The sequence below is a fragment of the Cavia porcellus genome, unplaced genomic scaffold (genome assembly GCF_034190915.1).
Source record: "Cavia porcellus strain 051 isolate PalLab524CR breed Dunkin Hartley unplaced genomic scaffold, mCavPor4.1 scaffold_17, whole genome shotgun sequence".
NCBI classification, from domain to species: domain Eukaryota; kingdom Metazoa; phylum Chordata; class Mammalia; order Rodentia; family Caviidae; genus Cavia; species Cavia porcellus.
In genome coordinates this window covers 27,409,078-27,480,379 of record NW_026947500.1, presented here as the reverse complement: position 1 = coordinate 27,480,379, position 71,302 = coordinate 27,409,078, and the positions used below count along the sequence as shown (strand labels likewise).

Genomic DNA, 71,302 nt, shown 5'->3' with positions numbered 1-71,302 from the left:
GTAGACACCCGGGGCAGCTCTAAAAATATTATGGGGGCCACGCTCTGCCACTCTGCTGGAATATCTGGCTCTTATGGGTTCCTAGTCATTCTGCGATGCCACCACATCTTGGGAGTTCTTGACTTCAGGAATACTTGGTAGAGGTTCTTAAACTAGGACCCAGTGGTGGGTGGAAAATGCCACATGGGGGACCCCTCTCAGCAGAGGGGCCTCAGTGTCCTATGGACATGCAATACTGGTTACACTGAGAACTCGCGCAAAGTGTACACTGTGATCTGGGCTAGTGGACATCATGCACGTGGGGTGGCCAAGAAGCCATGCAAAGTAGGCTCAGCCCCTCTAGGCCCTTGGGCGTGGGCACAGTCAGGCTTGGTACAAAAGAGAGGGAAGTGCAGTTGGTCACTTTTCCCGCTTTCCCAAACCCTGAGAGTTTCAACAATGAAACAGGACAGGATGGGGGGTGAGGGAGGCAGGAGCTGGGGACAGGAGATTTTCAGAATTCATTTGGAGTTGCTGGAACACGATTCAAAGCAAAAATGGCTTAAATGGATCTATAAAAAGAACACCCAAATCCCCTTAGACGGCAAAAGCATTTTGATGATTTCAGTATAAATGAATCTGGAACATAAGGATTAAATTTCTCCCAAAATACTCTAGAGTCTAAGATGGTGCAGGGAAGGAAAGGATTGTGAAGTACATGACTGCTTTTGGAGAATTTTCTGGGGTGGGAGACATATCCAAGAAAGTGTCCAGAGAACAGCTTCTTGCTTGGGTTCCAAGATGGTGGCCTGAAGGAGCCTCTACTTCTCTGTGTGACACAGGTCACATCTTCCTCCCATCAGCCCCAGGCCTCCATCCAGGAAGCCCCTGAGTTCTGCCTCGTCCCCCAGGTACTCTGCTCACCGCCGATGCCTGGCTCCCACGTGTAGTATTGGTGGTGGGTGAGAAGGGCCTGGTTACTCAGTGTAGACAGGAGGGTACTGGGGGAGGGCTGGCAGCCAAGCTCAGAACATCATGTAGGACTGAGAGTGGCCAGTGAAGTCAGACGCAAGGAGCTAAACAATGACCAGGTGGTAGGGGTCTGCCCAGTGGGGAGTGACAGGGCTGGACTGAGAATCTTGGACTCATGAAGCAAGGGGAAGGGAGATTTGTGGGGTCGAGGCCAGGGAAGGGCCAATAGGAGGCTCTATGGGCAGTACCTGCTTTTGGTGGGTTGTAGGGAGACTCCTGGGGGAGCCTGCTGTGGGAAATAGCGAGATACTCTCCATGAGCAGGTGTTCTCCACCAGAAACATTCAGTACTCTTCATGAGGCAGATACTCTCCATCAGCAAGATACTTTATACCTGCAAGATACTCCCTAGACAGGTCTGCTCCGGCTGCCACAGCAAATGCCACAGCAAATACCACAGCCGGAGGGCTGGAACGACAGACAAGCGCTGGCTCATATTCTGGAGGTTTATGATCCAAGTAACCCAGGGCTGCCTCCTTCTGAGGCCTCTCTCCATGGCTTCCAGATTCCCTGTCCTCCCTGGGTTCTCACCTAGACTCAGTGATGTAACACTTGCTTCGCATGCCCAGGGTCCTGGGTTCAATTCCTAGTACCAAAAAAACACAAAACCCTCTCACATTTTCCAAATTAAGCAAGAGAAGAGATGAAATGGGTATTTGGTTATCTTAAAGGCATTTCCATCCCTTTTCATTTTATTCAATGCCTGTTAGGCATCTTATCAAATGCTTTCTTAAAAATGGAAACAATCATCTGATTTCTCTCCCTAGGTCAAATAATATAATCAGCTATATTAACATATTTCCTCGTATTGAGGCCCTCTTGGCATTGATTAGTGTAGTCTTTTAATGTGCTTCTGGATTCTGTTTGCTTATATTTGACTTTGAATTTTTCCCCTTGATATTTGTAAAAGCTGTTTGTCTAAAGCTTTCACCAGATTTTGGTATCAATGCCCTTGCTTTGTAAAGATCATTTGAAAGTTTTCTGCCTTATCTGTGCTCAAAAGAGTTTAACACTTTGGAATGAAAGGTCTAGAAGTGGTTCTCTGTGGAAACTTCTGGGCTCGGTTCTTTTTTATTTTTTTGGTGGTGGTGGCAATGTTTCTAAAATTTGCTGTTAAAAATGAATGTCACAATGAATATCCATTATATCTATCCTTGCACACTTCTGTGTTTGATACAGAAGTGTGCCAAATTCCCACATGTGTAATTGCTATCAAAGACCATCCATAATTCGGAGTTTAATCAGCAATCCTTCTGGTCCCCACTTTCCCACTGAACCCTTGTGTGCTGGATCAACCATCAGGGACACCATTTTTATCTTTTTCAATATGAAGTGAAAGTAAAAACAAAAAATCTTATTTCAATTTATATTTCTTTAACTGTTAGCAAGATTGAGCATCTTTTTCGTATTTTTACTAGTAACTGTGTTTGTTTTTCTGTGAAAGCCCTGCTCATATTTTTCCTACATCTTTCCAATTGACTTTCTAGAAATTGCCTTTAAAGAGCTCTTTACATATTAGGGATCCCATTGGTTATTTTATCCAAAGTCAGCCATGAGTCTTCCTGGTAATGGGTTTGTTATAAAAATTAAGTGGTAACTCTGTAATATCCAAGTTCACTCTAGAATAGTGTGGGTAGTTCAGCCTTGGATCATGCAGAGAATTTGAACTTGTCAACTGAACATTCAAAATTACCTGGAAGAACTTGACTCAACTTTCCCGTGTCTAGTTCCAACAAGTTCTTTACAGGACTGGGGGAAAAAAATGAGCCAGCATGAAGAGAACTCCCGATGATGGGAAACATACCACGGACTCATGTAATTCTGGTCATCAGAATTCATTTCCTGAATAGGAAGATTCATTTCATCAGAGGAAGCCTGGGTCAGTCTCCAGCTAGTTATTCCAAGAAGGGAACAGAGTGATTTGCAAGTGTTAGCTATCAAAATTCAGCCAGGGTTTCTGTGCTTCTTACTGCTTTGTTGATTTCTGCAGGGAAATATAAACATGTGATCAGGGTGCAAAAGAAGTTTCACAAGGTTCCCTGTTGGCTCCCACCCCTGGGTGAGGCCAGGAATTGCAGGGACCGGTTGCCAGCCCAAGCTGATAACCGTTGCAGGCAGAGGGCAGAGGCAGTCATTTGACGTGGGAATCCCCATACATAGTTTGGCAGTTTTGCAAACTTTTTAAAAAATAAAACAACAAGCCAGGTGTTGCGGCACATGCCTGTAACTCAGCACTTACGGACGCTGGTGCCGGAGGACTGAAAGTTCAAACCTAGCCTGGTCAACTCAGCCATTTAGCAAGACCCTGTCTCTGGAAGACTCACCTCTTGCTCCAGCCTCAAGCCACATGTCCCAGGACGGAGTGCGATGGAAATGATGCTGGAAGGCAGTGAGAAGTGTCAGAAGATGCAGGGAGGATGCTTTTTTCTTCTTCAGATGCTACCTTGCATCAGGCACTAGTGTTGGTTCTGGCAGACAAAAAAGGGTGGGGATACCGACCAGACAATCCAGCAACAATGAAATCAGATACTTGTGCTCTGTCGCAGGTAAGGGGATGGACGCAGAATTCCAGACAGCTCTGGACAGGTTGGGATACTCCCCTAAGGCCACACATCCTGGAAGGAAGTCTGAGCACTCTCCTTGCTCTGAGTGACCCCACTTCCGAAAGGTGACCGGTATGGGGCACACCTTCCCTAGCTCATTGTGATGAGAGACAATGGCTTACAGCATGTGGGCAACTTCCTGTGGAGGATGGAGACAGGGCAGATCCAGGAGTCAGCCTGCCTAGGAGTCAGGAAGGCTGTGCCAGACCTGTGCGGGGTGACGGTGGCCTGGATTTGGGCAGGGTGGGAAGGGAGGCAGTGGGGCCAGCTTGTCTGGAGGAGCAGAGCTCACAAAAGGACCTGCTATGTTCAGGGACAGTGCAGGACGGGGCTGAAGTTCTAATGAAGCTGGCCTCAGGGGAGAGGGTAGGGGACCTTACCGGAGGGACTCGTTGAGCTTTGCTGTGGGTTTTGCCTGGTGTCCCACCAGCGAGAAAACTCTGTAGGGTCCCATAAAGTGGCATTTTAGAAGGTCCATCATGACAGTAGCTGAGAGGGCAGGTTGGGGGCACTCTGTCACCTGTATACAGGAGCCTCTTCTAGGTAGAGTCATCGAGCCCTGTCCTGATGAGCCCAATGGTGTAGTGTCCTCTCACTGTGTGATGCTTAGAGGTGCTACCGTTGCAAGTGGGTGAGGTGGTGAACATGGTGACAAAGCCCCATTTTCAGTGACAAGGACATCAACTATCAGCTGCTGGCATCTGGCTTCTCCCAACAAACAATCTGACCCTATTTCCTCCATAGAAGGCTTCACATCTGTTTAGTGTTACTGAACTGGTAATCACTGGACATTATTTGTAAGACTAAAAATGGGTGTCACTGTAACAAGAGTCTTCACCAGGAATAGCAAGGCAAGATTTTTCACTGTGAGGTTGAGACGTTAAACACAGTCGTCTTCAGTATCCATAGGGATTAGGCTCAGGATCCTTTTGGGTTCCAAAGTCTTTAAATGTTCAAGTTCTTTACACAAAATTGCTTGGCGTTTGCATATGACCCACTCACATCTCCCTGTGTACTTTAAATCACCTCTAGATGGTTGATAATACCTAATGTGTTGCCAGTGCTGTGGGAATAGTTGTGTTGTTTAGGGAAGAAATGACTAGAAACCAGTCTGTATATGTTCAGGACAGATGTAAATGTTCTTCACTTCCGATCAGTGGTTTTTGTTAATGGCTCTCCGCTGCCTCATCTTTACTGTTTTGTGTTTGTTTGTGCTAAAATTTCAGGATGCTCAGAAGACCAAAAATTTGGGAGATGATGAGAGGAGTTAGTAGGAGAGGAGTTGAGTAACAGCACAGAGAAGCCACCCAAGGCGACTCTCTTCTGAATTCTCACAGGGTCCAAACACCCTGGAACGTGAAAGTACAGGAAGCCACAGACAACATCAGGACACTTTCATGTCTCAGGTTGGGAAGAACAGGCAAAATCTCAGCCAGCACTAAGTGGTGTGCAAGGGAGTTTGTGAGCTGCATTGTTTGCCAAAAGTAATGTGTGTGAATCAAGGCATTTCCTGTATATACAACTAAAGACAGGAAACAACATAAATAAGAATGCATATGTATACAACCATAGAGAAAAAGCCAAGGTGGGATATTTTGGCTATAATAATAAATGTAAATGGAATAGATTCTCTTAAGGAGAATTTCTACTTGGATAAAACAATCTAATTATGTGCCTTTTCTAGGTTATGCCTCTGAGACATATTTACTCAAAAGTTAAAAAAAATGCACAGGCAAATACATACTAAATAAATGCAAATAAGAAGAGGGGAAAGGTCATTATGTTAATATTGCTTTTAAGTAAAATTCAACAGTAAAAAAGCAAGTAGAGCAAAGACGATCACGTTATTTTGGCAAATGGTACATTTCACAATAAAGATATATTGACTTCAGACTTTTTATGATAGGTAGCTATGCTCCGCAATATAATACAAAATGGTTACGAATAAATGGAGCAAGAGACAAAAACCCACCAAGGCCTGAAATTTCTTTTTCATTCTTTGATTCCCAAAGAAACTCCAAAAGGCACAAACCTTTTCATAAGCCTGAAGTCAATTAGGCAGCAAAACCAGCCCTAAATTTCTGTGAAGCTCTTTAGTCTCATCTTGTATGGGTATTTGTGTATTTTACTGAAGATATGTCATTGGTTTTGATTATATGGCCCCCTCTCTAATCTGTCTGGGGGTTTCATGTAAAATACCCTATATTACCTTTCTAAAAACTAAAAAGTTCTGAGTTTTGAATTATAGCCTGCTCTAGTAGATTTGGATAAGTGTTTGTGGACCTGTAATAAAGAAATGTTTAACATACTTCTCTAAGTCTTTAACCTATGAAACAGGCAAAAAACAGAACATGCAATATAAACATAATTATAATTAATGTACGTCTTCAAGACATAGAGACAGAGATGGGGGGAAGGAGAGACAGGGTGTGTGTGTGTGTGTATGTGAATATTGTAACCTACAAATTGAGAGCGCACATTTTCTGGCTTTTATATAACACTTTTATGTTTACATAAATCATGCTCTATGATAAAACTAAAAATTTATAACCCAACAATGTGGTTTCTAAAAACACTTCTAAATTAGGTCAAAGCAGAAGTAAAAACTGAAATCACAGACATCAAAATTTATGGGATGTGGTCAAGCTTGTATTTAGAGACAGATTAAATACTTTCATTATTAAAGAATGAAAAAGAGAACAAATAAGAACAAGAACAGAGATGTGGTTGCTGAGATGAGGATAATTTACACAATTATAGAGAAGCCTACGGAAGGCTCACAGCTCAGCAGTAATGTATGCTTACTAGGTGCTTATTACACTAAGCCTAAAATAAATAGAAATGGCTAATTATTAAATTAAGAAGGGATTGAAGACTTGCAAAGACAGTTATCCATAAGAGAAATTGAAAAGTTATTAAAGGTGCAATGTGGAATTTCATCAAAGCCTTGTATGTATTCTAGTCATCTTTGAACAGTTTAGATCACTTTTACTCTTGTGGCTTATATCTCAATGTACCCCCAAAATCTCATGTACTCGTAGGTGGGACTTTTTGGAGGTGGCTGGATCTAGGGTGTGTGAACTGGGATTAAGGGATTAAGGGATTAAGGGTATAACTAAATTGTTTAGCATAGATCTGGGTGTGGCTAACTGAGGGTCCAACCAATAGGCGTGTAGCTCGACTGGAATGTAAAGGGAAAGATAGCAAGCCGGCTGCTGCTACTTAGCTGCCTCCTGCCTGCCATGGACTGTGTCTCCTCTGTGATGCCCCTCTACCATACTACCCTGCCTTGGAGCCAGCTAACTATGGACTGGAATCTCCATAAACTACAATCCAAAATAAGCGTTTCCTGGTTTAACTTGTGAATGTCAGGCATTTTGTACCAGCAAAGAGGAAAGTTAACCAAGACACTTACCAAAACCAAGATGAGATGTCTCCATACTCACACAAAAGGAAACTATAAACATATCTAATTTATAAGCACAAATCCACAAATTTATATAGTTCTAGAGAGAATAATGACAATCAAGTAATCAGAACATCTTTTGAAAAACATTTTTTATTATTTTGAAGGTAGTAAAATACAACGGAATAAGACGGAACAAAGCCAATTTAGATAGTGTAGTGAAATTGGTACAGAACTTCACAGCAGGTTACTGGGATAACAGTAATAGGCACCACAGTATATCTTGTAATCTTCATAATAGTTGCTCTTTCAATCAAATATAGCAAAATAAAACAAAATACAGAACATTGTAATAGAACTTATCAAAACAGAATATTGAATAGAGCAATATCATTAATCAGAATAAAACAAAAGTGGCAAAAATATTTGCCTTCAAAGAGATGGTAGAAGGAAATCCCCCTTGTTTGCTATATTGCATCTGATCAACCTCCCAAGAGATGCTCAGATCTCTGGCTCCCATTTAATCAGAACATCTTAAAGCACACAATGTAACCAGACAGATTTTATTCAGAGAAAAGAAATAGATATCAGTTTAAGGTAACCAACTAATAATTCCTCACACTACTGGGTCAAAAGCAAGAAAAACGTTCACTCATCTCTTGATAATTTCCAAAGAGGCACTTAACAAAATTTAGTATTTGTTTCTGACTTGAAAAGGAAATTGATAGTAAGCCAGTAGTATGCCTCCTTATCTCTCCTAGTATGTCCTTTTGAAACCAGCAGCCACCAATCATTCAGCAGTGATTGAATAAAATACACATCTTCACTAGAGTCAGGGACAGTTGGGACACTCTACTGTCACTGCTGCTCTCCAACATTGTCCCAAAAGCTCCTACAGAGATATAGTTTTGGCAAGGAGCAAACAGAATAATTACACAGGCCCTATTCCTGTAAACTTACTTTCTTGAGTAATGAGGGGTTCAAAAGTTTTATAAATCCACCTAGAATTTTCATCCTGAGCAGTGAGGGCAGAGTGACCAGACAGAGCTCTTGACACCAACGTGTTCAGAGACCAGAAGGCAACAGTGACCTGCGGCAGGGAGATGGTGCTTGGTAGAGTCAACCTATGGCGTCCAGCACAGTCTGGCATCAGTCGGTGGTGGCGGCCAGTGGTGGCAGTAAGTAGCATCTGGCTGTGCCCACTGCTGGCATGCAGCATACCTGGTGTCACCTGGTGACATCAGGGCTGCTAACAGAGCTGCACTTTGACAATTCATGAATTCCATCTGGTTTCAGCAAGAGAACCTCAGGCAGATTGGCACCAGTTGGTTTACTGGAGAACCCCAACTAATACCAATTTTGTATCCAGAATGCTTCTGGAAGAACAGACTTTTGTGTTTACTATAGTGGTTTTGGTGTTTCTAGACCTGGATCTCGAGTCTGTTTAGGTTTTAAAATCTTGAGAACTCTATTTCCAACAGTGGAGAAAACACCGATCTTTCCTGGTGTGGAGTGTTTACAGAGGTGTGTAGCATGCCTGTGCTGGATATTGGGTCCACTACTTTGAAGAGCCCAGGAGCTTGGTGACTCCGCATGTGATGTTTCTGATCATTTGTGGGAAACCAAAGAGACACAGTGATGGTGATGAATTTTTCTCGTCATTGAGCACAGTGACAAATGGATGAACTCAAGTGTCCAAACTTCTGGCTTAAGCAGCGTGTACAGGACCGGTGAGATTCTGGGTGTGTCCAGGGGGAGAACTGAATGTCCCACAGCCCTGAGCTGAAATCACAGAAAACCCAAAGCAAGTCCTCGCCATGTGGTTGGCTTCGAGGGTTGCACGCCTAGTCTTGCAGGTGTCTGCTTGTAAATTGAGAATATCAACTGGGGGGGGGGGAAGAATGGGATGTGCATTTGTATACGAGAAAGGCATGAGTTCTAGGAGACTGGGGCAGCATGCTATGGCTTGAATGTTTGTGCCCATCCCGAATTTATGTTGAAATGCAATCCCATGTACAATAGTAGATAAGGGTGAGGCCTCTAGGAAGTAATTAAACCATCCCAGACTTGAGGAGACCTGTTGCTGTCTTCTGACCCTTCTACCATATAAGAATCCAGCAAGACACTCTACTACAAAGTAGAGACGGAGCCCTCACCAGACACAGACTCTGCTGGCGCCTGGATCTGGGTCCTCCCAGACTCGGAATTAAGAGAAATAAATTCCTATTATTCACAAATTACATAGTCTAAGGTATTTTGTTATTAGCTGCTCAGCAAAGTCAAACAAGGCATGTACAGGAAGAAAACTGTAAAAGAAGAAAGTTACAAAACAAACTATCCCAAGGACATAAAAGACGATTCAAATAGCAGAAAGAACACTTTCTATTAATAGGTAGAATTCTTACAACTTTAAAGCTGTCAGTTCTCTCTCCAGATAATCTACATATTTATCACCATCCAAATAAAATTCTACTAGGATATTTGGGAGGAAGCTGACAAGTTTTTTTTTTTAGAAAATGGTATTTTCTTCCTCATCAATCTCATCTTTGTTTTGCTTCACTGTCTATAGACCATTTTAAAGTTGCCACCCATTCTGTGGCTTGAACACAGGGCTGTAGACCAGTCTTCTGTGGCCAGGTGGGCACAAGGTCTTCAGCTGGGCACTACTGAATGGGCTTGGAGGGTGTCTGCCCATCCTCAGACCAGGCTGTGACATCAGGCTGTGAGCTCAGGAGCTGACAGTGTCACTGAACGTCTTCCTTGGTCCCAGTCTTTTTAGTAGCAGCCGCCAGGCTCTTCCTGTCCACTGTCTTCAGGATCCCTGGGCAATGTGGGTCAGGCATGCCCTGCACATTTGTCACAGGAGATGGTGCCATGCATACGCAGAATGTCCCAGGCCAGTGGCCACCACCACAGACCTCCTGAGTGGGCTCTCTTGTCCCAGGGAAGGCGATGTTCACAGAGTGCAGAGCAGAATCAGTGTTACACAGAGCCGTGGTGGACAGGTTGGTTTAAGAAGCTTCTGAATGAGGCTGCGGTCAGTCCTGGGATCAGATGATGCAGCTCCCAAGAGGCTGTTTGTGTGTAGTCAGTGAGGTTCCCTGGAGTGATGTGGTTAGTGACAGGAGAGGCTCCAGGGCGACCCGAACTCCAGTATAACTCTCAGCCTGGATTTCTGCAAGGCAGTAAGAGCTCCAAACAATGCAGGAATATCTCTTTAAGTTAGGATGGAAATCAAGAATAGTGCCAGATGAACCCCTCCCTCGGTATCTCAGAAAGGCTGACAAAGAATTTAAAGGTCAGGTGGGCAGGTGTGGTGATGCACAGCTGTAATCCTAGCATTCTGGAAGGCTGACGCAGGAGGATCATGAGATCCAGCCCAGACTGGACAACTTAGTGGGAACTTGTCTCATAATAAAAAGAGCTGACTTTGAAGAAAAAGAGACATTATGGTATCCATTGCTGATTTCCTATCGTCATGCTGTGAAGTCCAGTAATGCTTTTATTCTTTGTTCAGCGTGGTTTAGTTTGTTTTGTATTGTTTAATTTCAACATACATGAAGGTATGGACAGTTATTTTGAAGGGAACAAGAGACATTATAGAAGACATTGTTGATTTTCTTATTGTCTGGTTTTGAAGGCCTGTAATGCCTTCATTACTCTGTTCTGATCAGTTTTATACTATTTTGTTTTGTACGAATTCATTGTGTGTGAAGATACAACTATTTAGAAGAAAACAAGAGAAATTATGGTAGCCACTGTAGATCTCCTGTTGTCTTGCTTTGAAATCTGTGTCACTTACATTGTTTTTTTCTGACCTGCTTTTTCTGTTTTGTTCTGTTTTGTTTTACCTTCTTTAAAATTAAAAAAAAAAAAAAGAACTGGGTGTATAGAACAGTGGGGAAAGCCTTTAATTCCCAGTAACATGCACACACACACACACACACACACACACACACACATCCACAAGAACAAATGCTCAAGAAAAGTGAAGAAATTATTGTTAAAAAACCCATCAGCTTATAAATTAATGGCATGAAATAGAAGATTCAAACACACAAAGCATGCAGAATGTAATTTACGCTTCCTACCCGTAGACAGTATGTGGAGAAGAATAGACTTAGATCTGTACCCATACCTACACATATCTGTACTGACATAAATTCCAGGTGATTAAATAATTCAATGAAAAAGCAAGGTAGAGGGGAACCCAGACCACCGAGGTTGTATAGGAAAACGTAGGTAAGGTAGGTAACATTGGAACCGAGACAACCTTTTCTGCTTCAGAGAAATTAGAAGGTAAATGTCCTGAGCTCTGACTAGTTAGAGTGAAATCGTCAGTACCTCAAAAAGTAGCGCATGAAAAGGCAAACAAATTAGGAAGAATATGTGAAACACAGCTGTCAAAGATTTATGTATTTCAGGGGCTGGGAATTTGGCTCAGCGGCATAAGCACCTGCCTTGCAAGCAGGCAGTCGTGAATTTGATCTCCAGTACCAATAAAAAATAAAAATAAAAATAAAAATAAAAAATAAAAGATTTATGTATTTCATGGCAGAGTTCAAGGAGTATGTGTATGAAAGGACTGGTATATGTGAAGTTTTATATTTAGTATATATATATTTTTAAAGATCAGTACCTAGTAGAAAAATCAGCAATACCCAAAGTGAGAAATTGTCCATATGCCCATGAAAAAATTTGGATGCTTTAGAATCCAAGGGTCACACATCAAAGAACTCAGTGACACTCTCCACGAAGCACAGTGGCTGGCACTGATAAAATCACACTCAGCGCTGTCTAGCGCCATCCAGAGCTTGGACGGGATGAGGATGTGCAGATACTTGGGGAAGTTACACTGTGACCATGCAGCAAAGCAGAGTCTTGCCTCGCCTCTGTGGACAGGGTGGGTGTGTGGGAGGAGTCACTGCTTTGTTGGCAACAGGTGGTCCTCTGAGAAGCCCTGTCGTGACTCACTGTTGCCTGCCTCAAGATCCAGGTTGGCCATGAACTTGGCTAGAAGGACACAGAGCCCGGTCCTCCTGGTGCAGGAAAGCAGGCTGCTTCTTGGGTTGTGCCCTGAGCCCTGCAGGCTGTCGGAGAAGGTAGACTTGGTCTGGTTCCCTGTCTGGCCTGAGAGTCTGTGCTGCACTGAGCAGGGCTCTGGTGCTTGAGGACTGATGAGATGAGAAGGGGGTGGGCTTAAGGTCCTTGTGCCCCTGGGGGGGGGGGAAATAAGGGTGCCTGGGCCACAACCCCCACAGACTGAAGCCTCCGGGTGGATCAGATGAGCTGGGTTGGGTGTATGAGTCTCCCCGCTGCTGGATGTGGCACAGGACAGCCAGGTGCAGAGGGAGCAGTGTCCACAGCAGGGAGGGCAAAGGAAGGTGACCTCTCTGTGGCTGTGAGTTGGTCTGAACCACACCGCCTCTGTGCCTGGACTTTGCGGCCCCGAGTCCACATCCATGGGGGCCTCACATGGAGCCTGACTTGTGGTCTTTGCAGGGGTAACCACTTTCGGATCGCAAGATGAGGTCGTGTTGGTCTTTGGGTGAGCCTCGACTCCAAGGGCTATGTCCTTGTGAGAGGAAGATGGGGCAGGGGGGTACATGGGAAGGACAGAGGACACATGGGGTCAGAAGAGGAGGCTGGGCTGACACAGCCAGAAGGTGACCAGGAGCCACTGGGATGGGCAAAAAGACCCTCCCTGGGGTGCAGAGAGCACCTAGGCCTGTGGACACCTGATATTGGATTTCTGGACATCTATCTCTAGCACTGTGGGAGAATAGACATCTCTCATTTAACTCCCCCTCCATCCCTCCATCCCTCCATCCCTCCATCCCTCCATCCCTCCATCCCTCCATCCCTCCATCCCTTCATCCTTCCCTCTTTCATTTTTTTGTGCTATTGGGGGCTGAACCCAGAGCCTTTGCACTGAGCTGCACCCCCTCCTTTTTATTTTTTTAAAAACTCTTTTGGACAGCTTCTCCCCAAGTAGCTAAATTGCTTAGGCGGGACTCAAACTTGAGGTCCCCCCACCTCAGCGTCCCAGAGGGTACTGGGATTACAGATGTGTGTCACCAGGCCCTGCTGAGCGACTTAGCTTCTGATCCTTTGTTCCAGCAGCCTTGGGTACTGAATTCATTTGGTTTGTAATATTGTAGTCTGTCTTGGCTTGTGGTCTTATAACAGCTATAAGGTGTTTACACATAGTTGTGGGTTTAAAATGTTTAACTGACATGATTACAGGGATTTAAGCATTTTTTTCTTCCTTGAATGGGATAGTCATCACGGTCACATGTACAGCCTGATTGTGGAAAACAATGCCAGCAGTGGAACCCGGAGGCCTGGGTTCAAGGCCTGGCTCTGCCTCTTGTGGGCTGCGTGACCTTGGGCAAGCTACTCACCTCTCTGGGTCTATCGTTGAAAGTTGCTGCACCTAAGAGACACAAATAGGAAAGAGACGCCAGGGCGGAGACAAGGGGTCAGTGTCTAATGGGGACAGTTCAGGGAGATGAGGAAATTCTGGAGACAAACGCCCCTGCACTGTGCACCTATGGATGATTAATATGGTGCCCTGCATGTCATTTGCATTCTGTCAAAATAAAAAATTAGAAAAAGTGGTAGCTGTTCCATAAAGCTGCTGTGGGAGGTGTGCAAACTAATTTGTGTAAATATGCTTAAAATGAAGCTTCTCCTTTTATAGCGATGTGTGCAGTTACGTGCTTTTACGACCTTGGCTCAGATACTTTCTACCAGCCCTCAGCCGAGATCCTTTCTCCTAACCCAGCCTGCAATTGCTGTGGGCAGCACGAGAGAATATGCAGGTGTCATATATGTATTGCTGGCTCCCCTGCCAGCTGGGAGCCTCCACCTCTGCACAAGCTGGGAGGTAGTAGGTGCTTGGCAAGCATGAAGTAATCATGTTGGAAAAACCTTTGCTGATACGATGGCACAAGCCTGTACCCCCAGCCCTCAGGAGCAGGAGGCTGAGGCAGGAAGATCGGGCTTCACCGTAAGCTCTAGGTCAGCCTGAACTATATGGTGAGACTCTGTCACTCACAAACAAACAAACCAAAGCAAAAGGAAAAACAAAAGGAATTCTGAGGTGTACTGTATAGCTATGGCTTGATCTCCCATGTAATTTATCCCAGTGAATTGTAAATAATCACAATGAACAATACAGGCATTAAATTAAGAAGGCAGAGTATATAATATGATCTCTTTTTGAATAATTAAAAACTTTCTATGCATTTGTAGAAACATCTGCCGTGGTGCACAGAATTGGTGACAAGGGTACATTCTCCAGATTTTCTTCTTCGTATTCCTCTGGTCTATATTTCTAATTGTTCTACATGATCTTATACTCTTTTGGTTTTTAAAAATTAGGTACAAGTACAAACTAGTTAGCAGCAAACACAGGAATTTTTGACAAATGAGTGTTGAGATACACGGTAGCCATCTTTCTGGTTGCCCTGTATGTCACCAAGATAGCCTTGTGAGCCCAGCCAGGTCTTGTGCTCAGACTTTGTTGGCTGATGTCTTTCTAGCTTGCCATGGATCTTTATGTCATGGTCCCATGCATCACAGACACAGTAATTCAAAAGCCTCGGGCAACAGAGCATCAAAAGTTTTCCTCTCCTGGTAATAGAGTCCTTTGGCCACTTGGTCCACTCTCTTGGCAGGACCTAGCTTCTGGAAAGTGGACTTGGCTTTTCTTCCCGGTGACACAGGCTTCACAGTCTTTTCAGTAATCAGACAGTAGAGGGTCACAGTGTTGACAAAGGTTGCCATGGTCCAGGCCACCCTCTTCCACTGGGAATGGATTTTCTGCCCATCGTCTTCTGCAAAGGAGCCTCATGTCTGTTTCTGGAGTTTAAAGAGAATGAAAGGCTGGGAAGTCCTCTCTACAGTGGCCGGCAACTCTCACAGCTTGTCATTTTCACAAGAATCTATTGGCCCTGGATGCTCTACCAATACCAGAAAAAAAGAAGGCTTTGAAATATTCGGGACAGAAAGCATTTTATTACCAGACTGTGTTAGTTCATCATAGCTGCCTATCCAAACACAGCGGCCAAAAGCGCTTCAACAACTTGATTGAAGCATGTGTAAACTGAGGCTTAATTCTCCCTTCCTTCCTGCTCCGCCTCTTTCCCTTTATCTTCTTTTTCTTCCTCCTCTTGTTCTTCTTCCTCCTCCTTCTCCTCTCTCTGTCTCTCTTTGAGACAGGGTCTTGGTTAATTATCCGTCCTAGCTCCGAATTTGTGATCCTCCTGCCTCAACCTCCTCACTAGCTGGAGTTACAGTTTGGGCCACCATACCTAAGTTTTATTCTTTAAATGGCAAGGAAAAAACCTGATGAAGTGTAATTAAATAAACAAATGCGCAATTATAAAGGAGTGTTTGACTATATTCCTATATCATTTGCCTCACGACAAATTTATATACAGGTTGTTCAAAACATCTCAGGCATTTGGACAGCTATAACAAATCACCACAAACTGGGTGGTTTAGAGCAATAAAAATGCTCTCCCTGGTGGTTCTGGAGACAGAAGTCTAAAGTCCGAGTGTTTCTAGGGTCCTGGCAGCCTCTTTCCAAGACTGAGGCTATTGGGTGTCCTTGGTGACCCTTTAAACATCACTCCCACAACTGCCTCTGTCCTCCAAAGGTGCCCTCAGACCGGTCCTCGTGTGCTCCTCTTACAAGGACACTGGTCACTAAATTTGGGTCTCTGTTCCAGGATGGCCTCATCTAAATTTAACTCATTCCCACTACAAAGACATTACTCCCCCGAAAGATCCCATTCTCAGGTACTGGGGATGGAAACTCCAGCATATCTTTTGGGGGGACGTGAGCCAGCCTCTAACAGCGTCCAAGCTAAGCATTACTTTGCTATTTACTTTTTCCATGTTTGCTTGTATTGTAGCAACAGAGGACCAATCGCTATGGCAGCCAGTCTTCCTGCACAGTCAAGGGCAAGGACAATGCCAGAGGTCCCCAAAAGCCCAAGAGCCCAATGGCTCAGCAAGCTCTCCCAGGCACACAGGGAGACTGGGAGAAACATAGATGGCACCAAGTCAGGGAAAGACCCCCGAGGAGCTGATGGGGTTGGGCACTCTTGCTGAAGGGTAGTGCCTCTGTGAGACCCAAAGCCTGGGCCACAGGTCATTACTGCACAGATGGGGCTGGATCTGAGTCTTCCAAGCCCAGCAGAGCTGGTCTAAGAAGTGGCCAGGGGTCACTCTGTGGATGACACATGAATGACCTTCTTCCCTGTCCTCCCCTCTGCAAATTTATTCTCTGGGGTCTACCGAGGCTGCTCACCCAACCCCTGAGGCAGCCGCTGCCTGGTTCCCCAAATCTGTCTGACCATCCAGATGGACAAGGTGGGACCCCGCTTCCCCAAGAGAAGACCGAAAAAGACTGGCTTCTCATGAGCCAGTGTACGGCAACACTGAGTCTGGGGGTGGCGTCCTGAAACTCCTGCTCACAGAGCGGAACTCCCCGGTCCAGCAGCACAGACCCGCATCCTTAACCGCTCGTCACACAGAGAGCTTTAGTGCCAAAGTGTGGCCTCCTTGCCAGTCTCACATTTTATGACACGATTTTACTGCAACTGCTCTGATCCTTCCAGAGCTGGTTCCCCTAGCTGGGCAGGCACGCCTGTCCCCCACTGCCGGAGCCTCTCCTAACCAGAGACGGCAGCTGCCTCTGCATCCCTTCATCCATTCTCAGCACTCGCGCCATTATTGCATGGTCCAGAAAAAACCTGACTGCACAAATCAGATGCCAAGTGTGACGAGGCTGTGGTCTCAGGATGCGTCCTCAGCCCGCGTGAAACGCACTCCCCTTTTAAAAATTTTAACTATATTTTTATTAATGCATGCTAATTTTACAAGCTATCATGTTCTGATACGGTATTTTCACGTGTGCATGTGAGATATTTTGATCGTGTTCAGTGTCTCCCTGTTGCCCTCACCCTCTCTTCCTGTGGACACTGAGGCTGTCACTGCTAAAGTGTCCCTGTACATACGAGTACATCTGACTGCGTGTAATACAGAGTCCAAAATAAATGCACCTGATGGAGTACAGAAGTTTATCTTTCTGTCCGTAAAGGAAGTGTGGGGGCACGCGGTCCCAGGTTGCCATGGGAACTCGATAGGCAACCCGACCTCACTCTTCCTTCAGTCTTTTTGACCCAGAATCCTAGTGCAGTATTTCAATTTCCAGGGTTACTTCATGGTCAGACATAGCCGCTCAACTTCACCACCACATCTGAGTCCTAGGAACCAGAAGGAGGAAAAAAGTCAGGCTGAAGCAACCCATTTATCTCCCAGGCTTTAAAGAGCATCCCCAGAGCCCACCCGGCATTTACCCGTCATTGGCCAGAACGACAGTGTGTCCATATGTGGCCAGAGGGAGTCTGGGAAATAAGCCTTTTAGCAGGGTAATTTGTGGTTCCAAATAAAGCCAGGCTTCTCCTACTCCGGAATTAGGAAAGAGTTGGATCCTTACCAGGCAACTGGATGTTGGTCTCAGTGTTTTCTTCAAACTGTTTCTTTGTTTTAAAAAAAAAATTGAAATTCACCGAAGAAGATGGTAATCAAGTACATGAACAGCTGTTCCATACCATGTGGGATTAGGGGCTTGTGGACTGAGATGGACCCAGATCGCTCTGCACCAGCGGCTAAAACCCAGCACCGGGAGCTGGTGAGGTTGTGGTACAAAAAGAATCCTCACTGCTGTGGAGCCTTGGCATGACGTGGCCACTGTGGGAAACGGTTTGCTAGCTTTGCTTGCTTTTCCCTTCCCTTCCCTTCCCTTCCCTTCCCTTCCCTTCCCTTCCCTTCCCTTCCCTTCCCTTCCCTTCCCTTCCCTTCCCTTCCCTTCCCTTCCCTTCCCCTCTGTCTCTTCTCTCTTTTCATTTCCCTCCCTACCTTCCTCTTCCTCCTTCTTCCTCCCCTCCTTTCTTTTTTAGTGGTACTAGGAATTGAACCCAGGGCTTTCGCACTGAGCTATATCCCCAGGCCTTTTTCAATTCTTATTACTATTTTTTGAGATGGAATTTCTGTAAGTTGCTAAGTTGCTTGGCTTGGCTCAAACCTGCAATTCTGCCTCAGCCTCTCCAAGTGCTTAAAATGTGAGCCATTGTGACTGGCAGTTTCCTGGTTTCTGGTGAAACTAAGCATGCTTAGCTGGATGTGGTGGCACATGCCTGTTATCCCAGCACTCTGGGAGGACGAGGCAGAAACACCCCAGTTGGACCTCCGCTTGGGTTAACTAATGACCTAGCAAACCCCTGTCTCAAAATGAAAAATAAACAGGCTGAAGATGAAGCCTTGTATAAAGATCCTGGCTTTGACACCCTAGTACTGCAAACCAGACCAAACTAACCCCTCCCCAAAATTAAATGTTCTCTTACATAGGATCCAGCAATCCTGGTATTACCGAGAGGAGTTGGAATCTCAGTGCCCACACAAACACCCATACACAGGTGTCAGTGAGGCTCCCTTAACAATTGCCAAGACTTGGAGGCAACCTGGATGCTCTTCCACGGGAGAGTGGATAAAAGCCTGGTCCATCCATACAACAGAATACAGTTAGCACTAAAAACCAAAACCACAGAAGGACGCAGAGGAGCCGTGAATGCAGGTCGAAAAGTGGGAGGTACACCTGAAAGGCAGCGTACTGCATGGCTCCAGCTCTGTGGTGATCTGGAAAGGGGAGCTGGGGAGCCAGCGAAGAACCCAGTGTGGCCGGGAGCTGGGGGAGGGAAAGATGAGCAGAGTGGAGCCCAGGGCATGCTTAGGGCAGTGACGTCATCCTGAGTCCCGCAGGATGCCGTGACAGAGTGACCTGTCATTGCACATTTGTCCAGACCCAGGGAATAGATAGCACCAGGAGTGACCCTCATGCAAACTAGGGACTTTGCTTAGCTCCGTGTCCTACCCATCCCTCATCACAAAGGCACCACCCCGTGCATGAGGATAACAGTGCGGTGGGAACGAGGAATTGTCTGTACTTCCTGCTGGATTTTTCTGTGAACTGAAAATTGCACAAAAATTGAAACAAAATATGGAATGAGAAGCCTGCAATGTGAGTGGAATCTCGGAAGGGTGCTGCCTTACCTCGGGCAGGCACAGTGGCTATGCTTTGCTGGGAGCTGGGCGATCCTGCTAGCTGCACGGCAGTGTGGGGTGGCAAAGTCACATGTTTTATATTCTGGCATGGGCTATGAGCAGTGAGCATATGCTTCTGCACTGAGCCTCCAGCCAGCCCTCTAGCGGACTTCTCTTTTTGCTTTTATTTTTGTGGTATGCGGGGGTTGAACCTAGGAGCTTCACATTGAGCTATTTCCCTAGTCCTTTTTTAATCTTTTATTTTGAGACAGAGTTGTGCTAAGACCCTCAGTTGTCCAGGTTGGTCTCAAACTTAGTGACCCTCCTGTCTCAGCCTCCTAGAGTGCTGGGGTTAGAGACATGCACCACCATGTTTGGCTTTACCAGACTTCTTGGTAGAAAAAGTTTGGTGCTTGGCCTCCAGGCTGGTCTCATTCCAAGAGGGCCACACTTTGACCTTGGTGTCATTTCCTGATGGCCTTGGGCTCCTGCAGCCACAGCTGGCAGATTGGGCACTTTGTGCCCCATTCTTCCTGTGGCTGGTGGCAAACCCCTGTAAAGGCTGAGCTAGCAGGTGGCCCAGGCCTGGAGGACAGTGACTGAGGCCACTTGGCCAACCACAGGCCCTACCACAGGCCTCACGTGGTTAGCACCATGACGTGTTCCGGCCCAGCCTGGGCTCTGCAGTGAGCACGCATCCTCTGTTCCTGGAGCGGGAAGAGGAAGGGCCCTTGGGCCCTGGGACGTTTACTGTCAGCCCAGCCTGAGGAAAGGCAAGAAGGCTCATGGGTACTGCAGCCATCTGCTCCCTCCCCAACCACTTTCCTGTGGGTGTCTCGCCCAGGGTCACTAATCCAGGAGCAGCTGGTCCTGTAGGCCTTGTCCATGCTAGGATGAGGCCAGGTTCCCTGCACCCTTGGCCCACTCTCCCCAGCACCTGGAGGCCACGCCAGGCATCAGCCTCTCCTGTGTGTAGTGCCCAGAGCTGCTGCTGCCTTCTCCTGGCCCAGGGGTAGTGGCCAGTGCCTGGTGCCCAGGGATCTTCTGGGCAAAGGGGCCGTCCACTAGGGAGAGTGAGCTCTAGGAGGACTCAGCACTGTGGGAAGAGACAGAGGCAGTGAGAGGCTGTGAGGGAGATTAGCTGAGAGTAGGAACCCTTAAGATTTCAGGAAAAAACTCATGGAATCCAGACAGTGTCCTATCCCCAGGGTCCCAGATCCTGCCCAATGCTCTCACGCCCCTTGTGGACAGAGAGGCAGTCAAGGCCTGTCCCAACTCCAAATGGCTTTGACGTGACCTGCAGAACAATGGACACACAGCGTGCATGACCTTGACCTTGAGATCAGAGGAGATCAGAGGGAGGCCCCTGGGTAGGTGAAGGCGGCTCTGAGTTCTCACTCTGGTCTCAGGCCTGCTGCGGATCTGGAGGCCTCAGTGACAATGCACGAGGCCGTTGTCCTAGGGCCCAGCCAAGTCCAGGCAGCTGCCTGGATCACTGGTGGCAAGCATCAGTGATAGATGGATGGACCCTGAGCTGATGGCGAGTGGGGACAGTTGGGCGACTCTTCCACTTGCCCACTGCCTCTCAGCTTCAGCACACACACACATGTGGGTCCAGGCCTGAGCAGGCTGAGATGACAAACAGGAAACCAGGCTCAAAAGGAGCAAACTTCGAGTCCAGCCAGGAGTCACTGTCTTATACCCCCTGAAGCCTGACCACCAGGCTGCTGCCTGCCTGTCTCTGGGCTGGGCTTGGGGACCCAGCGGGGACCAGACTTGCATCAGCAGATAGAGACACACAGCGTTGGAATCTCCATCGTGGACAGCTGAAACTTTCCAGTGGATTTCCCCCCGATCTTGTCTTTGAATTTCCGTGCTATTTTCCCTCTGTCTAGCAGAAGCATAGTCTGTGGTTTCCAGCACCTGGTCCTCCCCAGGGACCTTTCCATCAGCTGCCCTCTCCCAGCCTTGCAGTGGCTTCTATTTCAGAGCCCCTGGACGCCCAGATCTGGGCAGGCAGTGGTGGCTCCTGAGCTCACAGGAACATAACGGCCATTTCCTCCTTCTCTCTAGTGTAAACACCCATATTGTGGTTGGGACTCAGTGCTCCGATGCCCGGGGGAGTAACAGAGCTGGCCGTAGCCTGATGAAGTCAGAGAAGCCAGAGTGAGGGACACAGAACTCACCTGGGACACTGGAGCCTGTCTTTGTTGAATATTGTGGACTATTTTAACACCTAGCATCCTTTCCTGCCCTTCCTAGAATTTAAACAGCCTCCAGAAACAACTCAGTGATGTCCAGAAGGTTCCCTGAGGCCTCCTCCCAAGGCTGCGACAACTGAGTCCCAAGCGGTGATGTCGTTCCGGACCCTTGGCCCCTCAGCAAAGGCTACAAGGGCAGTGAACGTTAAACACCACCCCCAAGCAGGGCTCAAGAGTCGACTGCATTGCCAGGGTGGCTGAACCCTTCCCTGGCTTACTCGGGCCTGGGCAAGTACACAAACTCCGAAGTCCTTTCTGGCCTCATGCTCTGCTCCCCACCTTTCACTCCGCAGAGCTCTAGCCAAGTGGAGCCCCAAAGGTACAGGCTCTCTGCTGCTTTGTTTCGCATTTTCCCGTTTCTATCTCTTGCACTGTCATTGTCCTCTGTCCCTGCAGCTGTGGCTGCCTTAGTCTGGGGGGATTTTGAGATAACTCTGCCACCAGAGTGCTTGGAGGTTCCTGGCAGGGCCCTACCACCTTCTTCGGTGCATGCCTGGTAGGAGGAGCATCTGGGTCGGCACTGAGCTGGGTTGAGCATGGACTCATGGTTGCTGGACCAGCCAGCAGGGGACCAGAGAGCTGGCAGGAACCACCCTGTAGCTGGTGTCACTGCCAGGTTCATAGTTGCCAGGAGCTGTGTGGGAGGCTGTGACAGATGCTGTTGGTGCCCCCAGGTTCCCCCTAAGATGAGGTTCCCTCCCTCCACGCTGAGTCTGGGCTGCTGGTGGCTCCTGTCTGCTTCTTGTGCCAATGCTGTTGGAAGTCTCCCTGCTCAGGATACATGTGACCCCTCCGCAGGGGCAGCCCACAGCAGGGACCGTCTGGCAGGGGCCACCAGGCTGCCCAGCCTCAGAAAGAACAACTGGGCAATACAACCTGGAGAGACCCTGAGTCCTGGACTGGAGCCGGACTTGGCTGAGGCCACAGCCTTGCCTGGCTTCTATTCCTCCCCACCCTGCTCCTCCGTCCCTGGCAGGCACCTTCCAAGTTCTGGGTCCATCGCGCACAGCACTGTGATCCACTCTTCAGGACCTGGGTCTAGAGACCTGGCCTCACCAGGCCACGTATCCTGGATTAAACCTCTCTCTGCACCACCTGTGCGGGTACAGAGAACAGAACCATGGGCATGCAGTTAGGTTGCAGACAGTGCGGTCACCCTAACATCCTGACAGGCCCCAGGAGATGCCACCATTCCAGGAAGCAGCCAGAGGGTGGCATAACAAAAGTGTGATTTCAAAGATTGGGTACAAGCAAGGGTCCCTCCACAGGTGAACAGATAAGTGTGGGCTGGCCATGCAGGAACGCTCAATGGACAGGTGCCCCAGCACAGAAAGATCTAGAAAACAAGGCACTGAGTCAGGGAAGCCAGTCTTAGGACACCAAGCCTAAGTCACTATGTGACTGCATCCACGCGAGCTGTCCAGGGAAGGAAATCCAGGAGGACAGAGCAGGTGAGCGGTGCCTGAGCAGGAGCAGGGGTAGGAGCTGGAAATGGGATTAGCAGGAAATGGCCTGGAGGGATCTTACAAGGCTGGTGAAAATGTTCCCTGTTTTTGTTTTTTGCGATGATTGCCTAGCTTGGCAACTTTACTAAACATCCTCCAACTGTATGCTCAAAATCATGGAATTTTGTGATCTGTATGCTCTACGCCAATAAAGTGATTTATCCCAGGCATGAGTTTTCAGATAAGACCACCAATATTCTTGTGTGTGTGTTTTTGTTGTTGTTGTTTTGTTTTCTTCAGTAAGCAACAGATAAAATCCTTGACATCAAATATCTGGTTTGCAAAAAGCATTATGAGGTTTTGGAAATGAATCACATGAAATAAAAGGCCTTCAGTATTTGTAGATTCTTTGACTCTGATCCACAGGTAAAACTGAGCACGACAGAGCAGTTGTTCTCCACCAAGGACAACAACCCTTTGGGACAGGGTTTGTTTAGAGGTGGTCACGCTCCGAATTGTAGGCCGTGTTCCCTGGTGCAGTGTTCATCAGACCACCTGGATCAAGGGCCTGGTAAAGGCTTATTTAAAAATCAGAGTCCCGGTCCCTGCTCAGCACAGTGAGCAGGACCTGCCGATGGAGCCTGGGTAACCCGCTTGTTCCCTGCTCCCTAGAGTTCTTAGGGCTGTGAAACCTGAGGGAGCTGCTCCAGCCAAGGAGACAAGGGGCATTCTGGGTGGCAGAGACCTTCTACCTAACTGTCTCTAGAGGCTTTCTAGAGAACATTCCCTAGCTTGCTGAGTCGTCTGCAAAAGCACCTTTGCTACGGAAGAAGAGTGTTCCAGGTGAGATGTGAGGAGGGCATGGGGAAATTCGACTGTCCCTGTCCCCAACCTAGAACACATGGACCTTGATGGCCAAATCTAGAAATCCCAGGAGCACTGCTTTGTAGATAATTTGCACATTGCCGTCACTACAGCGCAGCTAGTTTGAAAATGTCACCCTGCTGCTCCCCAATCACGGCAGTTCTGTGGGTTTTGCCCAATGCAGAGTGGGGTCACTGTCCTAAAATCTCCCTTGGCTCTATCTGTTCATCCTTCTCAAGCCCCAGGCTCCTGGAAACCACTGATTTGTTGCTGTCTCTGTAGTTCAGCACTTTCCTGAATGTAAGATAGTTGGATTGTGAATGCCTTTGTAAAAAATGTCCATCTACTCGATCAAATGAAGTCTCAGTTTTGTCTTTTGAATGAGACGTCCCTATACGTTTAGGCAGTTTTCATGGTATTTTCTGCTAGATAGGTTTCATGGCAGACAATTTCCCCACAGACCGTGGGAGGGGGGAAGGATGCTTGCAGGACTAGGTTGTCCTAAGGTGTACACAACTGAGCTCCCTCCTATTCACAGGTCACAGTGGGGTTTCGCTTCCCATGAGAACCCAGTGCTGCAGCAGATTGGACAGGAAGTGGAGCTCAAGTGGTGATGCAAGCTGTAACGCTGATGAAGTTTGTTAGCTCCCCACCACTCACCCCTTGCTGTGTGACCCATTCCTGGGAGCGTACAGACCAGTTCACATCCCGGGCCTGGGGCTGGGGATCCAGATTTTAAGTAATCTGGCGTGACAATCTTGCACATACATCTTTGCATGCCACCTGCTGATATCATCAGGACGCGTTCCTGCAAGAGGAAGTGTCAGAGTGGAGGCAGGCCTTGCAGAGTTGAAGGCTGGAGTAGATACAGTCTCTGTGTCTCCCAGACCCAGGCACTTCTGGAGGCCAGGAGTCTGAGGTCGAGGTGTTGCCTGTCTGGTCCTTCAGAAAGTTGGAGAGGAGGATGTGCTCCAAGCCTCTCTCCAGCAGCTCTTGGGGACCAACAGGAGTCCTTGGTGATCATAGGCTTGTGGCCTTGTCACTCCAATTTCTGCCCCCATTGTCACATGAATTTCCCCTTGGTATCTCTTCTTTCTCTCTCTTTTATTAAACAAGCTTTTTTTTTTTTTTACCTGAACTCGAACTCAGGACGTTGCACTTACCTGGAAGGTGCTCGTGCCACTGAGCTATATCCCTGGCCCCTCTCTTCTCCTCTTATAAGGACACTTATCACTGTGTTAGGCCAAGATGTCTTATCTCAAAATTTGTCACTTACCCATATCTGCAAAGATCTTTTTCCCAAATGAGGTCCCACACTAGGTACCAGGACAGGAACTGGGCACAGCTTTTGGAAACCAGGGTTCAATCTACTGGTGTCACTTTTGACAGAGAAGGAATCAATGGCTTGGGCAGAGTGACAGGTGTCCCCAAGGCCATGTTCCCTAATAAGTGAGGTGAGACTTCACACTCCAAAGTTCTGGATGTGTGACAGTTGTGTTGTCCTGTCTCTCTGTGGGTAACCAGGAACCCAGTATCATAGCTGCATTTTCTATCTTTAAGCACAGACTTTATGAAATACTGAGAAAAATCTGTCCTCATGTCCTTCCTGTTCCTAGTTTTATAATGACTGGTGACACCAACCAGTCCTTGAAAAGACCCAGCTGTGTGTGTCTGCAGTTCACCTGGTTACCACACAGTGAATGACAGATTCCTGGGGGTCTCTGGACCCCCAGGCTTATGGACAGCCTGGTGCCCATAAGCATTTGGGCTCTCTGGGACTTTAGGCAAGAGACTTCACTTCTCTGAGCCTCAGTTTATGCCTCTGAATGACAAGGACAACAATCTACGTGCCTCCCAACTGCTGGGGAAACTTAATGACAGGACATACGTTACAATCTTGGCCCAGTGTCTCCAGCACTGAAAGGCTCCGTAAAGACTTGTTGCAGATGTTCACATTTCTGTATCCCAGTATTTGTTCTTTTAAACTATTTTCTGGGTGCTGATCACCATCCTGCCTCTTGGTCCCCCTGGTCAGTGCAACATAGGATGGGCCTTCCCTCCCCCACCTCTGACTTCCAACCAGGCTCTGCTTTCAGTCCTACCCCAGTCTGGTCACTCTGTAGTTCCTTGGCATTTTTAACCCTCAAGCCATCGGCAGTGGTCTGGAAGTGGGCATGGGGGTGGCACCCCGTTGCATCTCTTTCCCATTCTCCTGGAGCTGAGCCCCACGGTGATACGGAGACCTCTCAGCACCTTCCAGGCTCCAATTTCTTCTCCATTGATCAGTGCACATCCCATTTTTTGGAGGAAACCTATGATCAGACTCATGGACTCGGGCTTGTTAACATCCGGGCTCCTCTTCACGTCACAGGCAAGAAAGTCTGTGCCTTAACCAGCATCTCGAACTCCCCCTAGGCTCAGCAGGGTCACTCTGTAGACCCCGAAGGAGGACAGTAGCCCCTGTCCTGGGCTGTGATCTATATGGGCAGTGGGCCCTGCAAATTGAGAGGCCTTCCTTGCACCTTATCCTGACAGTAAAAGGCAAGGGGAAGCCATGAGAAGACAGTAGGACGAAGGGGTCCCTGGCTATGGCCCCCAGTATTCCAAGGGGAGCGCCTGGGGCTTCCTTTATAGCAGTGGCAGCTCCAGCATCTTTGGGCTTTGGTGGAGGGTCCCAAAGAGGTCTGATTACCCAGACCCAGAGAGTGTGTATCAAAGTGATCTGACTAGGGAAGACAGAGCTCCAGATTTGGGGAAATGGGAGCCTAAAAAGGGAAAACAATGAAAACAGAGGTTGACACAGGATAAGCAGCTGACCCAGAAATTCCGTCCCTACATGTGACCCCAGAGAGTTCCAAACAGCTGTTCCTGCAAGGTTGGTAATCAAATGTTCACGGTAGCACCATCCATAGCGGCCAAGAGGTGCAGACCATTGGAACGCCCATGGTGTAACTGCAAGGATCCACGTTTACCCCATAAAGGAACGCTGCTCCCCTACAAGAATTCAAATGCAGCTGCAATGCAGACAGACTTTGGTAACATAAAAAGAGTGGTTTTATGGGGCTGGGGATTTAGCTTAGCGGCATAAGCTCCTGCCTTGCAAGCAGGCAGTCATGAGTTCGATTCCCGGTACTGATAAAAAGGAAAAAGACAAAAAAAAAAAAAAAAAAAAAAAAAAAGAGTGGTTTTAAAAAACTGTCATTTGTGCTCTGGCTGTGATAGAACTGTGTGGTGTGGAATGCAGCTTAGCATTTCTCTTCTACAGATAAATGAGTCCAAGGAGAGATCTGGGCATAGGCAGATGGGGGACTGAAATGGGGGATGCCTTGACCATGGCAGAGTCTTCAAGAGAAACCTGTGTGATCGTGAACTCTCCCTGAGGTGCACACAATCATCCTGGACACCAAAGCTGCCCTACCAACCTGTGCATTGCTTTCCCACGAGCGAAGTAGACCTGGGCTTGGCCACCGATGCCTCCACGGCCAGACACACTCATCTTCACTCACAGTCACTCTGAGGCCCCCACTGCCTTGTTTACTGAGTGCCAGTGATGTGCATGGTTGTGGAGGGACAACTCAGCAGGGAGTGGGGTGGCACTGGGGACAGTGCAGACCTGGCGTTCCTTCCCGGCCCACACTCCAGCTCACAGCATCTCTGTGCCCAGGCCTGAAATGACAATCCCTGCCAGCCCCTGGGATCCAGCCATCATCTGGGTCTTCATGAGCCCCAGGATGTTGTCTCCTGGGCCCTGCTTTTGGAAAGAGCTTTGGGCCAGAGGAGTGGAGGCTTCCTCAGCCTGCGCTCAGGAGCAAAGCGGGAGGAGCTGGCTGCTGTGGACTGGAGCCTCACTCTCAGGGCCCTGGGCCTGGTCAGCCAAGCCAGACTGACCCCAGACTCCCAGTGAGAAATGAGGATGGGGCTCTCCAGACTACTCAACTCAGAGCCTCGTCCTCCTTGGCTTGTCTTGGCCATATCACATGCCCCCTGGCCTCTTGGTCTCAGAACTCTTTTTGGATCTGCTATCTACAGTGAGATCAACTCCAAATGGCCAGGTAAATGTCATCTGATCATCCCTGTGAGTGACAAGGGGCTGTCTTAAGTATTTTGTAAGCTCAGAAAGTTGTAAGAGATGCCCTCTCCCAGGCCATCTTCCATATAAGGACATCGAGGCCCAAAGAGCGGCAGGGATTTGACCAGAGCCTGTGCAGGGAGGGAGCCAGCCACACCTTCTGGACTGACCCTGGGTGCTGGCCAGATGACCTGAGTATTGGGAGGTACCACAGTCCTGAGAGTACCCACATGCATGGTGGTTTGCAAGCTTTCTTGAGGTCACCATTTTTAAAGGCTGCGGGATGCACATGGCTCTCTTCTGGCCAATGAGCTTGCTAGGTAGTGCAATGGGGTGCCCAGAGGCCAGATGGTGGTCTAAATAACTGGGACCCCATCTCTTTCGTTCTGAGGTAGGGGCAGGATACAGAAGCTGAGGCACCAATAGGGAACAATTAGGACAGGGAACAGGCCTGCAGAGGCCTTGATCATCTCTCAGTGCTGGCCCAGGTGGTTGCCTTCCCTCTGGCTTCCTGTGGGAGGGCAGGAGCAAAGCACAGTGCACAGAGCTGACTGCCAGCCAGGACCCAGTTCTGGGTGCTGCTCTTCCACGTACTGTCCTAGCATCTGGGCTCTGTGCCTAAGTCCAGAGATGACACCCATCCGCCTCGGCTCCTGACTCGAAAAGTGCAGGTGGGACCCAGTTCACTGTAGATGGCCAGTGAGGTTTGTGGCTATGTGCCAGTACAGGGGCCATGGCTCTGCTCTGGCCCTAGCAGGCCACCCACATGCATGTGCTTGAACAAGAGCAGACCCCTGTTAAACCCCTCTGCCATGTCTGCGAGTCACCACAGCTCTGCGTGTCTCCACTAAGGATAGAACTTAACCGTGTGGGGGCGGCTCAGGCAGAGCGGGTGGTAGGGCAGTGTCCTGGGACCCTAAGCCAGTCTTGTGGGCCACTCCTTGACCTTCACCTCCCATTCATGGGACCCCAACCTCAGGCAGGCAGCATCCCATACCTGATACCCACAAAGCAGGGCCTAGAGGTAGAGTGGGCTGTGAATGGGGCCTGGGAGCAGAGCCACGTAAGTTTGGAAGCTGCAGAGCTGGAATGGAGCCTTGCTTGCTACAGACAGATCAGGACCTGGTGACACTCCCAGAAGCCAGGCAAAACCACAGACCTCCCAGGCTCCTCGACGCACACGTGAGCCCTGTCTGGAAGCCCCCAGGTTCCCTGAATCCCAGTACTCTGGTCCTTCAGTCCTGCTCATGCTATTTCTCCCTGCTGAGCTGATTATGTTTCCCAGCCAGATCCGAGAGGCTGATTCCCCGGTCCCGAAAAGCTGAGCAGTGATTCCCATGACCTCAACTGCCTGCCATGTAGGGAGAGTGGCGGGCCCTGAGCCCTGAGGCCCCGAGGGCCTTCCCAGGCTGGCTGGTGGCCCAGAGGACCTTCCCAGGGAGCGCAGGTAGCCCCACCTTCCTGTGGCCACTGTCTCCTGTGTTTCCACTTGCAGGACTTATGTCAGAATTAAAGGGATATAATGAGCACTCTCATCACCATGGGCTGACAATTATTTTACTGTCACCCGTGACAGCATCTTGAGTCCCTTGAGCCTGCATCGTAAGCTGGGATTTCCTAAAACAAAACAGTGCAGTTCCAGTTGTGGAGTAGTCATTTGGTACAGGTAGAGGACAGTTACAAGGAGAGATAGAGTGATCTCCTGGGGATGGGATGCAGGGACAGCTCCCCAGGCAGACTCCTGTCTTTCAGGAATATTTTATGAGAACCAATTCTTGTGTGGAGGCCCTGAGGAGGGTCAAGTTGCTTGACAGGTGAGGGAGGTGGAAAGACGTTCTAGATGATGGAACAGCAGTGCAACAGACTGAAGCGATGTGGCCCACCATGTGCCACAAGCTTGCAAGATGAGGGAGGAAGAATGGGTGGACACAGGCCAGCCACAGAGGGCCAGGCTTCCTCCGGTGTCACTGACCAGCTCCTGGCAGGGCTGCCAAGTGGAACCTTTGGCCCAGTTTGGTCCTTCTTTACATTTTTCAAGAAAACCTAGAGATCTGAATATTTATGTGAAATCTCCAGACTTTTTTTTTTTTTTTTTTGCTTTTGTTTTTTCATTCTCCCCTGCGCCCCAGACTTTTCACTGTTAGTTAACAACTAAAAACAAAGCCCAGGCCAACAAGGCAGGCCTTCAGGTAAAACGTCAGAGTTTAAGTAGCTCTGCCGCCTGCATCTCGTGTTTGTAAGAATTGTAATTAGAATGCATACAATTTTTTTCCCACTTAGCACGTCGTGAATATTTTCCGTGTTTATGTAATCCTTTAAAAGCTGTTTACAGTGATTACATAATGTGTGGGACGTGTCGTGATTTGCTTTGCATTTTGCCTCCCGTTAGGTGCCAAGGTGGCTGGCTGGAGTTCTACACTAACCCCAGCCAGGTGTATCTTTTATTTCCCTCAGCGAAGCCACGCAAAGTGTCAAGTGTCCTCTTCCCTGGTTCCCCTTTCCTGAGAGCCCTGCAGATCTTAGGGTGTTAGCACAGAAAGGGATTTTGGGGACTATCTGTCCCTACCCTTTTAATTTTCAGTTAGATAAAGAAGAATTAAAACATGTGTCTGTTACACTGGAACTGTGCTCAATCTACACAATTTGGGGGAGAACTCGTACTTTTATGGTATTCAGTCTTTTATCCAAAAACATGGATATAATTTTATTAGATATATTCCCAGCTTACTTATGCGTAGGTAACCACAATCTTTCTTGTTGCTATTGTCAATGACATTTTAAAAAAATCTTGCGTTTTCTAATTGCTAATGCTTTTGAGAAATGCAAGTGAGTTTTGTATCTACTTACCTGAGTTAACTTTCTTAGTAATAATTTCCCACAGGTTCTTTTGAGTTTTCTGTGTTGAATTTACAGCTGCAACTAACAAGAGTTTTTTCTATACCCTTTTTTCCTTCTATTTTTTTCATATCTTTGTGGAAACGTTACAATCTCCAGCTTGGTGTTCTAGAGAATTATCTGGTGTCTGGTCTTCGTGTGTGCATGCATGTATGTGTGTCTTTTTAAAAAATTTTTATTTAAAGAAAGACTAAACAAAACAGAAAATGGGTGGAAATAATACATAATTTCAAAGAAAAAAAAACAGTGAGAAATCGCTAGTTGATGATTACAGATTGTCTTCTTACAAATAGTTATTCAAGATACTAAAGTGGAGCATATAAAGTGGGGATTCAAACAGTGAGACTGCAACCAGTTCTGATCAACTATCCAACAAAAACTTAGAAATATGGTTATCAATCTTATACACTTAAACATACATGCAGTTATCCATATCTTCAATTGTGTTGAGATTGAATAAACCCAAGCAGGCTAATATCACTCTGAACAAAGAATAATACTATTGCTGGGTTTCACATTATGACACTCCAGGATCAGCACTGGGTACTTTAGTGTCTCTTTTTCTTCAAAGTATCTGTTCATTTCATCATGTGTCATAAGATCAGTTCTCATAAACTGTTTATAGATTCTACACATGCATTCTTAACATATATTTCTATCCTTTCTATATTAGAGGGAGAAACAAAACAAAGCCAGGCAAAACAAAACATTCCTATAAACACATGAAATGAAATAAACATATAAGACCATTGTACAAAGAGTTCTACCATAGTTCCTGTGTTGTCTCTTGTTATCTCCAATAGAGTTGGCTATATCACCAGACATAGTATAATTGAATATATCAGTACATAACAGTATTAATAAAAACACAACTTTGTATATAGTATAGAACATCAAAACCCAGCAGTTATCAAACCAGAATACGTATCGTAGAGTCTTGTCATCTTCAGTGTATTGTCTATCCTCTCAGACTTGATACTATTAATCATATCAGTTTTGAATAAAATCTCTTCTGCCTCGTTTCTGTTATGCTCTTGTTTGCCATCAGTTGTCTGCTTATCTTCTTCATTCTGTTTTCTGCTCCATTCACTGAGGCCTCTCTGCCACTGTTCCTGGAATCCTAGTACTTTTCTCTCTCTCTAGAATGCCCTGCAATATTCTCTGTAGGGTTGGATTGGTGGTTGAAAATTTCCCAAGTTCCTCTTTGTCTTGGAAGCAACTTGTTTCTCCATTAAACTGTCTAGAGACAGTTTAGCAGGGTATATCAATCTGGGATGGAGGTTATTTTCTTTCAGGGCTTGTAATATTTTGCTCCCAGGCTCTTCTTGACTTAATGGTTTGTGTCGAGAAGGATGCCATTATTCTGATAGGCCTTCCTTTATAGGTTATCTGTTTCTTGTCTGTAACAGCTTTTAATATTCTGTTCTTATATTGAGTTTCTGGGATCTTTATTATGTGCCTGAGTGTAGCTCTGTTTTGGTTGTAGGTGGCTGGAGTTCTGTATGCCTCATATATCAGAATATCATTTCCTTTTCCTATGTTTGGGAAGTTTTCCTTAATTATTTCTGTGAATAACCTTTGTAGTTCCTTTGTTTGTACCCCTGCTTCTTCATTCACATTCTTTATTCTCAAGTTATAGATCCTTTTGTCATCTTCTAGCCTTTGTATTGTTACTGCTTGTTTCCTTGTTATTTTAAAAAAAGTTTTCCCTTTCATACTCCCACATTGCAAAATTGTCCTCCAGTTTGGATAATCTATCCTTAGTTTCTTTCATGTTGATTTGCCATCTTTCCATAGAGTTTTTAATTTCCTGGTGATCTCTTTGAATCAGCTTCATGTATTCTTTATTTTCTTTATATTCTTCATCAAATGGTTCTCTCCTTTGAGTTCTTCCTCCTTCTTCCATCTGTATCTGCTTGAGGGGTGCTTAGTATCTCTTTCATTAATCTTTTTATATCTTGCTTTACTTGGCTAAATATTTCACTTTTGAGCTCATCTATGAGGTCCCGAATATATCTCTTTATGTCCACTGGTGCTGTGTCTGATATTGCATGTTTTCTGTTCTCATTCTCCTTTGTATTTACCATCCTGGGTCAGTGTTCTCAGGGTTGGGGCCTGGGGACTTTTTGTTGTTGCTTCCTCTTCCCATCTTTTTTGCTTCTTCCAGGAGGCCCCAGTTTCTTTCTTTGTTGGTTACAATTCTTCTGAAGCGTGCTGGCGAGGTGACCCTTTCCACAGCAGTGTGCTAGTGAGTTGCAGACAGGGACAGTGCATGCTGGCTCCTCCCCTCCAGATCAGTCAAGCTGCTGTGGCCTGCACTACTGTATTACTTTGTGCGGGCTTCATCTCCACACCAGCCAAACCTCTGAGGCTCCACTGGGCCAGTGTGGTTAGTGTGTGCCACCGCTGTAGGGACTTGATTTCAGATAACCTATTGGGTCTCACCCGGGTCACGTGACCCAGGCCTGGCTCACTCCACCAATCCCATTCAGGAAGGGAACAACTGACTGAAGTCACTGCTGCCCCTTGTACTTGCCAGTCCTGCTCAATCCCAGAATGTCATCCTCCGGGGGCCCCCCTATTTATGGAATGGCTCCACTCCCCTCATTCACCACAGGTCAATGTAGTCACCCTGCCAATTCAGCCCTCCATTGGGCTTGCTGACCCCCGAACTCAATGAAACTGCGCCTCCAGTGAGTCAAAGCAGTGGGACTTCGGATGGCTCGGCAAGTCGTGGCAGGACCTTGGCAAGTCACAGTGGGACCTCAGCCAGTGGTGTTGGGACCTCAGATGGTCGGCAGGTCACCTTAATTTCTTCTTGGGATGAGAGAATTCATCTCCTTCTGTTTGGGGCTCCCCACTCTGTATGATGTTGAATTCTAAGTTGACTATCTCAGGGAGCCTCTGTAGTCAGCTGTTATCTATCCGCCATCTTTGCTCCTCCTCCGTGTGTGTCTTTTTGAGACAAAGTCTCTCTTTGAAGTTCAGCCTGGACTTTAACTCACTTTGTAGCCTAGGCTCGCCTCAAATTCATAGTGATCCTCCTGCCTCAGCCTCCCAAGTACTGGGATTACAGGTGTGTGCCACCACATCGGGCTTTGGTGTCTGGTTTTAGCAACAACTCTCAACATCTCTCCAAGTTGTAGGTGCTTTTGGTAGATATCTTTGATAGATTAAATATGTTCCCTTGTATTCCTAAACTAAGATTTCCTGTGGCTAAGGTTTTTAACCAATAATTGGGCATCGAATTTTAATGATTGATCTTTTTTTACCTTCATTAAGATAATCATTTGACTATTTTTCTTTAATCAGTTTGGTGGTGAGTTATGTTACTAGATTTTCTACACCAGTCTTGTAGTCCTGGGATAAATTTGACTTGAATATGATTTGCTACTCCTTATTTAGGACTGCAGGTTTCTTTCTGAGTTCTGCATATGTGCCATTCCATAATCTGTGATATACAGACCTCTTTTTATCCATTCAGGTCTAGGCATTTTTTTTATTTTTTTATTTTTTGTCTTTTTGAGACAGGGTCTCACTTTGCAGTTCAGGCTGACCTTGAGCTCACTTTGTAGCCCAGGCTGGTCTTGAACTTGTAATGATCCTCCTGCCTCAGCCTCCCAAGTGCTGGGATTACAGGCATGCGCCACCACGTCTGGCTTCTTCTTTTCTTGTATGCTTTTGGATTTACAATTTTTCCTCTTTTTTGTTCCATTTTTTTGTCTCTCTACTTGTTTGGAAATTATACATTTTATAGATTTTCTTTTACTTCTTTATAAGCTATTTTCACAGTATAGTTAAATTAATGATTTTTAAAATCAATCAAATTTCTATCTTCCTCCTAAATAATGCAAATTTCTCTACTTGCTTTCATCTTAATCATGTCTCCCAATTTATTTACTATTTTTATGTAGTCTCTTAGCTTAATCCCATTTTCCTTCTCAAAATTAGGTGATATTGCTTTATGTGGACAATATTTGCCTAAATTTTTCCACATATGCATGGGAATATTTGCTCAGCATTTCTCATTGTATCTCAAATTTTATTTCCAGATTTTTTTTCTGTTTGGGGTTCACTCTTTTGAACTTCTGCAGAAAGACATCTTGGTTTTAAATTCTGTTTTTGATTGTCTAAAAATGTCTTCACTTGGATCATGTCCTTGTTTTTTGTTTTTTGCTTTTTGGGTTTGTTTGTTTGTTTGTTTTTTGAGACAGGGGCTCACTATGTGGTGCAGGCTGGACTTGAGTGTACTTTGTAGCCCTGGCTGGTCTCAGACTTGCAACGATCTTCATGCCTTGGCCTCTTGAGTGCTGGGATTACAGGTGCGCACTACCACACCCAGCTAGTCCATGTTCTTATAAGATGGTTTCTTGGGGTACAGAGTTCCAGTTATATTCCCTTGACACAGTGAAGATTAGAGAATGTTTCTGTAGCCCCTGCCAATTGTGCTAGTGGCTTAAAATAGCACAGGGCTTCTTATCACAGTTTGGGGGGGTCAGGTGTCTGTCGTGGGCTCAGGGGGGTAAAACCAACACAGAGCAGAGTGTTTGGAGGAAGGCAGGGGTTGTTCCTCACCCTCCCAGCTTCTGCCAGCTGCCGATGTCCAACCTGTAGCCACAGCCCTTGAGCCCCTGCTCCTGCCATCGTGGGTCTTCCTCTCCTATGCAGCTGTAGCTGCCTCTGCTTCATCTGATCAGGACACTTCGGTTACACCGGGCTGAGAAACCCCAGGATATTCCTCCCTTTTCAGTTTTTTTAAAACCTTAATCACGTCCGCAAAGTCCCTCTGCGATGTACAGTGACAGGTTCATAGTTTGCGGGGGACACAACTGGGCATCCTTGTGGTTGTGATTCACCGCGTAGTCCACTCCCTTCTGCCTACATCATTCCTGTTGGAGGACAGCAGTGAATACTGGCTGGACAGCCCCTGTCCAAAGTGCACAGAAGTGCCCGGATCTTGGAATATCTGTATGGACTTACCCAGTTGAGTATCTGAAACTCTGAAACCCAAAATGCTTTGAAAACTATGACTTTTTGGTTGCTTATATCATTCTCCGGAGGTTCTGCATTTCAGAGTATTTCACATTTCAGAATTTCAGATTTGGGGTGCTCAACTTGTGCAATTACAGCTCTTTCATAAACGGTCTGTCTTTTGTTTCTGATTCTTTTAAATTTGCTATAATTCAGTTTTACTGGGATGTATCAGGTACGAGCTTACGTTTTATCTTTATTTGTCTTATTGCTTACAAGCCGTCATCTCAGATTATTTCCTTGCCTCCGTTCCTTGTGTCATTGTCCTTGGGCTCTGCAGTTAGGATTTGCAGTGGCCACGAGATTGTCTGGCTCTGTCCTCGGGGACTTTCAAGCTCTTTCATGTTTTCATACTCGTTTTCCTCTGGGCTGTATTCTGAACAATTTCTTCACTAATTTTTTTTGCAGTGCCTAATATGCTCTTCAATACAGCCACCCACTTTAATTTTCTTTCTTTTAAAAGATCATACAGCAACAGCGGCTTCTGAGGGGAGGGATGTGCAGGTCTATGAGTTTTGCTGTGTGTACAGATTCATGTAAATACCATTGGGCTCCGAATGGCTCTCTTCCCCATCAGAGTCCCTATGTCGCTGTGTTGCTGTTCTCCATCCTAATTTTCTCATTTATAGAGTGACCTAGGTAGTGCGTAACCTTTTTAGGCTCTTTTTCCTCAGCACAGTTATCTTGAGCATTATCTAAATGCTAGAAATTTCTTCCTTTTTACTGCTGACTTCTGCCTTGGCTAGCCACTCCATTTTCTCACCCATTCACCTGCAGATGGACACATTGGTTGTTTCCAGTCGTGTTAGTCACCTTTCTATCCCTGTGACAAAATACCCGAGATCATCGATAATAAAGAAGAAGGTTTATTTTTGGCTTATGATTTCAGAGGTTTTAGTCCATGGTCTCTGGGCAGTATTGCTTTGGTTCTGTGGTGAAATAGCACATATATGGCAGGGAGCCCAAGATGGGAGGAAACCTGTTTGCCTCATGGCAATCAGGAAGCAAAGAATAAGATAAGAAGGAGTTGGCTTTCCTGCTCTCCTCCAAGAGCACCACCCAGAGACCTAACTTCCTTCAGTTAGGCTCCATCTCCCAAATAGCCCCAAATGAGAGCCCAAGTTCTCAGCAATGCTGAAGAGCCTTGCCATGAGCATATGCATATAAATTTGTATGCATGAATGTTTTCAATCTCAAGGGTAAATACTCAGAGTGGGATTGCTGGGTACTGTGATATCTGCATGTTTACACTTTACAGAAATTCAATGTTTTTCAGAGTGATTGCATCATCGTGCTTTCCTACCAGCAATGTTGGAAAGTTTCAGCTGCTCTCTACACCTAATATTTTTATATTTATTTTTCTTAACTTTTATTTTTATCTGTACATGTTTGCAGTACATAATGGTTGCACTCAGCACAGGGAGTTTGTACAAGAACATAACACACCTTAATTCTGTCTTCATCTCCTGCTCCTGCTCTGTTTTAGCTCTTCTATAAATCCATGGTAGTTTCTTGTCAGTTTTAAACTGCATTTCTTTAAGGGTCAATAATGTTGTACAACCCTTCATGAGCTACTTCCTATCCGTTTGTGAGCTCTTCAAGTTGTCTGCTGCACATTTCAAAATTGTTTATTTTGTCATTACAAAGTTTTGAGAGTTCTTTGCGAATTCCAGAACCAAGTCCTTTGTTGAATATGTGATTTGCAAGATTTTCTCAGTCTGTGGTTCACTGTTTTATTAGTTTACTAACTAATTAAATTTAGTTTTTATTAGTACACATTTGCAGTGTGTGATCATCACATTCATTGTGGGGAGCTGGCCCAAGCACATAGAATATCTTAATTCTTTTTTACCCCTTTCTCTCCCCTTCCCGATTTCCCCCATCTCTTTGTCCCCGTTCTTTGTGCAAAAGTTTTATCTCCCTGTTTCCTATTATCTATCTTTTTTAAAAAAGTTGCAGGTGCCAAAATTCAGGAAGCATTTATTTCATGTAAGTACCGTATGTACGTCCGTTACAACACACAATGTACTGGGTTATGAAAATTTATATTGGACACAACCACGTCTCTTCGTTATTGAGTGTGTGCATTGCTCACGCATTTGTGTCTACACTCTGGTCACTCAGCATTGTGTTTCGAGTTTATCTGTTTACAATGTGCCCACTCAGGTATTTGCAGACACTTAATTATAATTTATGCAATCTTTTATTCTCAGCATTATTGCCAGTAATATTATTGATAGCTAATTATAGATTAATATTATTAAAATTCAGTACATCCATCATATGTTACAATGGGCATTCTAAATATCTGGGTGATGGTGCTAACTTGGGACTTGTGTTTGGAGGAGGGCTTATGTTACAAAGATCCTGAGAATTGTGCTAGAGCTTAATTTCCAGTTAGGTCTTTTTTCCAGGGAAATAAGATATACAGCCTTTCAGATTGGTTTCCTCCCATTAAAGATACACACCGGAGGCACCTCCCTGTTTCACCATAGCTTGATAAGTTAATTTCACTTAAACCCACAATCATATTCCACCAACAGGGTGGCTCACCATTTGTCCATTCATGTACTGAATGATATCTGGTTTGCTTCCAGGTTTTGGCAGTTACAGAAAGGCTGTTATAGACATCTATGTGCAGGTTTTTATGTGGACATAGATTTTCAATTCATTTGGGCAAATACCAGGAATGCAACTGCTGGAACATATAGCTCGTGTAGTTCTGTAAGACACTGACAAACCGCCTTCCAAAGTGGCTGCGTTTTGCATTCTGACCAGCAATGGCTGAGAATTACTATTGCTCCACACTGGCGGCCTTGGGTGTTGTCAGTGTTCCTAACTGTGCGTGTACTGATAGCTTGGGTTTTTCATTTGCCATTCCTTAATGACTCATAATGTGGATTGTTAATCATTTCCCAGGATTACTTGCTACTGTACATCTTACTTGGTTAAGTGTTTGTTCAGGCCTTTTGTTTATTCTTAATCAGATTTCATCGGTACATTTTAGATATTCATAATGATCACATCCATCATGAAGAATCTACCTCAATATGGTGGAACTTGGTTTCCTCTTTCCCCATCCCCCTACCATTCCTCCCACCCTTTCCCCCTCCCCATTTACAAAAGCTTTGTTTTTATGTTTTCTTTCCCTTTCTACTTTTCCCTCCCCTCTCCCTTGTTCCTCTCCCCATTGGAACCTTTTCTTCCTATTTCACAATACCTATTGTACATATTGGTTCCCATTTACACTTTTGGTTTCTCACACCAGAGAAACAAGGTGGTATTTACACAGTTGTGCTCAATTTATTTCACTTAAGAGTATGGACTCTAGGTGCATCCATGTTCTTAGAAATGTCTGGAGTGCATCCTTCTTTACTGCAGAATTGCATTCCATCGCATAAAAAAATCACATCTTTATCTGTTCACCGTTGATGGGCACTTGGGTTGTTTACAAGATTTGGGTATTACAAACTGTGCTTCTATAACCATGGGTGTATATATATCACTGTGGACATCGCACTGTGGAATGATGCTTTTAATTCTTTTGGGAAGATACAGGGTGTGGTGGGGGGTGACTGGGTCAAATAGAGCCTCTAGTCCTAGTTTTCTGAGGAATCTCCACCCTGATTTCCACAGTGGGTGCACCAGTCTGCATTCCCACCAGCAGTGGAGAAGGGTTCCTTTTTTCCTACAGCCCCGCCAGCATTTGTTATTGGTTGATTTCTTGACAATAGCCATTCTTTCTGCGGTGAGATGGAATCTCAGTGTTTTACTTTGCATCTCTCGATGTTGAACATTTTTTTCATATGTTTATTTGCTGTTTCTATGTCTTCATCTGAGAAGGAGAAAGATGGAGAGAGTTGAGATCGTAGGGAGTAGTGTACTGTTTTTTGTTTGTTTGTTTGTTTGTTTGTTTCCTTTTTATTGGTACCGGGGATCGAACTCATGACTGCCTGCTTGCAAGGCAGGCGCTTATGCCGCTGAGCTAAACCTCCAGCCCCAGTGTATTGTTTTTTGTAGATTGATAATATCATTTTATTTTTATGTTATTTTTTGAAGGGAATAGAGTTAGGGATGTGGAGTAGATTAGCCATATATAGAAGTATAGATTGAGTAGAGCTATAATGGCTATTGCAGTAGGTAAAGTGATGCTATTATTTTTTACTATTTCTTGAATAATTAATCATTTAGGGGCAAGTCTGGTTAAAGGGGGAAGACCATCTAGTGATAATAGGATAATTATTATAACAGTAGTTAGGACTGGAGAAATATTTCAAGTATGGCTTAGGGTAGATGTGGTCATGTTGTTATATATAAGAAATATAGAGAACATGGACGCTGTGAGGAAAATGTAGATGATGTAGTTTAGTAATATGATTGATGGATTATAGATTAGAATAGCTGCTATTCATCATCCTATGTGGGCAATTGATGAATATGCTATAATTTTTCGTAGTTGTGTTTGGTTTAATCCTCCTCATCCCCCTAATAGGATTGATATAATGGCTGAAGTTAAAATTAAGGGTTGCTTGATTACGGAGAAGGATTGAAAAAGGATAGCTAAGGGAGAAATTTTTTGTCAAGTTAATAAAATAAGTCCTGATAGCAGAAGGATTCCTTGGGAGACTTCAGGTACTCAAAAATGAAAAGGCGTGAGTGAAAAAATGGTTAGATCTACGGAAGCTCCAGCGTGTGCGTCCCAGCCCCAGCCTCAACCATTGGTGATGAAACAAGTCAGAATGATGGGGGAGAAGCCAGAAGCTTACGTTGTTTATTCGAGGGAAGGCTCTGTCTGGGGCACCAATTATTAAGGGAACCAGTCAGCCTCCGAATCCTCCAATCATAATTGGCATAACTATAAAGAAAATTATTATGAAAGCATGGGCAGTGATGATTACATTATAGATTGGGTCATCTCCCAGCAGTGTTCCTGGTTGCTAGTTCCTAGTTCTGCTCAAATTAGCAGACTGAGGGCGGTTCCTACTATTTCATCTTCATCTCAGACGCTCATTTTTGGATCGGGGTTTTTAATTGGGCGGGCTCTGATTTTTTGAGTTCTTTATATATTCTCAATAGTAATCCTCCCACCATCTCTGTCCTCTTTCCTTTTGCAAAAGTTTTATTTCCTTGTTTTCTATTATCTATCTTTTATTTTGCTCTTTATTTTAACATCATCATTCTCAGAGCAAATATTTTTACTTTTAGTGCACTTCAGTGTATCAGTTTTTTATTTTGTGGATTATGCTAACAGCTCTTTGCCTAGCTCCAGGTGAAGAAATGCAGTCGTGTACGTGCTAGCAAACATCTGATAGATTTTTCCCTATTACATTTAGGTCTATGATCTATCTTGAGTTAATCTGCATACAAGTTTTGGTTGAGGTTCATTCTCCAGCATCTTTCTTGAGAAGACTACCTATTGCACTGCTTTTTCATCTTCGTTAAAATCACTTGTTCGTATTTTATGTGGGCATATTTCTGGGCTTTCTCTTCTATCCCATTTATCCATGTTGTCAGTACTACACTGTCTCATTTACTGTAGATTTATATTTCATCTTACATTGAATTCTTCTTTCTGTTTTTAGATATAGTATCTGTCTTTCCAACTATGTTTTAGAGTTGGTTTGTACAAAAGACATGGTAGGCTGTTGCTTGGACCTGCATGAAATCTGGATCAATGAGAAAAGTGCAGTCTTTACCATGTTGAGTTCCAATGAATGAACATGGCATCTTTCCTTTTATTTAGGCCTTCTCTGATTTTTAAATTAGCATTTCTTTCATTATCAGTGTTCAGATCTCATATATGGCATGTTAGATTTGTATTTAAACCTTTATAGAGGTTACTATAAATCATTGTTTTAAAATTTTGATTTCCAGTTGTATACTGCTAATAGATAAAAATGTGGTGGATTTTTATAGGGACCTTGTATTCTATCACTTCATTAAATCCTCTTAGTTATAAGAGGGATTTTTGGGTAGAAATCTCAACATTTTCTATGCACGCGTGGTCATGTTCTCTAGAACTAGGGACAAGTTTTTTTTCTTGCAAATCTCTTTACCTCTTAATTCTTTTTCTTACCTTACAGGATTGGCTAAGATTTCTGCTGTGATGTTGAATAGGAGTGTAACGAGTAGACTTCCTGGCTTTGCTCCTGACTGTTGGGGAAAGTCTTTCACTGTAAAGTACTGTGCTAGCTGCAGGATCTTTGTAGACACCTTTAACAGATTGAGGAAAGTCTACCAGTGGATGCTCTGTATTGTCAAATACTCTTTATCTGTTGAAATGATTTTCTAATAGACTGCTTAATGTGTTGGAGCCATTGATTTTTGAGTATCGAACCAGCCTTGAATTCCAGAGAAACTCCACTAAGTGGTGGTGTGTTATCTTTTCTGCATATCACTGGACTTTGTTTGCTAATAACTTTTTGAGGACCTCATGTTCATGTTTAGTAGGCTATCTTTAGTTTTCCATTTTTGTATAAACTTGTCTAGTTTTAGTACTGAGGTAATGATAGACTCCTAACATGTTGAAAAGTGGTCTCTTTTCCTTTGTTTTCTGGGATAGATTGTGTAGAATTGCCATAATTTTGTCTTTCAGTATTTGGTAGAATTAGCCAATGAAATTCTTTGAGACTGAAGATCTATTTATTTGGGGGGATTTATTAAACTAAGAAGTAAACATTTAATATAAAAGGCTACTCAAGTTATCCACCTCATCTTGGGTGAATTTTGGTAGTTTTTGTCTCAAGGAATACACTTAGTCTAAGGTACAGAATTTATGAAAATAGACTATTCATAATATTTCTTTAAACACTTTGGATGTCTATAAGGCCTTATCTTTTCTTTGTCAGTAAGCTTATTATTTTTGAAACATCAGTTTTTGATTTTATTGATTTTTCTCTTGTTTTTCTGTTTTTAGCTTCACTGATTTCTGTTCTTCTCTTTATTTTCTTCCTTCTGCTTACTTTGGGTTTATACTGCTTCTCATTTCTTAGCTCTTTAAGGAAAAAAAATTCTGATCATTGTTCGAAACTTATGTTTTTCTTACATAAGCATCCGATAATTTAAATTTCCCTATAAGTTCTTCTCTAGCTACATGTCACAATTTTGATATACTGAATCTTAATTTTTGTACTTTCCAAAATGTTTTTTTTTAATTTTTATAACACATACATCCTTTTGATCCAAAATGTTTTTTAGTTTTTCTAGAGGTTTCCTCTTTGAATGATTGATTATTTCAAACTGTGTTCTTTAATTTCTAAGTCCTTAGATATATTTCTCTTAGCTTTTTAATTTGCAGTTTATTGCATCATTGGGCATACTGTATATTACTCAAATTCTTTCAGTCCTATTAAGGTTTGTTTTTATGATCCAGGATATAGCTTATGCTAATGACTATTCCATGTTCGGTTAAAAATAACATGTTTTCTGCTTTGGGGGTAGAATACTCTAAACGCCTGTTAGATCCATATGTTAACGATATTGTTCAGTTCTCTTTGAAACTTTTTGTTAGTTCTATTGTTGAGAGATGAGTGTTGAAGTTCCCAGCTACAATCTGGCTTTGTGTATTTGTATTTTTATTTTTAGTTTCATCAGTTTTTTGCTTAGTATTTTCAAGCTCTGCTTTTAGGTTATACGCATGTGGGTTTTTGTATTCACGGTGAAATGTTTTTTTAAAAATTGGGATGTAGTGTCACCTTTTCAATCCTAGAGATTTTCTTGGCTCTCAAGTGCGTTTTTCTGAAATTAATATGGTTACTCAAAATCCAGAGTTTACAATTTTAGTAATTATATGTTTTGTTTCTAAAAATTCTATGTCTGTTTTTTAAATCTACTATTCGTAGGTTTCCTCTTTCATATTTCAAACTTCACTTTTATTTCTTTGAACATATTAAGTATATTATTATTTTTTATGCTTGACCACTTTAATTTTGAAGTTTGATTCTGGTGTCTGTTATTCCTACTGGCTTTTATTCTATGTCTTATAATTTTTTATTGTGAGCTACTAATTTTTGTAGGCACTTTATCTACAGGAGATGGGATTTGAAGTTATGGCTCCACATGGGTGGAGATCATTTCTGCCTAACGGATAAAACTGAAATGCGGGACGGCTAAGTGATTTCACTTAGGTCCCCAACAGGACGTGGCAGGCTGAAGACCTGCACTGAGGATTCCACCTCAAGTCCGTATTGCTTTCTTTGTTTACTGTCATGGATTTCTTCACATCTGCACGCGTCCTGCCTCTATTCTCACTCCACCCCTCTTTTGGACTCCTCTTTGTTTGTCTTTGCTTTAGGGTGGAATGAATAACCTCTGAGTTGCAACCCTACGGAGTCACCGAGATGGAGTGATGCACAGTATCCTGATGGTTCAGAAGTGCCCTTGTATGCAGGGATTTTAGATGCTCTCATCTTCCGTTCTCCTTGTCCTTTGCTATTGGTGGATGAGGATGCACCTTCTTTGCTATTGGTTAATGAGAATGAGGATGAGCCTCCCCAGGTGCACTGCAGAGACAGTGGAACCTTCAGGGAGAATGATCATGCTAAGAGGTTCTAGACTGTGCCTTGTTGGACTCCACCTCCTCCTACCTTTCCTCTCTCTCCAGGGGCTGCCAGGCATCTTGATGCAGTGTGGAGAATCTGTTTTCTGAAGATCACCTAGAAGTTCAGGAGAGCTTAATATCCCACAGGGCCGGTTTTTTAAAATGAGCCCGATAGCTGGCCGGTTAGCTTAGTTGGTCAGAGCTTTCAAGTGAACGGTTTGTGACACATAGCATATTCACAATATTCTGTCACCACCACTCCCTTCCTATCCTAAAAGAGGCAAGAAATAAAGAGACAGATGGCCTGACAGGTGGGCTGCTTAGAGATGCAGCTCAGACACCAGCATTTCCCCCAGTGCCCTGGTGCCTTGTTGCATACCTTTCTTCCTGCCTGCTCCCTCTCATACAGGACTAGTCTTGGGGCCACTCAGGCTCTGGGTCTCAGAGCAGCACTTCTCAAACCATGCTGTGCAGTGGGAACCCCTAGCTAGGACAAGTGACAAGCAGAGGATGATGATATTCAGAAGGGATGGTGCCTGAAGCCATTCCAGGTTGCTGGGCACCCAGGTTGTGCTAATGTCCTGGCACTGTTGGGCATAGTGGCACAGCCTGGGTGACTCAAGGAAGCAGACATTTATGTGCTCCCAATTCTGGCAGCCGAAAACCCAGAACCAAAGTGTAGGCTAGGTGGGCTCCTTCTGGAGGCTCCAGGGGAGAAACTGTCACCTGCCTCCCCCAGGTTCAGTGGCTGCTGGCAGTCTTGGCATTCCTTACCTTGTGGCCTCTTATGTTCTATAAGGATGCCAGGCACTGGGTCTGGGGCTTCTCCAGTGTAATCCCATCTTAATCTGATCACAGCTGCAAAGACGGTATTTCCAAATAATGTCACATTTGTCAGCACCAGGGTCAAGACATGGATGTGTATTTCGGGGGACACAGTGCAATGTCCTGCAGGGTCCAACGTCATGATGCCAGTGAAAACAAAGCCAGGGGTCAGCACCACAATGGGTGCCCCTTTCATCTGACCCACACCATCCTGGCATCTGCAGAGCTGCTGCTGGTGTCAGTGACTCAGGCATGGACACAGAAACTTCCCAGATCAGAGAACTAATGGTGTGTGTGGGGGTATAATAACCTCACCCAAGTGACCTGAGCTCACCTTGTGTGCCCTCAGGTACTCCTAGTCAGACTCCAAAACCCATCTCAGAAATCCCCTTTCTTGATCTCAGCTCCAGGTGGGGCTCCTCATGGTTTCCACTGTGACCATGGGGTAGTTCATCTGTACTCTTATTGCTCCCTGGTTGACTAGCAGCTCCACTGTTCAGTGGGCGCTCAGGCAGTGCCCTTGTGGTGGCCCTTGGCATTTCACTGTTAGCCCCAGGTTCCTCCATTCCCTGTCAGCATGGCCCTGGACCCACATCCAAGCCAGCGCCCCCAGGCCCCACACTGTCCTGGGCCCCAGTTCCCTTCTGTGTCTGCCCTGCTCTTCTCCAGTGACTCCACTGACTCCTCCAGGCGTAGCTGGCGTGGGCCTGGCCCAGACTCAGACCAGGTCGCTTTCCTTTTCAGACCCTGTGGAGATGCCTGCAGTTCAACTCCCACGTCCTCAGCACTCAGAAAGAAAAGCCTTCCTCTGGCCTGGGTAGTGGCCCGCCTCCCACCTGTCCTCTGAGCGTTCGGGGGTCTAGAACACTCTTGGCTCAGCATGTCCTACCAGCTGCTCCAGGCAGATCCCTGGACAGTCAGGCTGCATCCCAGGGCAGCGGCCACCTCCTCCCTGATGCCTTCCCAGGCTGCCCCTAGACAATGGAGCCTGAAAGGAACCTCACCTCCCTTCATAGTGTCCTTCCGCACCTGACACCGAGTGAGTGTTCATTTAGTTACTTTTAAACTCATCTCCTTCACCAGAAATGCAAACACAGGAACTAGGACGTGAAGACAGGGACGGACCTGCCTGCTTCTGGAATGTTCTTGAACTAGGTTGGATAACATTCTCACAAAACCCACTCCCAAAGTCTAGAGCCGGAGCCTCAGAATGTGACTACGTTTCCAAATGTGGTCACTGCAGGCTTAATAGGATCCAGTAATGGAAGGTCTGAATGTGTGTTCCTAGACAGTGAACATTTGGTCACAGGATGCAGGGAGAAGGTGGGCAGCAGAGTGGTGCAGCCACAAGCCAAGGAACACCGGTGATTTCCAGCAAGGCTGGCGAAAGGCTCTTGCCCTAGTATAAATCACTGTACGTTATGGCGGTGGTCTAACATGGTGGAAGGCCAAAGCAAGAATGCCTACCTTGACAACCACTTCCTCGTCCTTCCCTTCAGCCCTAATTGCAACTTCGATTCCTATTTGTACGCCAAGAGAATTCCAATCAACTCCTTGTATGCCATCAATGCCCGCCCCATGCGCTGCTTCTGACCAGAGGTCATATAACCCTCTGTCCCTACCCGATCGGAGGAGAAAGCCAAACCCCTGTGGGTTGTGGGCTCCTCTCCGCATCCTCAATAAACGCCACTTTCTCCTTTCTTCTGCTTCTGTATTTCACCAGAAAACTCTGACAGCTAGAAGCTGGCAGAGGCAAAGGACAGTCCTTTCCCAGAGCCACCTTGATTTCAGGCTTCCGACCTCCAAACCGTGTGCGAGGACAGTCCGGATGTTTGAAGCCACCCAGGTACGTGGTGTGCTATTTATTATAGCAACTCCGGGAAGTGCACACGCATTTCTGTAAACACTTGGACAAAGCAAGGATGATGCAGAGGGGAGAGTGGCACACAGCACACTCAGCTTTTCCATCAAGTCTCTGAGTGGGTCTCCCTCCCGCGCTTAAATCCACCACATGTTTTATTTGACCAAGCCTCTCCGGCACATAGTAGGCCCGCAGCACAGGAATCTGGGCATGCGATGCTAGTTTCCAAGGCTTGCCTAACAAAATGTGGCATAAATCTCTCCCGGAGTGCAGAGGGCTTGCTGGAAGGGAGCGTGGGAAGCAGTCAGGACGTCCCAGGCCGCCTGCAGGCCGCAAGAAGGGTGAGGCCCCAGGGAGGGAGGCTCCAGCAAAGACCCACAGCACTGCCTGGAGCAGCGTCGCCTTTGCCCCAGAAAGTGCGGCAGCTTTCTCTCTCCTGATGCCGAAGCTGGCAGGGAATTTCCTGGAAGCCATTGTGATATTTTGGATTGTGCCCCCAGGGCCTTCTTGGAATTCAGGACAATGGGGAGCAGCCTTCTGCACACAATGATAGCTCTGTTGCGGCTTTTAATCAAAATCAAAAACCTTGTAGTCTTTAGACGGACTGAATTATCCAAAATATGTCTTCAAAATTTCCGCAGGATTCAGCCCCCTACCGAGCCTGTGGAAGGAAGCACAGAAGCAGAGAACCGAGGGCCCCGCCCTGTAAGCTGGGGGTGTCTGGAAACCCCGCCCCTAGGTGAACTTAATTCCTAGAGGTTCAAGGAGAGGAAAAACCCCTTTGAAAGCCAGTGGGCCTTGTGGCTGCGAGCACGTGGCCGCCAGTTGTTCCTCGCCATGCGCTGCCCTTCCAAAGTGGACTGGCCACACCCAGGGCTGGAATTAGTCAGGCATCTTTTAAATGTTTTGAGTTCAGCAAAACCCCACATCTATTTGCCAGATTATTCTTTGTTTAATTATTAAATCCGGGTGTATTCTACAGGGGTTCGGATCCTGTGTGTGATGCATTGCTGGTGACCTCCCAAGAGTCTTCCCTCAGCCCCCTCCCACTCACCCTGTAAACAGGAAGCTGACTTTCTCCTGGGTTGAGTGAACTTGAAGCAATGAGCACCCAGCTCAGCCTACAATTCTGAACCCTGGAATTTCAAGAGGGCTCTTAAGGTGTCCAAACATCCTCTTTCCTGCTGTTGTGAGCAATCTCCATGCAGGGTGACAGCTGGAAGGGAAAACCCAGAGCGTCAGCAGACCAGGAAGGTTGCTCGTGGGGGCTGATGGGGGCTCCGAAGGGTCACACCAGCCTCCAGGGTCAGGGGTCCAGGGCGATCTGGATTTGGGATCAGGGATCTGGGGTTGAGACCTGTGCAAACACCGTGATCCCAGAGTTTTTCTGCTTGAGGCCCGAGCAGCTTCCCAGGGTCTGCTTCCACCTCCCCAGGGTCCGGAGGCTCAGCCTCCCTCCTTACACTGAGGGGCACCAGGCATCGGGAGGCCTGGCTCCTGGAGGACCCCATCTCGGGTTCCTTTGCCTCCTGGGCCTCTCTTTCCTCCCTGTAACCCGAAGATCCCTGAAGTGCAGTCTGATGTGATTGCTCAGTGAATCTAGAAGGAGGGTGCTCCGGTCCATGTTGGGACCTGGCACACGGCCCTTCCTGCCGCTAGTTATGTGGTACCATGACTCATATGTCAGAAACTAAGGCACTGAAAAATGCTTTAAGGAGACAGGCGGTTCTCATAAGGACCCTCCATGCTGAACAGGATGCCTTGTTCCTGTCTAACTGGGAGGATGTGACAGGGTGACAACAGAAGCGGATCCCCTGGAATTTCATGGGTGCAGAAGCCATGCAGTTTGACCTGGTAGGTCTCCCTCTGGCCACTTTGCCCCAGGGACCCAGGAAGCTCTTCCCTTGTGAGTCCCAGTCAGGGTCTTTGTTGCAGCCCTCAGTGAGTTTCCAAGACTCGATCCTTTACCAAACCTTGCGGAGCTGCAGCAGGCTGTCCTGGGTGTGTGGCGGCACTGGCGTGGTCAGCTCATTATGAATAGTGACAGTGTGGGGACAGTGTTGGGGTGTGCGGTAAGGGCGGAGAAGGACCAGTGGGGAGACAGAGACATCCCTTGTGTCTGCACAGCCCTGCGGCACAGCAGTGGCTTTTTTCCTGCTTACTAGTTAAATGCACTGCCAGGAGTCCGATAGGGCCACCCTGAGGGCCACCCTGAGGGCTAACTATGGGACTGGGTGAGACTTCCTGCTCCGGAGGACTCTTTCTGTGGTGCTCTGCCCCCAGGAAATTCCCATGGAGATGACTATGCTACTGCCCAGAGAGACGACCATGGGTGTCGGGACCTTCCTGCAGGCCAGTGCTGAGGAGAGTATTGGCCCTGCCTCCTCTGTGGCCCAGGCTGGAGCAGTGCAACCCCTGGGCTGTCTCAAGGCTTGATCCTTTCAAGGTGGGTTCCAGAAGGGGCACGGGATCCTTGGAAAGGGGAAGGAAGATGCAAAAATGTGAAAAACCTGTCCTCCTGCACTCAAAAAAGGCATCTCTTTCCTATGGATTCTTGGGTATTTTTTGCCTGACACTGAGCTGGTGGCAGGGAGGCCAGGGAAGGGTTACGTTGACTCTCAATTCCTCCTCTGAGGTTCCGGTCAGGTGACACTTAGCGGAGACTTCTTCCCTTCTGGGACGGGGAAGTCTGTCCAAGGAGGGCAGGGCCTCTAAGTGTGTGTGTGTGGTGGTGGTGAGGGGTGCGCTGAGCGGCTGGCCCAGGCTTTGGGAGGGAGCGAGCTTAAGAGTTTGAATGGATGGTGCATTCATGTGGTCACCAGCACATGCCTGGCTTCCCAGCTATTCGGGAGGTTGAGGCAAGAGGATTGTTTGAGTTCAGAGCCAGCCTGGGTGGCATAGCAAGACCCTGTCTTTTAAGAGAAAGAAATCTAAAAGTGGAAGTGAAGCCACAATCCCCACAACTCACCCTCCCTCCCCACATGCCTGTCCTTTAGCCTTCCCGGCAGATGCTGTGTCACCGTTGGGCACGGTGCCTTTTAAACGCCATACATACGGCCTGACAGGTCCTGGAGCTTCGAGACCTCGGGGCCTGCAGCTGTTGCAAGGGTGGATTCTGGCATGTGTGGGGTGGTGCATTCCTGGGCAGCAGGTGCCTGAGGCCGAGGCTCCCCTCTTCTTCTTCCCTTTGAGACTCTTCCAAGAGTCACCTCTGGGGCCTCTGGCTTGGCCCCCACTCTTCTCTGCAGGTGGCCTGTGACTCAGGGGCAGCCTTCCCTGCTGCTATTCTGGTTGCTGGTGAAAGTGAAAGTCCAGTTCCTGGGGCCACCGCAGGCTTGGAGCCACCGTGTGCTCACCCATGCCTCAGTCCCAAAGCCTCGCCCATGGATAGGAATTTTGGTGCCTTGGAATTTCCTGTTTGACGCTGTGTCCCAACCGATCTGCCTCCTCCACCCAAGCTCCCTTGCTGGGTTATTGTTTTCCTGCAGGCCCCAGCTGAGTATGTTTTGCAGGGTTCTTTCCCAATCTCCATTCCTGCCCTTCCTCTTCCTAATGGCTCAGCAGAGGTTTATTCATTTATTCCTCCCTTCCTCCCTCCTTCTCTCTGTCCCTCTCTATTCTTTCTTTCCCCCCCTCCACCCCTGACTCTCTCCCTCCTTCCCTGCTTTTCTCCTTCTCTTCCACTTCCCTTCCTTCCTAACCTCCATGGAGTGGCCCCATGGACTGGGTGCTTCAGAGAAGCAGTGATGACGCACTCTTCCCAGGGGAGGGTTCTGGAGGGGAGGGGTGGCCATGTCCACTATCAGGGACAAGGACAGATGCAGGGGAGGCCTTTTATCCAGGGCCCTGAGCAATGGTGAGATGATGTAGACTAACCCGGGGACTTGAGGACAAACTCCAGCAAGGAAGGGTTGGACAAGTCCCAAAAAACTAACAACGGATTTGGGGATACAGTCCGGTGCAGACCTGGTGTCACAGCTCGCGGCCTTCCTGGAAGTCCTACCTCATGGCCCTGGTCCTGCTTGTTCCTGCATTACAGCTGAAGATGCTGGGTGCTAACCGGAAGGAATCGCTGGGGTGGCACAGCCAGTGGGGCCAGCGTGGATGCAGCATGGTTCTCCGACAGTGGGTAGGACGTGAGAGGGGTCCTCCAGCCTCATCTCAGCAGGGCTCCTTTCTGGCTGTGCCTTCCCCAAGCCTGGCACTTGAGAGCCACAAAGCCGAAGACTGGCGCTGGTGTTGACCCCAAGCAAGGCCGTATTGAGGTTTGGATCATGAAGGCCGAGGAAGAAAGAGCGACTTCGGAGTCCTCAGAGATGAAATCGGGGCCCTGCTATGGAGTGTTTTCTCTCGAGGAGCAGAGGAAGAAAGAACAGGAAAGTAGCAGGTTGATACCCTCAGGAATCAACTTGGGAAGAGGCTGGTGGGACGAGGATCAGCCAGACAGCTGAGCCCCGCTACCCCGCACTGGTTTTCATAGCTCCACTCAGAATATCCTGGAACCACACACTGACCAGCTCCTGGGCTGCGCCAGGGCCTCCCGCTTTAGAGCCTGGACCGGGGGAGCTCTGCACTTCCACCCCATCAGCACCCTCAGATCATTTCGATTTTGTTTTTAATGATTTATAACATTTAAAGGGGGAAAGTGTGACTTTTGGGTTGCAGCGGCTCTCATGATGAGTCCCCCAAAAACTCAGGTACTGAAGGACTGATCCCCAACACAGCTTGTTCGGAGCTGGGCCTAGGACTCCACTCCGGCTGAATGCGCTATCAGGAGGTGGCTGAATGCGCTATCAGGAGGTGGCGCAGGGGAGGAAGGAGGTCACTGGGGGACGTGACCCAGAAGGATACATCCCGTCCCTGTGTCTTTCCCTCTCCCTGGGCTTCTCAGCTGCCCTGAGGTGAGCAGCTTTCTCTCATCCCCACATTTTTGCCTTGGAGCCAGCTGACCATAGAGGAACCCCTCTGAAACCATGAGCCAAAATAAACTTTTTCTCTTTTAAATTGTGCATGTTGGTATTTTGTCCCCGCAACAGAAATATGACAGCAGATATTTCTCATTTATGGACTCAGTCCTGTGCTTGCCAGCGGGTCATTACATGACTTGGTCACTAAGTGAAGAGTTTGTAGTATGTACATGACAATATTCAGGACAAAGAAATGGTCAAAGGAAACTCCAGCTTTTATCTGCATAACTCTTATGTGCAATATGTAATGTACAGCAGAACAGAAACCTGCAATACTGTACGGCACAATCAGCAGGAATTCTAGCACCGTATAAACAAGGACCACTGTACAAAAAAAAAAAAAAATGATACTGAGGCTCTCTGTACAAAAGAAAAAAAAAAACAAAAAACAGATGGATTGGTATATCCGGACAGTGCCCCTGTCTCGTAAGTCTAAAGATTCGTTGAACAGGTAGGTCGTTAAAGGAGGAATGTCTGTAATACAGTGGCCTTGGGGACACCTGCTTTCTCTAGGTGAGGTTGACCCCAAGCAAGGCCGTATTGAGGTTTGGTCTCTTTAGGTGAGGGGGTGTAAGGAAAAGCTATTCACAATTATCCTCTCCTATGACCTTCCAACAACCCCTGCCCTGGGGACAGTTGATAAACTTTTCGGTATTTCTCCTGCATCTACATCTGTGTATGATTATATAACAGTACACATGCATGTTACCTTAATTTAACTGGCATTATGGGAAACAGCATTACGGTCCCATAAAAATGCTTTTTGCCAAAATGGTTGCGCACAATGTTTTGTGATGCATTTTTATTATTTAGAGACAGGATCTCACTATGGAGTTCAGGCTGGTCTTGAACTCACTACGTACTCCAGTGGGCCTGGAAATTGCTGTAATCCTCCTGCCTCAGCCTCCCAAGTGCTGGGATACAGGGGGAGCATCATCCCCTTGCCTCGAGATGATACATGCTGAAATGAAAGCAGGGGTGAATGAATGAACAGTGTATGAAGGAAGACTGGGGGCACAGGATGGGCTGGGTCTCCTGACATCACACTCTAGGAAGTGGCCCAGGAAAAGCGAGAGCATAGCAGATACGCAGTCAGGAATCATCCTGTCAGTCACCCTGACCTTCAGCCACGCCAGCATCCTTCCCGTCATCACTGAGGTATAGGCTGAGGCTGGGAGAAGCCTGCTCCCAGAGATGATCCTGGACCAAGAGGTGGGAGGAAGCTCCAGCCAGAGGAAGGCCCTGGCCAGGCCTCCAGGAGCCAGTGTGGGCAGGAGGGCGGTGAGAGAGGTCTGTGTCTGTCCTATGAACGTGTCTCGGCTCAGGCTTCCAAGGCACCAGAAACCGGCTGCTCATGGCTTGGAGGCTTGGAGTCCAAAGCTGGGTGGTGGCTGGTGCCAGTCCCAGGGAGGGATGTTTTCCTGGTGTGTAGGTGGCCGGCTCTTTCTCTGTGTCCTCCTGTGGTGGGAAGGGGACAGTCTGTCTGTGACTCTTCTTAGCAGGATGCTGACTCTGTCACATTCTCACCTAACCCTAATCACTCCCAAGGGCCCTGTCTTCAAATACCATCGTACTGGCAGGAAGGACACTAACCTGTAAATACCAGGGGCTGTGAGTCGAGTCTGAGGCAGAAGGGTTTGAATTGGGGGGACGGGAGGGGTGCTTAGCTTCCATAGACTCTGATGGCTGCAGTGGACACGGCCTCCTTGCCTGCTAGGGGAGGGCTGGGAGGGCCAGGAGGAAGGACCAAGGGATCCTGATGGCTGTGGGACGAAGGAAAGGCACAGTGGGAACCTGAGCCTGGACTGAGGACGGGACTCTGGCAAGATCAGGGGACAAGGGGTTTGGGGAGCTGGAACCCCAGAAGCTGGTACTGCGGGCTGCAGAGTGAGAGGCAAGGTGACAGGAGCCCCAATGCCATGGAAGAGTGGTGACACATCACAAACGGATTCCCAGACTCAGGGCACCGTCTCACATCTCATTCTCACAGCTGCTGCAGGCTGTGAAACAAATCCTGTTTACAACTTAAAAATCACTCTTCAATACTTTTACTTTTTATTTTCAAGTTACACATTCTTCCATAATGCTGGGACAAGGCAGTCCCACGGAATCTGTGGCTGCGCCTCCCCTGGGTACATTTCAAGGGGCACAGTGATTATCTCCCATTCTATGCTATCATATCTTTTCTTTTTCTACTGTAGTGAAAAGTCACCACCCTAACCATGTTCAGGAGCACAGATGGGGGCGTTAAGCCCCCCTGTACAGCCGACACCACATCCATCTCCAGAACTGCCTCATCTCCCCAGACGGAAGATCTCCCCAAACTAAACATGGGTTCCCCACCCCTGCCCTGCCCTGGCACCCACATCATGTTTCCTGCCTCTGTGAGTCTCACGACTTTAGGGACTTTGCATGAGTGGGACCATGCTCTGTGTGTTCTTTGTGACTGGTTTATTTGACTGAGCCCCATGTCCTCAAGCTGCATTCCTGTTGTAGTCAGAGCTATCATTCAGAGACTCTACCATCTGGCCCAGGAAGCAGTTCCAAAGGGAACTGGGGACTGGAAATCCTTTCCACTTCCCCATGCCCAGGGCAGGTTCCTGCAAGCAGCCAGGGACCCTGCCGGAGTAGACTCCTGACTCCTGATGGGACGTGGGCCAGCCTGCAGGAGGGCAGAACAGAGCCCACAGCCGGCTGGTGCTCCCCGGGGGTAACCCGAGTAGCTCTGATAAAACTCCATAAAGCCAGGCTGGTGGCTGATAACAGAGTGGCACATCCCTTGAGACAGGTCACTGGCAACTTGTATCTCAACATCGGGGCCAGGGCGGTGGCCACAGATCTCATGGGAATGTGACTCAGTCCTAAAAAGGCACTGTGAGAGGGGGATTTGTTCTCCCCACAGCAGAGCAGGGCAAAGAGCCACACGGTAGAGCCTTCCTGGTCTTATTCTCACGCCTGACCAAATGGGGGTTCACAGGCAGAGAGGCTCAGGTGTGGCCCAGAGGCAGAGATGCAATGGGCCCCTCAGACACATGCAGCTGGGAAGTGTGTGTGTGCGTGTGTGGGGGGGGGATCATAACCTTGCCTCCAAGGGCGGCCACCATCCTGTGCACATCATGTCTGGAGAGCTACAGCTGTCACCAGCAATGGCCCAATATGGGCCATTATTATCATTAACATTATTATCAGTTAACATCTGTGGCTTTCCTTATGTCCTCACTTGCAGCTATACAGTTTCATGACCTTCTGCAAACGTGTAGCATCCTGTGTCCAGCGCCACAGTGACGCTCAGGACCATGTTGCTGTCCCACAGCCCCTCTGTGCTCACCCTCCTTCTCCCAGCCCCTGGGAATTACTGATGCCTTTCCTGTCTCTGTGCTTTCGCCTTTTCCAGGATGTCACGGAGATGGGATCGTGAAGCCTGTAGCCTTGCAGACTGCTGGCTTCCCCTTAGCAATACATACGTCCTCCGTACCCCATCATAGAAGGCAGGCTGGTTTGTCCTTATTACAGAATCGTATTCCTTTACCTGTGTTTCCTCTTACCTGCTGACGGGTAAGTTTTCAGTTCTTTTGGATAAATAGCACGGAACGCAATGCAATCATGGGGCCATACATTACCTTACGGTGAGTCTGTCTAGCTTTGTGAGAAAGTGTTTCTTTTCTAATGTGAAAAATGAAGAATAGAGCCAGGTGTGGTGGCTCACGCCTGTAATCCCAGGACTCGGGAGGCTGAGGCAGGAGAATTTTTGCGAGTTTGAGACCAGCCTGGGCTGCAAAGTGAGCTCAAGGCCTGCCCAAACTGCATAGAGACCCTGTCTCAAAAAAAAAAAAAAAAAAGAAGAAGAAGAATAGATTTAAATCAGGGAAAAGACTTACCTTTTCCATCCCAGCAATGAGATTATGCTGTCGGCTTCCAGCAGCTTGGCCATTAGAGTTCCCAAAGAACTTGCCCAAAATGGGTACAAACCAGGAAGGTGCTTGGGGACACCGGGCTCTGGGACAGAAGGGTCTTAGACCCTGTTCCACCAAGCCCTGCTTCCTGGGCACATTTTACTCCCCCACCCCCCGGGGAGCCATCCAGCCCATTGTGCTCAGGGACCTTTTCTTTTCTCGCCTGTCCAGCCTCAGCCTCTCCTGCAGCTTTCCTACAGTGGCCTTTGGAACTTACTGGAGGCATTAGTCACATCCCCAGGCTTGGACAGGGCTCTTCCCAGGCGGGTCTGAGATAAGGTCTGAGAGCAGGTAGTTTACTGGGGAGGTGATTCCAGGAAGCCAGAGCAAGACAAGATTTGCTGAGGGCCACTGGTGGGAGGTGTGTAGGGTGCATTCCAGTGGGGTCCCCCGAGGCTCCAGGGAGCTGATCAGATATTTCAGATTTGTCCCTTGGAAGTGAGAAGACTGGAAACCGGGGTCCTCCCTCACTGGCTCCTTCTTTTGTTGGCTGAATGGGAGCAACTCCAGGGCCCTGTGCAAGGTGCGCTGGGCCAGAGAAGCCCTGGCAGTGGGAGAGGGCCCCTGTTCCTCCCTCCTTCCGGGAAGTCCTGCCCGCCTCCTCCCTCCCCACCACTTGCTCTGACTTGGGGCCACTGAGGCTGCTACCCGATCTGGGGTGTCCCTCCGGCTGAATTTTGTTCTTAGATTTGCTGCCACTCCCCCCTGTGTCACTCTTGGCCCAGCCATTTAATATCTCAGTCACTTAATACCCTGCCCACCCCGGAATACTTCCCTCTTCTCTCACTGCCCGGCCTTTTGGCTCTGTTTTCAAGCATCCCTTCTCACGTACTAGCACTCCAATCCTCCACCTCCGCTTCCTCCAGCCTCTCACCTCTGCCCCAGGGTCCCTTGGTGCCACTTGGAGCCTTCTCCACCTCTGCCTGCTGTGCTTGGGTGTGGCCGATGCTGGTGCAGCACAGCCAGCCTGACCGTCTCCCTGAATGTCTCCGCCACCCCAACAAGGTCCCATGGCCAGGTGTCAGAACTGCCACTTCCTCTGCCCTCAGTGACCCTCCGGGCCATACTTTCTGGCTCAGAGTCCTTGCATGTGGGACGCAATACCCTGCAAATGCTCACTGCAGTGCAGTGCCCTGGTCCCAGCATCTCAGCTCTGTCCTGTGGTTCCCATGGGTGTAAACACGCCTGTACCTCAAAAACACAAGTGAAACCTCCCTGTACCCCACTTCCCCTCTGGCTACTGCCCCGTCTCTGTTCCCTTTGCAGCCAAACTGCAAGTTGTATCAGTGCCCTTACCACTCCAAGCACCTGTGCCCCCTTCCAGCCTGTAGCAAGCAACCTGTGTCCCTCCTGCCCCCACAGTGACCCCCAGAGAGTTCCTCAGTCATCTCCCTCTTCCTGTGCTCTCTGCTTCCTCCGCCTGTCAGCCACTGTCTCAGTGTGCTCCCCACACTATGCACGGAGCCTTCCGAGCCCCTGCCCTTGCTCCTATGTTCTCCACACCCGCTGTCCAAGGAGGACTCAGCCTTCTCTCTTCCTCCACGCAGGAGTCCAGATACAAAGATCCTCCCACCTATTAGAGGTCCTTGGGCAGCTGAGTGATGCTTCTCCGCACGCAGTGTGCAGCGCTACAGTCCCCTGTCTCCCACCTCCCCAGCTGGGCTCTAAGCACCCTGCTCTGCCGCCTCGGGCTCTAGGTTGGGGATAGCCTGGACTCCTCTTTTCTGTAGCCATTTCCACCCACATAGACCTCCTGCGAGCTCTGCCTTCACAAAACCACAGTTTGGCCCTGTTATAGTTTGGATCAAAAATGTCCTGCAAAAGGCTTGTGTGTGCAGAGGCCTGGTTTCTGGAATGTGATTGGACCAAAGGGGCACCAAGCTCCAGAGTGGATTAATCTATTGGTGCTGAGTTCCTAGCTACATCTGTTAGGAGGCGGGGCCTGATGGGAGGAAGTGAGTCCTTGCGGGGTAACCAGAAGGATACTGCTTGCCCCTGACCCCTTCCTCTCTGGCCCTTTCCCTCTCTCTGCATTCTGGCAGCTGTGAGGTGAGCAGCTTCCTCCAATCTGCCCTTCTCCCGTGTTCTTTCACGGAGCCACACCTCTGAAACCGTGAGCTGGAATCAACTTTCCCTCCTTAACTTGTTTCTCATAGGAATTTTGTTACAGGGACCGGAAGCTGCTGGACACAGATCCTTATCCATGACCCAGTGGTGCTGCACCCTCCAGCCCACCTGCCATCCCTCTGACAGCCGGCTCTGCCCTTGCTGCTAATCCCTTCTGCCCCAGCCATGGGTAGCCTTGCTGTACCTACCCACTGTGCCAGCCTCCCTGGTTTCCATCTCCTTTATTGTCCATGCCAGGAGCCTACACAGGACAGTCCCGTCTGCTTGGAAGTGTCCCCTTAGGGAACCCCAAGTACATTCTCACTCTGTTCCCCATACTAGCAGCAGGGCCAGTCCTGGTCACCCCCATCAAACAGTCACCGCCCCTCCCTGCCTGCAAAACCAGGCCTTCTGTTATGGATTAAGAACTGGTGGTCAACTTAATGCCAGCTGGATTACATCAGCAAGGCACTGAGCGTACATGTTCCACCTGAAGAAAGTTGCCAGCATAGAGACATGGAGAAAGAGAAGCTATTGCACTGAGACGTTGAGCATTGTGGGTTCTCCTACATGTTGCTGTTTGAGCCATTGGTTCTCCTGGAGAAGCTCTGGCGCTCACATCGAGCATTGCTTCCTGGCTCTGGAGGGGAAGATGTGTGCTGCTTGGTATCCAGGATGAACTCATCACGCTGGCTTCCTGGCATGTACTTGACTGTGCTTATCTTCAGAGAAGCTGGGGGCCTCTGTGTCACTGAGGTTGGCTGTGGTGCTTTTCAGGACAGCCCTGGTCTTTGTTGTGAGTGTGATTTCTTCGTTCCAGTGTAGAATACTCAACCAACGAGCATAGCTCCTTCACCCTGCTGGCATAGACTTTCTAGCTTCCACTGCTGACTTGGACCTTCCTGGCACGAATCTGTAAAAGAGACTGGCATGAGTCCTTCTTGTGGGCTGTAGACCTCCAGTTGGACTCGTGGGAGGCATTGCCATGAGCTCTAGGTCTTCATCTGGACTCATGTGGGACACTGCTGTGGGATTCAGGCCCTTGGCTAAATATTCTATGTCTTTCGTGTTGTGGATAGATTTCCTGCATTTTCTTATGTTAACTCTGGGTGACCATCATAAAGCAATATTATAAACTCCATGTCCTGATTGTAATTGTTCTCCTCCCAACCCCTGACTACAACCCCCTCCCTGCCTCTGGGAAACCCATTTCAATGCCAGTCAGTCTCCAATACAGCAGAAATGCATTTCTTGTCCACCTCAAGTTCAGATGGCTGATCCCCATCCATGAGTGGCTTGATTTCAGGAGGTGACTTGGATCCAGGTACCTTCCAACTGGTGGCTATGCCATACCCAAACTCCTGGCATCCTGTGCACTGTCCAGCGTTTGGCAGAGGGGACACAGAGTTATGTATGAGTGGTCTCCATAGACCACGCCTGTGGGAAGTGTGTCCTGCACCACTAGGCTACTGGCTCAGTGCTATGGTTTGGGTGTGATTTGAGTGTCCTTACATGACAGACCTGCGGGTGACGTTACTGGGAGATGCTGTGGACCTCTGAGAGGTGGAGTCTAGCAGGAGAGCTTGACCATTACAGTTATGTCCATGACAAGAACTGTGGGGGCTGCAGTGTCTCTCCCTCTCCTTTGGAGACATGAGTGTTTATTCCTATTGTGTGTCCCTCCATGACATGCCACCTGCACAGGGGCCCAAGTCCCCCCGGCCCCTGGGCTTGGACTGAACCATCTGAACCGTGAGCCAACGCGCACCTCTCTTCACTTCATAACATGCGGCCTTTGTCGGGTGTTTTGTCACAGATGCAGAGAGCTGACTGATGCACTAGGACACCGCCATGGTGGCAGGGACACACAGTGTGTGACTGTCTCTTCCCCAATATCCCCCGTCTCAGTTTCCTCTGACTTATATTGTGTATTTTAAAATATTTTAATTTTCTTATTGCATGCTTGCAGTACATAATAAATACATTCTGTGTATGGAGCAGGCACAGGTATATAACACATCTTCTTTTTCATTCTTTCTTTCCTTCCTTTCCTTCTCTCTCCCTTGATCCTCTTCCTCTCTGAGAAAGATCTACCTCCCTATTCCCTATTATCTTATTTGTTCTATATTTATATTTTGGGTTTCTCATGTAAGAGAAACCATACCATATTTAAGCTGTGGGTCTTACTATTATGGTCTCCAGGTGTATCAATTTTCCCACAAATAACTCATTTATCTTTATGGCAGAGTAATTCTCTGCCGTGTATAATCACCATGTTCTCTTTATCCATTCTTCTGTGTATGGGCATCAGAACACTTCCAAGCTTAGTTACGAGTCGTGTGACAGAAACACAAATACGCACTTACAAACTGTCTGCTCCACGACCCCGTTCAGGCCAGCAGGGCCCCGTTTGTCATGTTCACTACATTGTCTTTGTGCCCTGAGCAGCTTTTGTGACAAGCAGGTGCTGAGGCCTCATCTTTGGGTTGTCAAACACTCGGAGGAGTCACTTATAGCCGCCTTCTGGTCCGCACCCTCCCATTTTACCATGTCTTGGTTTGGACAATGGTACACCTTTCTATTTACTTCATCTTCAACACAAAATAGTTTTAAGCTGTGAGCCTGATGATGCTTTGCAACAGTCACACTTGTAACTATCTTGTGGATGTGCCATTGTTTCCCCAAACAATGACTATTGGCCTCCCATTAGTTTGTTGAGAGTACTGCAATCCAGATATTAACAAATTGCATAGTTGTGCTCTATGGGATTATTTTCTTAGGGCACCTTTTAGGGTGCGCTAAGGGATCAGAGTGGGATGGCAGGTGGGGACCTCTGAAGGTACCTGTCTGTTCCATCCAATGGGATGGACAAATGGACATACGGTGGAGGCTTATCTCTCCAGCAACTCGTATCTGAAATTAAAATATCCTCTGATTATAAAATTTAAGATCATCAGAAGAAACTTAGTAAATATAGAAAATGATAAAGAAAGAAAAAAGTTGCATGTGGAGACGCATGCCTATAATTCTAACACTTTTGGAGGCTGAGGCAGAAGGATTGCAAGTTTGAATCCAGCCAAAGCAACTTAGCAGCTCAACAAGGACTTGTCTCTAAGGAAAAGAGGGGTGAGGATGACGATGTAGCCCAGTAGAAAGATTCTAGGTTCAAATCCCAGTACCACACACACATGCACACACAAAGGACAGAAGGTGGGGACAGGAATATCTTGGGTCTTCATAAATACCTGGCTCTCGACATCACAGTGCACATTGGGCAGCTTTCTCTGGATCCAAGACACTCAGGCTCCTCTCCTTTGGTAGCCGTGGGGACACAGAGGCCTCGCTGGCTCCAGCCCAGCCTTCAGCGCTGGGCTCTGCACTTCCAGCACCTGTCTGAAGTTTGCCTCCCTCTGTGTGAGGTCCCAGCCTGGAGCAGAGAGCTATGTGTATAGTAGGGCTCCTGGTAGGAAGAAGAGACGCAACCTTTTGCTCAGCAGGTTGGAGAGAGGCTCAGCAAAGAGACGCTGAGGCCAAGGAGCTGGGCAGCTGGACAATGGCAGGAGGACTGGAGTGCTGGAGATGGGATGGGGCTGCTCTGATGGAGTTGGGGAGCCCTAATCCTCAAGGGCATGCAGGCATAGACCTGAGCATGGTGGGAAGGAGCCCATCTCTGGCATGGGAGCAGCAGGGCAAATGCCCTGGGGTGGGGTCAGGCCAGCATCCCCCAGGAAGCACGAAGGCCCTAGGCTGGCATGGGTGGAAGGAGTCCTAAGAAGCTCTGAGGACCCCCCCCCCACGGGCAGGTGCTATTTTAATGAAGGTAAATTTCATCATATCTAACCAACCAGAGCCGGCACACAGGTCTCAGACCCCATTTGCTGGACCAGTGACCAGATGATGGGGGAGACCCTGGGGGTTTCAGGGAGGCACCATGGCAGGTGTGTAATGCAACAGCCTGCGTGGCTGCCCCAGCACTGTGGAACAGCAGTGGGGACATTGAGGGAGGCGGTGGCCGTAACATAACACATTCTGGGATCCCTGGCTCCCGAGAGGACGCAAGAGGCAAAATGGGGACAGGGTGGCCCTGACCGAATGTGTGACAGAAAGCAGCCTGGTGGGAAGGTCTTGCAGAACGTCTTATGCTTCCTGGAACCCAGGGAGTATTGGGATGGCCCTTCCTGCAGTGCAGCCCTGGTGATTCCAACACCCACCTAAATGTCACCCACCCGCATCCTGTCAGGATGAGAGTTCTCTTCCTCAGGCTTTTGCTGTGACCTTGCTCCAGTCCCTTCTTGTACTTGGCCGCTTTTGGGGAGATGCCTGTGTGTCTCACGAGTCACTGCAAAGAGCCCGAGAGAGGGAGGGTGCTGAGCTCCACCAGTGTCCAGTAGGTGCCAGGACGCAGGGTGGTGGGCACCCTCTCCCCACCCTTTCCAGAGCTGTAGCCGGACTCCCCCAGTCCTGGAGGGAAGGAGGAAGCCCAGGCTCTGGTTATCTGTTTGTGTATTTACCCTGCCTCTCATCTATTTATTTTCAACTCTAACATCATCTCATTAAGGAGGCACCAAGGAGGGAAAAAAAGCGAAATCGATACAGGTCTTTTTAAAGTGGGGAGCGGGCTGCCTGCGGCCTCGGGAGGAGGCTGCTTTCTGATCTGCTTCCAGCCTGTGGGTGCCCTGGGGCTTCTGCGGAGCATTTCGTAAGATCCCTCTCCATCCCAACCCAGCCACCTCCGTCCTCACCACATCAGGGGGCGGCTACATGCTGTTTCAAAGTCCCAGCCACGCTCTGAAATTGGAAACATGCATGTTTTGCAAAGTATCAATTTAGCAGCTAGCTCAGTTGGCCGGGGCTGGCCAGATTTCTACCCAGGAATGTCGCATAGAGGTCCAGGGCTTGAGTCCTGGATTTGGCACTAACCAACTGGGTGACCTTGGGTAAGTCCATGCCCTTTTCTAGCTCAGCTGCAGTTTGTGGAAAAATCATCTGAGCACTTGAGTGACTGGCAGACCCACAGGGCAAAGTTTCCAAGAGACACTGAGTTTCCAATCCTGAGACACTGAGGAAAGGGCACTCATGACACACTACCATGCCCAGCTCTTGAACTGGCAGTGGAGCTGACAGCCAACCTACTCAGGGACTCGCCACCAACGAGACCTCTTTTGTTGTAGGAGGCAGAAAACTCAACTCATTGTGGCCCATTCAGCTGGAAGATTTGCTGGCAGGTGGATTTCAGGTGCATTTTAACCAGGGCTCTGACTTCGTAGTCCTCTGTGTGCCTCTGGTTTCTTATTGGCTGGAGCAATTAAGACTCACAGTCTTAACTGAAGAGAAGACTTGGACCTTACTGGTTGGGCCAACCTGAAAGATGGCCCTATTGGCGTAGGGCAGTCTACTTCCAGAGCTGAGGAGGACCCAAAGCTGTGATGGCAGTGGGGTGCTCCTGCCATCAGACTATCAGGTTTCTCTTTAGGATGACTTGAATCCAGGCTCTTGGATGTAGCTCCAAAGTACCAGTGCCTGTTTGCATCCACAGTGGAGACAAAAGGAGCAGGGGAGTGCACATTCGTGGACTGTATGCTGTACCTGTGAATGGGCCGTGACTCCTTTTGCAGGCTGGGAAACTGAGGGAGAGCTCAGTGACTTGGTCACCACCCTTAGTGTGTGGCTCCTGAGCTCCTGGTGGCCTGTCAGTCATCAGACCAGGTGAGTCATGGAGAGAGGAGTTGGGATGTTTTAGAGCCAGGGATGATGGATTGGGCCAACACTTGAATCTTTATAGGTCATGGGAATCCTGGGGTGGGGACAGGGTGATATTTAAGAAAGGGCTGAGCTGGACTTGCTATGACTCTGCCACTTGCCTAGATATCCTGCTATCTTGTACCCACTGGAAGTGCGGCTCAGTCCTGCTGGGAGGAGTGGCGGAGTCCACTGCTCCCCTGACTCTCCTCAGACCCTGTGCTGTGTGCAGAGCCACTTTCCATGGGGATGGAATGCCCCCTGGGGTCCCTTGGGTTCTCACACAATCTCTGGAAGATCTGAGTAGGGTGGCAGGCAGTCCCACAACTTCCCTCCTGGCAAGGTCCTATGAAATCACCTATGAAAGTGTCCCGAGAAAGATTGGCATTTGTGAGTTAGAAGGAAACAGGGCAGGCACAGGAGAGCCTGAAGCTTTCTCAGAGGGTCTGAGTGAGGACAGGGAGCCACGACCGGACAAGGGAGCTGGGGGGAGCAGTCTGGAAACAGACTGGATGGGGAGCAGTGTGGCTGTCTCCAGCATGCCAGGGTCCTCAGACAGTAAGTGCAGGGACATTTGCCTGGGAAGCAAGGAGCTGGCTTCCATCACTACCCAGTACCACCCTGGAGGAGGCTTGGTGACTGTGTGGGCAGAGAAACAGGCCACCCCTGCACCACTGGGCAGCCCAGGACCTCAGACACAGGACCAGCAGGTGAGAAAATGAGCTTTGTGGAAATATAGGTGACAGAGCAAATGAAAAAGAAGCTTAAACATACAGAGAGAAAAGAAAAGAAACGATGTGTGTCAGACAACCTAATGGGCAGTGACTTGTCCATTGAGATGAAGAATTCTCCCAGGACGCCCAGGGAGAGAATGGAGAGCCAGATTCAGATGCTCCAGCATCTGCACTGGATCTTCTAAAGGAGCAAACAGAGACAAGGTGACGATGGGAGAAACTATGGAAGGTGATTTTCCAAGAGGGGCAGGGTGGGAGTCCTCAGATGGCGGGGTTTATACGGAGGCAGGCCAGAGTTACGGCAGGGAAAAGGATTCTGGGAGAAAATGAAAAGACAGTTCCCAAGAAAGACTAAAAATGTCCTGTGTAAATACAAGTACAAATGCAAGGGAAGGGTTCTTGCAAGGAAGCAATTTGACAGGGCTCTCACGTCACACAGCCACCTTCTTCTTTGGGGCTAAGCACAGTTGAAAGCCCTGAGAAGTTTCTATTATGCAAGCACACTATTATTATCTGCAGTCCCCTCCTGGAACTTATTTATCTTAGCTAACTGTAGCTAACTTGGTGTTCTTTGACCTCCATCTCCCGCCACACCCATTACAGATTTATTCGGGTGAAATTTCTTTCTTTTTTTATTAAGGAGAAAAAGCAAAAAAACCAGAAATGCGGTACAAGTTATACAGAATTTCAGAAAAAATAAACAATAGGAAATCACTAGTTAATAGATTACATATTGTTATCTTAGAAATAGTTGTTCAAGTTACAAAATTAAAGCATATAAAGTGGACTTTCAAACAGTGAGACTGCAAACAGTTTTGTTCAATGATCCAACAAAACTCAGTAATATGGTTATCTATCTTATACACTTAAATATATATGCGGTTATATTCTTTAGAGCACTTTATTTTCCTTTCTTTTGTACAATGACTATTACACATTTTGGGTTTTATTACTCTCACAGTTCTTATTACTTTTTTTTGACGAGAGTAAAACCAAATGTGACATAACAGAATAGTGTCAGTCAAATCAGAAGGATGAACATAATAGATAATGTAAAAACAAAATACTAGGAGATCAACAATAGTTACCATACTGCCTCTTGCTATCTTAAAAAGAATTGTCTATATCTTCAGTTATAATAAAATTGAACAAAACAGTAAAGAATAAAACCAAAACATTGGAGACATTACAGGGCTTTAAAAGAAGATAATAGTCAACCGGAATGGGCGTCATAATGAATCTTATTGTCTTTACAATTGTTGCCTATACTTTCGAACTTGGTACTATCAAGCAAAGCAGCATAGAGGAAAATCAGTCAAAGCAAGATGGTGAGGGCTATACAGGGTTTCAAATCAAGTTAATAGGAAATCAAAGTGGGTCACTATAATAATATATCCTTTTTTTATTTTTCCCTTAATTAAAAAGAAAAAAATTAAAAAGTAAATAATTAAAAAAAGGAGACTGAGATAAAAGAGGGCATAACAACAAAACAGCGCAGGTCAAAGCATAACCATTTAACCAAAATAGTGTTTCACCACAAGATATCCTGACATAAAAGCAGTTACCATAATATCTCTTTCCTTGAAATCTTTGAGTATAACTTTGTATACTGTAGCACCAAACATATCAAGACAATGTAAAACCATTCAAGAGAATGACAGTATTACAGGGTATGTAGAACCAACTAACAGAAAATGAACAATGGCTTCTGTATAATCTCCTTGTCATAAAAGTTTTTGCTTATATTATCACATATAATAAAATCCAATAAGATACAACCTGTTAAGACCAATGGAGACAGAAATAAAAGCTTGATGGGACTTCAAAGCAAGATGATACTAAATCAGCACTAGCAATAATGATGTCTTGTTTTCTCTAAGATAGCTGTTCCTATCATCCAATTTTCTCTGCCTTATTTCTGTTGAGCTATTTTTCTGTTGTTTGTTGTCAGTTTGTCTTCTTCATTTTGCTTTCTGCTCCATTCATTGTGGCCTCTCTGCCACTGTTTCTGAAGTCTTGTTATTTTCCTTTTTTAGAATATCCTGCAGTATTCTCTGTAGAGTTGAATTGGTGGTTGCAAATTCCCCTAGTTCCTTTTTATCCTGGAAGCACCTTGTTTTTCCATCAATTTCTAGGGACAGTTGTGCAGGATATATCAATCTTGGCTGGAGGTTGTTATCTTTCAAAGCTTGACTTATTCCCCCCCACGCTCTTTGTGATTTGATGGTTTATGCCGAGAAGTCTGCTGTAAATCTGATGGGTGTTCCCTTGTAAGTGATCTATTTCTTGTCTCTGACAGCTTTTAATATTGTGTTCTTATATTGGATTTCTGGAATTTTGATTATTATATGCCTGGGTGTAGCTCTGTTTGGGTTGTAGGTGGCTAGGGTCCTGTATGCCTCATACATTTGAGTATCTTTACCTTTTGCTAAATTAGGGAAATTCTCTTGGATTATCTCTGTGAATAGCTTTTGTAGTCCATTTGTTTATGTCCCTACTTCTTCTTTTATGTTCTTAATTCTTAGGTTGTAGATCCTCTTATCATCTTCTAGCTTTTGTATTATTGCTGTTTGTTTTCTTGTTATTTTTAAGAAGTTTTTCATTTCATGCTCCCATATTACAAGTCTGCCCTCCAATTCAGGTAATCTATCCTTAGTTTCTTTCAAGCTGTTATGCCAGCTTTCAATAGAGTTTTTAGTTTCCTGGTAATCTCTTTGAACCTGCTTCATGTATTCTATGTTTTCTCTATTTTCTCCATCAAACAATTCTCCCCTTTTTTTCTGTTCTTCCATTCCACCATCTGTTTTTTCTTGGGCGGTGCTTAGCATTTCTCTAACTATTTTACTTACCTCTTGCTTTATTTTGTTAAACACTTCATTTTTAAAGTCGTCTGTGAGGCTCTGGAGATATCACTTTATGTCTATTGGTGCCGTGTCCGATATTGCATGCTTTCTGTCTTCCTTTGCATTTCCCTTTCCTGGATCAGTGTTCTCAGGATTGGGGATTGAGGACCCTTTCTTGTTCCTTCCTCTTCCCATACTTTTGTTCCTTCCATACAAGCGAATGTAGGAGGCCCAATATTTTTCTCTTTTTTGGTTACAGTTTGTTTGAATTGCGCCAGCTAGGTGTTCCCGCCCACTGCAGTGTACTAGGGAGACACAGACCTGGGCAGCCTCTGCTGCGCCTGCCCCTCCAGGTCAATCTACCGAAGGCTTCACTGCTAGGGTGCACCTCCAGGCACTGGGACCTGTGTTGGGCTCGCCTACTGGGTGTAAGTCAGTGACATCATGTATGCCAGGCACTCCCCACCAATCCCACTTGAGAGGGGGATATGTGACTGAAGTCACTGCAGCGCCCCGTTCTGGCAAGTCTGCCTGGTCCCAGTATGTCCTTTGCTGGAGCCTCCTACTCTATGAAAGGGTCCCCGTTCCCCTCACTCACCGCAAGTCCATGTGGTAGGGCTCCCTGCTAATCCTGCTCTCAACTCCGTTCGCAGACTCTCAGAGCTTTTGCGCATCTCTCTCCCTGCCCTGCAGATTTGGACACAGCAGCAGCAGCAGCAGGAGATTCAGATTGCAGCTTCCAGTGGCGCGGGTTCTAGCTTCCGTGCTGAGATTTTATCTGTTCCTGTTATAGCACCAGGATTGGATTTCCAGTTGGTTTCTCTTAGCTTAGTTCATTCCTGGGTCAGCAGGGTGTATCTCCCCTTGCTTAGGACTCCTCCTACCGCACCATTCCTGGATTCTAAGTGGGGTATCTCAGAGAGCCTCCATAGCGGCTGCTATCTATCTGCCATGTTCTTCTGGAAGTCTATTCGGGTGAAATTTCAGCACAACATGGGTAGGAAATCCTGCAAGCAACCAGAGGTAGAAACAGGCTGTGTGTGAGGACAGGGGAACCTAAGGAAACCAGCTCCCACCCTGCAGCCACACCGGACACCCAGCACAAGACCTGCGAAACCAATGAGGAATCTTAAACCTCACAGGAAACTCCAAGTTGGCCTGGCTGAAATTCTGCTTTCTGTGGAAGAGAAGATGAAACCACATCCAAGGAAGAGACCTGCATGGTCACCTTGCTGGGTAGGGTGGTGGCTGAGGGGACAGCAGGGGTGAGCATTGGGGTGGAGTTTCTTCCCCAGCTGTTTGTGGACAGCCTCCTCTGAGCTGCGCTGGGGCCTGAGTGCAGTGACAAAAACCCAGAAAAGCAAAACCAGACACCATCTTTATTGTCATGGAATTCACGTCCTCGTGGAGGTGAGAAAAAAATGCAAAATTCTAACTTTGGTGAGTTCTGCAAAGGGGATGCACACAGGATTTCTGAAAGTGGGTGGGTAGGGAAGGGGCTTGGGTTTTGCCGAGCTCTGGAGGACTAATGAGATTGGAGATGTTCAAAGGCCCAGTGGTAGAGGGAACCATGCAGTGACCAGGGTCTGTGGAGAAAACAGCTGTCAGAGCAAGGCTGGTAGGCAACCCAGAGCATCTTGGAGCCCAGGTTGACATTGGACACAGTCACTCTGGCTGCAGAGAGGAGAATGGATTAGAGGCCCGAGGATGGAAGCTGACCAGAAGGTTGTTGGGAGAAGACTTGTTGACACTTGGACCAAGCGATGGCTGAGTAGGAGCAGCAGTGGGAAAATGCAGATGGAGAGACTCGGGTGGGAGGTGGGCCTGTGGTTGGTTCCATGCAGCCAAACTCTTCCACTGCCTGGACAGTTTTTGACATCCCTGGCCCCTCCAGAAGCCAGGCTTCCTTTGCTGTGTCTCCATAGCACTTTTCCCACCTGTCCTCTGTGGCCAGACCAAGAGTGGCCAGGAGGAGGACAGTGCAGGGAGGAGCAGGCTGCCCCGGCCACCTGTTAGAGGAGCCATTCAGCCCAGAGCCCCCAGAAGCTCAGATGAGCCACTCCTGCCCGCTAAGTTGAACCTGTCTTGTGGAGGCGGCTCTGGGGACTCAGGATGACTGGAGACCCCCAGGAACTGTGGCTTTAGATGACCTGGATCCTCGAGGGCATAGGCTGAGTCGTGAGGGCACTCACAGTGGCACAGATTTCGTGCAGAAAGGACTCAGTCAGAATGGCATGAACTCCGCGTTGGGTCCGGGCCATACCCCATGCAGCAGCCGTGTGACTCAATTTCTAGGTGTGGTCCCTCCGCTGCTGGCTGTGGCCGCTCTGAACTCCAGTTTGTCCCTCTCTGTCTTGCGCATCAGGTCTCCGGCCTGCCTTCCTGAGGCTGACTCACGGGATGTGCTGCTTTCTGGGACTCCTGCAGCTCCCACTGAGTCCTCCACTTTGTGTGACCATCTGGGCTGAGTGTGTTGGAGGACAGGACCACACTGTGGGGACATTTGTCCCTTTTCTGTTGTCCTTTTGGCAGCCTGGGACCTGAGCTCTCTTTCTGCTGAGAGCTTCCTCAAGGCACAAGTCCTAGTGAGACTCAGGCCCAGGAGCTGGTGAATACAGAAGTGGGGAAAGGAAAGAGGAAGCTGCCCGTTTTGCAGCGCATGTCTGACAGAACGCTGCGGACAGCATGTGTGCTGGGCAAGTGTCCACTCCATGCCACACGCTCAGGCCCTGGTGCTTCCAGGACGTCTGAGCTTCTCTTGTGTTGGCGAACAACTGGGGTTTGACCAAGTCTCTGTACAGGGCTGTCTGGGATGGAAGAGTTGGAGAAGTAGGAAGCTGGGAAGCCAAGGCTGGTGGACAGGTGCTGGTGCTGGGGGGCACACCGCTCCCCATCTTTGTGTGCAGGAGCCAGCCAGATGCAGCTGTAGGCACAGAAAGCTTCTTGCAGCTGGGTGTCTCCAGAGGGTCTGCAGCCTGTATGGGGGTGAGCCTTCCACTCCCAGGGTTAAACAAGCTGAGGTTCTGTCCCAGGCTTCCGCGTACTGTTGGGACTCCTCCCATTTCCTCACTGGGACTCAGTCATCTCTGGATGGGAAGAGAGAGAAGAATGGAAGAAGAGGAGAGGAAGAAAGAAAGAAAGAGAAAGAAGCAGAGGAGGAGAACTCAGTTTCCAGAGCCTCCCTCTGCCTCTCTGCAATGCTATGAACACACGCAGTGGGGACAACTTTAATGCACGTGACACCCCCAGGAAGCCTCTTGCTGGGCTGACTTTGGGGGGTGCTGCGGAGACCAGGTTAGTTCCCACCATGTGGCTAAGGAGCAGGAGAAGTGGGGCGAACCTGTTGTGCCCTGGACCCTGAGTGTCACTTGTAGGCAGGATGTTAATAGCAGCCCTAGCAGTGAGGACAGGGCTGACCCCTCCTGTGTTGGTGGACACAGGAGCAGTGAATGATCACTCAGAGCCCTGCAGACTCCAGGGAGGAGGGAGCAGGGCCCATGGGGACAGTGATGTGTGAGAGGACGACTTCTTTGGTGACCCAGGAAGGTTGGCGGGTGCTGGCCTTGAGGGCCTTCCTGGGAGCTGCTCCGAAGGAGAGGTCAGTGTCTTGCTTCAGTTGCTGATTCTGAGCACCCACTTGGCAGGAGAAAGCCTCTACCTTCCTCAGCTGTTCTGGCCCCTGAGCTTCACCTCACAGCAGAGACCCAGTGTTGGGCAGGACCTGTCACTGGCAGTGTCTGTTTGAGACCAAGTCACCCTGGGACCCCACCCACCTGTACCTTCCCAACAGCTCCCAGATGTGTCTCTGTACTTCAGGGTGATCTTGGGGATCTCCCAGGCTTGCTCACAAGATGTCTGGAGCTCCAGGTGCTTCAGGATTTTCAGGTAGATCAAAGATACCCCGCTGCTGCTTATCCAGCCAAAGCCAACACCACAGCCTTGCACGAGTGTACCCATCAGGTGCCAACCATACCCCTCGGGGAAATGTTCCTTGGTGCGCCCCTGTGCAGGTGGAGATCTGCAGGAAAAATGCT

General features: G+C 47.4%; 2 long non-coding RNA genes across 5 annotated transcripts; one reads left to right on the top strand and one right to left on the bottom strand.

The window, feature by feature from the left end:
• Nucleotides 1-46,892: 46,892 nt before the first annotated feature.
• LOC134470910 (uncharacterized) lies at nucleotides 46,893-50,243 on the bottom strand. The gene is made up of 3 exons (XR_010040123.1): nucleotides 49,982-50,243; nucleotides 47,981-48,142; nucleotides 46,893-47,587 (listed from the first exon to the last, which is right to left on the bottom strand). It is a non-coding gene; the product is annotated as an uncharacterized LOC134470910 (long non-coding RNA).
• On the top strand, nucleotides 48,496-59,093 carry LOC106027316 (uncharacterized). Of its 4 annotated transcripts, XR_010040121.1 has the most exons (4): nucleotides 48,496-48,780; nucleotides 49,210-49,372; nucleotides 55,288-55,448; nucleotides 58,017-59,093. It is a non-coding gene; the product is annotated as an uncharacterized LOC106027316 (long non-coding RNA). The 4 variants fall into 4 exon arrangements; XR_001200917.3 differs by lacking the exons at nucleotides 55,288-55,448; nucleotides 58,017-59,093 and adding an exon at nucleotides 50,881-51,930 and having other exon boundaries at nucleotides 48,499-48,780; XR_010040120.1 differs by having other exon boundaries at nucleotides 48,500-48,780; nucleotides 55,288-59,093.
• The last annotated feature ends 12,209 nt before the right edge of the window (nucleotides 59,094-71,302 follow it).